The sequence below is a fragment of the Nicotiana sylvestris genome, chromosome 9, assembly GCF_000393655.2.
Source record: "Nicotiana sylvestris chromosome 9, ASM39365v2, whole genome shotgun sequence".
Taxonomy (NCBI): Eukaryota; Viridiplantae; Streptophyta; class Magnoliopsida; order Solanales; family Solanaceae; genus Nicotiana; species Nicotiana sylvestris.
This window is the reverse complement of record NC_091065.1, coordinates 25721526-25793614: the sequence shown is the minus strand read 5'-3', so window position 1 is coordinate 25793614 and position 72089 is coordinate 25721526. Positions and strand designations below refer to the sequence as shown.

General features: G+C 37.4%; 2 protein-coding genes across 5 annotated transcripts; one reads left to right on the top strand and one right to left on the bottom strand.

Annotated features, from left to right (window-relative positions):
* The first annotated feature begins 12474 nt into the window (after nt 1-12474).
* Nucleotides 12475-31066, top strand: LOC104240499 (pentatricopeptide repeat-containing protein At5g56310). Of its 4 annotated transcripts, none has more exons than XM_009795356.2 (3): nt 12475-14590; nt 28432-28567; nt 30978-31060. In XM_009795356.2, the coding sequence occupies exon 1, from the start codon at nt 12616-12618 to the stop codon at nt 14329-14331; it is 1716 nt and encodes a 571-aa protein (XP_009793658.1). In that variant the 5' UTR covers nt 12475-12615; the 3' UTR covers nt 14332-14590; nt 28432-28567; nt 30978-31060. The 4 variants fall into 4 exon arrangements, 3 of the variants coding, with proteins under 3 accessions (XP_009793658.1, XP_009793655.1, XP_009793660.1); XM_009795353.2 differs by lacking the exon at nt 30978-31060 and adding an exon at nt 29019-29109; XR_011402355.1 differs by lacking the exons at nt 12475-14590; nt 28432-28567 and adding exons at nt 29098-29190; nt 29475-29538 and having other exon boundaries at nt 30978-31066.
* On the bottom strand, nt 17676-38892 carry LOC104240498 (kinesin-like protein KIN-14T). The gene is made up of 11 exons (XM_009795350.2): nt 38220-38892; nt 37781-37864; nt 37514-37669; nt 32073-32179; nt 31068-31252; nt 30471-30632; nt 29879-30094; nt 29677-29714; nt 21084-21211; nt 18416-19790; nt 17676-18223 (listed from the first exon to the last, which is right to left on the bottom strand). Exons 1-11 carry the CDS (start codon nt 38497-38499, stop codon nt 18108-18110), a joined length of 2847 nt encoding a protein of 948 aa, XP_009793652.1. The 5' UTR covers nt 38500-38892; the 3' UTR covers nt 17676-18107.
* Between the last annotated feature and the right edge of the window lie 33197 nt (nt 38893-72089).

Here is a 72089-nt window from a genome sequence, read left to right as displayed (position 1 = left end):
TTTCCACTCATAGAGTTTGCTTGTAACAACACCTTCCATGCTAGTATCCAGATGGCACCATTTGAAGCATTGTATGGTAGGAGATGTAGGTCTCCCATTGTGTGGTTTGAAGTTGGAGAAGCTGAATTGATAAGGCCGAACCTTGTGCATCAGGCTATGGAGAAAGTCAAGATTATTAAGGAGAGGTTGAAAACTGCTCAGAGTCACCAAAAGTCTTATTTGGACATTCGTTGCAGAGATTTAGAGTTCAAAGAAGATGATTGGATATTTTTTAAGGTTTCCCCTATGAAGGGTATCATGCGGTTTGAAGAAAGGAAAATTGAGTCCAAGGTATATCGGATCATATAGAATCATTCAGAGGATCAGACAGGTGGCATACAAGCTTGAGCTACCACCCGAGATGTCATTGGTACACCCAGCCTTCCATGTGTCTATGTTGAAGAAGGTAGTGGGAGGTCCGTCCACTATTTGTTGGTTGAGACTATTGAAGTTAATGAAGAACTGTCATATGAGGAAATTCCAGTTGCCATTCTTGACAGGCAAGTCCGGAAGTTGAGAAATAAAGAAATTGCCTCCATAAAAGTGTTATGGCGAAACCAACAGGTTGAAGAAGCCACTTGGGAAACCGATGAAGAAATGAAAAAGAAGTACCCACATCTGTTTGCATAGCCATGTAATAGCTTCTATGAATTTGGTCCCTATGAACTTTGTTTCACTTGATTAGTCTATGAAAACTATTTCGTTTTGATTATATATTGCATGTGGGTAGTGGTTAGCGTGGTTATGAGTTATATCATGTTAATAGATTGTCTATATGCAGTTCGGATATGTTTATGGGGCTCTTTGAGAGGTGGATAGGCCTAGATACAAAGGAAACTCTAGCAAAATTTCTGGAAATTTAGAGCGTTAGCCAAATTTGGGGGCTGTTGGTATGTGGTGTGAAACTGAAATTGCATAAGTTGCTGATAAGTGAACCTTGTTCCTCATTCGAGGATGAATGATCTTAAGTGGGGGAGGATGTAAGGCTCTGTGAAATTTTTACTCAAAAACCCAAAATCTCATAGTGTCAAGTTAAGAATATGTGTCAGAAATTAATAAAATTCTTTGGAACTTTTGGACTAATCTGTGCATTAAAAAGTTAAGAAAAATGTTTTTCAGAAGAACGCATTTCTGCATCCCATTATTCGACCACATAACAACAATGTGGGACGCATATCTGCCACAGAATGAGTCAGAATGTTGGCCAATTTTGAGGTCAAATGTGCGGCCAATTATGCGATTTGCATAATCGATATGCGGGCCGCATAGTCATCGCATAACCTCCTTGTGATTTGTTTGAAGGGCAGTTCTGCGGTGCATTATATAATCGTAGAACAGGTATGCGGATCGCATATTGGTCGCATACCCAGGCAGTATATTCAAATCTTGAGGGCCACTTTTGCGGGCCGCATGTCAGTTATGCGATCGCATATGCGACCGTAGACTGAGTCGGGGATCCTATTTTCTAAGTTTTAAAATCCGACCCCATTTCGTTAAAAACACCTCATTAGACCATTTTGTGCTATTTTCTACTACATCTAAGGTGAGAGAAAGTGTTCTCGAGGGAGAGAGTGATCCTCACCAAGTCCCCACTCAATCCTTTCCCATACCTTTGAAGATTATCAAGTAAATATGCTAGGCCTTCACCCCAAGAGGTAAGAACTTGGTCCCTTATCTTTGATTTCGAAATTTCTACTAGAATAAGTAATTAACAAGTGGGTTCATGGGCATAAGAATGGATTTTCTTGTATGCATGTATGATAAAAAAGGGTAAGGGGAGACTATGAGCTAAAAATGTAACAATGGGGCATAGGATGATAGAATCTCTCACAAAAAGGTCTAAAAATCATAGCACACACTTAGTGCTTGATAATGTGCCCTAATGAGCTAGAATCTTGATTATCCCTCTAATTCTTGATTCAACTTGTAATTCTCATAAAATATATCGAAGTTGCTAGGAGTTTCAGAATTATTCTTATTGCAAGAATTTAAGGAAAGCTCTATTGAGGTATGTATGGATAAAACCCCCTCTTCTTAGAAATTGAGCTCCCATGGTGTCCATACAAATATTGTAAGTCCGGGATTTGATTGATGTAGTATTTGTTATTTCAAAGAAATTGGTGTTGCAAGAATATATGTGAAAGGTGTGTCTCAATGTGTTCAATATGATATTCTTGGTAAATTGAGGATATGTGAAGAATGTGAACTATATGCTAAATTGCCTAGATTTCAAGTCAAGTTTAAATTGTGATTATTATGTCGAACCATGTGAATTCCTCTCTATGCTTACAACTTGAATTGCTCTTGTATCTGCCCATTATCTTAAATTGCAAGTTTGATATTGAAAGTGAAAGTGATGTGGAATGTGAGTTATGGAATGTGGCCTAGTGTCAAGAATGATATGATAATTGTAGCCCCAAGTGCTGAGAACTGATATATGTGAGATAAAGATTAAAATGAGATGATTGATGGAAAAGGAAAAATGTCTTGGTAAGACGGCCTAGCCGATCAGGCCGTGATCGGACGCCATGTCCCATGCATGGTGGTATTGTGTTGATATTGAAACCACAAGTGAGAACAAAATTGTGATTGAGGTACATGTCTCAAATGAGGAAACCTAGCCGATCGGGTCGTGGTCAAACTCCGCGCAAGAAAGCGGTGGTATTGTGAATGATGATGCAACTGTATGAAATGTCCCAATCTAAAGCTATGAAAATTATGTGAAGGCTACGTGATTCCTTTTACTTGATGATGTGGTGACTGTTTAAAGCTCGTGTTAGTCCTTATTATTTTTTTGTTCTTGTACGGTTGTTCTTTCTAATAAGATGGTGTTTAATTATACATACTAGTACTATTCCATGGTACTAACGTCTCTTTTGCCGGGGGCGCTACATCTTTTGAGTGGATGTAGGTGGTTCCATAGCAGACAGTGCCGATCGTAGGTAGCGGAGCATCCTCCTCTCAGAAATCTTGGTGAGCCCCTTTTTCCAGGGGTTATGATGTACATCTTTTGTTATAAATTATCACTTTTGAGGTATAGCCGGGGCCTTGTTGCCGGCATTATCATAGATGTCTTTTGTATCCTTAGAGGCTTCGTAGATGTTTTGTGTGGGTTTTGTATGGGTATTGGATGGGTCACTAGACTATGTTGTAATTCTAAACTCTTGTTTCCTCTAAACTGTAACTGTATGAAATTTTGGAAACTTAACTATGGTTTGAGGATTGTAATATAAAATGAATTAGCAATGTTTCATGTACGATCTTTCCTACTGTCTAATTTAAATGAAAGCACAGTTTCTTGATCATAGTGAGTTGGATAGAAGATGTCTAAAAGACTTGCTCAGTTGGGTTCACTTGATTGAGCGCCGCTTACGCTTCCCGAAGTTGGGGCGTGACATATAGATCACAACTCACCTCATGCTCTCGTAATTCGAGCTCTAGTGGCAGTATAGTGTCTCAACTCTTATAATCACCTATCATAGAATAACGGGTAAGTATATAGTCATATAACATGGCTAAAGAAAACATATACTCAAATCATTCAAGGACCTTCAGCCTGAAAGAAATGAGGATACTTGGATCTCATTTCTTTCTTAGTTTCCCACGTCATTTTCTCAACATTCTTTCTCCTCTATAAGAATTTTATGGAAGCTACTTCTTTGGTCCTCAACTTTCGGATCTGTTGATATAGAATAGCAGTTGGGACTAAGACAAGTCCTCCAAAATTTGAACATCATCAATGGGCATGACCCAATAAGGGTCTCCGATACACTTTCACAACATAGATACGTGGAAGACTGGATGAATAGACTCTAACTCTGAAGGTAATTCTAACTCATAGGCCACTTGGCCTATCATTCAAAAGATTCTGTGTGGCCAATGTATCTTGGGTTAAGTTTAACTTTCATGCCGAATCTTATAACACCTTTTATAGGTGATACCTTCAAGAAAACCCAGTTGTCAAATTAGAACTCCAAGTCTCGTCGTCGTATATCTTAATATGATTTATGACAACTATGAGTTGTCAATAATCACTCCTTAATAAGCTTTACTTTCTCTATATTTTGATGAACTAGATCACGTCCAAGCAACTTTGATTTTCCCACTTCAAACCAACATATAGAAGATCTACACTTATGTCTTATAGAGCCTCATAAGGTGCCATTCTAATGCTCAAATGATAGTTTTTATTATATACAAACTCAATGAGAGGCAAGTAGCCGTCCCGACTTCCTCTAAGATCTAGCACGTAGGCTCGTAATATATCCTTGAGTGTCTGAATTGTATGCTCTGCCTGGCCGTCTGTTTGTGAGTGAAAAGTTGTACTAAGATTTACCTATTTTCCCAAACCTTTCTGGAAGGACCTCCAAAAGTTCTCTATAAACTGGGCTCCTATGTCTAATATAATAGATACTAGGACACAATGAAGTCGTACTATTTCATTAATACATAACTTTGCGTAATCCTCGGCCGTATAAGTCGTTCTGACCAGTGAGAAATGAAATGACTTTGTGAGCCTGTCAACAATCACCCATATAGAATCAAACTTGGGATAGGAGCGTGGCAAACCTATGACAAAATTCATGTTAATCATCTCCCACTTATACATCAAAATCTCTATGTTCTGGACTATCCCTATGGGCTCTTAGCACTCTATATTCACCTACTGATAGTTGGGACACTATGCAACAAACTTGGATATACTCTTTTCAGATCATTCCACAAGTAGACATCTTTGATGTCGAGGTATATCTTCTTCGACCCTGAATAAATAAAGTACCGAGAATAGTGTACTTATGCCACTATATGACCCAGTAGTCCCGCTATATCTGGAACTCACAATAAACCTTGGTATCTTAAGATTTCATCTTCCCTGATCTCAAATGGTGTTTTTTCATTCTACTGGGCTTTTTCTCTATACTACAATAGCATGGGATTTTCATACTACCACTCTTTTACCTTTGCTACTAAAGATGATGTCCGTGTTCTGAATGACAACTCCACCATCATTTGAGTCTAATTACCGGACTCTCAAGCTCGCTAACTGCTGCAGTTCTCTGGCTAATTCTCTCTTCTCGGCCCCCAAATATGCTAACTTCCCATAAATCTGTGACTAAGGGCATCAACTACAACATTAGCCTTACCTGGATGGTATAAGATATCAATATCATAGTATTTTAGCAATTCAAGCCATCGCCTCTGCCGCAAGTTCAAACTTTTCTATATAAGATATACTAGAGGCTCTTATGATCTGTAAAGATGTCAACGTGGATATCATAAGAAAATGCCACTAAATCTTAAGCGCGTGCACAACTACTTCTAACTCTAGATCATAGGTCAGATAATTTTTCTCGTGCTTCCTCAACTATCTTGAAGCATAAGCGATTACTTTTTCATGTTGCATTAAAACACATCCTAACCCGACACCTGAGGCATCACAATAAACTACATAGCCCTCTGAACCTTCAGAAAGTGTCAGAACTGGTGCTGACATCAATCTATTCTTCAACTCTTGGAAACTATGCTCGCAAGCATATGTCCATTGAAAATTAGCTGCTTTTTGAGTCAGCTTTATCAAGAGTGCTGAAAGAGTAGAGAAACCCATTATGAATTTCCTATAATAGCCTGCTAACCCCAAGAAACTATGGACCTCTGTCGGTGTTGTAGGTCTACTCTTCATAGCCTCTTTCTTTTGTGTATCAACTCTTATGCCCTCATCAGAGGCGATTTGACCTAAGAATGCTATTGAATTCACCCAAAATTCACATTTAGAGAACTTCGTGTAAAGCTTATGATCCTGAAGTGTCTGAAACACCACTGATAAGTGATTTTCATGCTCTACTTCTGAACGTGAATAGACTAGAATGTCATCAATGAATACTATTATGAACATATCTAAGAATGGCCTAAATACACTTTTCTTCAAGTCTATAAATACTGATGTTGTATTCGTTAACCCGAAGGACATAACCAGAAACTCAAAATGAACGCATCTGGTCCTGAAGGCCATCTTTAGAATATCTTTCTCTTGAACTCTAACCTGATGGTACCCAAATCTCAAATCAATCTTCGAAAAGCATTTAGAACCCTGCAACTGATCAAATAATCATCAATTCACGGGAGAGGAAACTTGTTCTTTATAGTGACTTTATTCAGCTGCCGATAGTCGATACACATTCTGAGCGAGTCGTCTTTCTTTCGCACACACAACACTGGCGCGCCCCAAGGTGATGTACTAGGTAGGATGAACCCCTTCTCTATTAAATCTCTTAGCCGCTCTTTAAATTCATTTAACTCGGTAGAATCCATTCTATAAGGAGGGATGGATATCAACTAAGTGTTTGGAAGCACATCCCTACTTAGGAGGAATACGTGGAATCTCCTCTAGAAATATACTTGAATATTCATTCACAACTGGAATACACTGAAGGATTGGTGATTCCGCATATGCATCTCTTACCCGAACCAACTTGTAGAGATCATCTTTCATGCCTTGAGATAGGAAATAAATCTACTAAAGAATAAGCATCATGGGAATAAATGGTCAAAGTACCTATCATGACATCTTGTGAAGACTCTAGGTCCTATCGACCTGCCAAAGAATATATGTTGTTCTGGTTATTGCCTGAGCTTGAAGCTCCACCTCTACCTCGACCTCTACTAGCTGAAAATAGTGACCTATGCCATGAGGGACACACTGAAGTTGATGACCCTGGTGTTTAGCTAGTCGGTTGGGCCATACCACCTTGTTTTTTAGTTAGACGTCTCTCATCATGTGACCCTTACAAATAACAAGCGATCAAACCCAACCTACATCTCATATAATGCCCCTACCGCAAGTATCACATCATGGTGGTGCTGATCTTGTTTGCCCTAAACTCCTTTGTTATTGGAACCCTGATGCTCTAAGCTCTCACTTGATCTTGACGAACTATAACGATCAAATCTATAACCCTGGAATTGAGGTGGTGGAGGCATAGGTGGCCGTCTCGAAAATCGTTACCTGAAACTGCCCTATGACTTTCTTGATAAGTTATGGCCCTCACTCTACTCTCTCTATCATCTCATTAACCCACTGCCAATGTTTTTTCTCCTCTAGATTCTGAGCAAAAGCCTGGATTTGAGAAATGCCCATATCACCATGTAGTGATGTTGTAGTACAAGCCCTGATCAACCGTATATCTAGACCATCCACAAACTAGTGTACTCTGGACCACATTGTATCTACAATTGATGGGTTATATCTCGCCAAAGAATTGAATCAAAGACTGTACTCTTTAACATTCATGTTGCCATATTGAAGGGTCAAAAAATGGTCGACCCTGGCCTCCCCAATCTCTAAGAAGATACCAGTCTAAGAAAGACTTTGAGAAGTCCTTCCATACTGCTGAAGGTGCCTCATCTCCTCTAGATCGCTCCCATGATTCGTACCAGAGTACGACTATATCATTTAAAGGCTGCCAACTCTAGTGCCTCTGTCTCAGAAGGATCAAATCGATAAATTCTCTGACCCTCAAACTTTTTGGCCCCTCAGAGGGCCCAACACATGCCCGTGCTCTCAACTTTCGCGTTGTCATCACTATCTCTATCAATAAGTGTATAACACTTATCATGTCTTGATCAGATGGAATAAGATGAAGCACCGGAGCTGTTGTACTCTCGAGATCTTCTCAGGTGGGAAGGAGTCGAAGATGGCTGGGAGGGTGTCTCACCTTGTGCCTCAGACTGGGCCGCATTATCGAGTAGTACTATACTGGCACCCTCTCTTGCCTCTGCATTAGCCATTTGGCTAGTTGTAGCTTTCCTGGTTACAAACATCTCTGTACATATATCGAAAGCATACGTTAAACTCGAATTTTCATAGCTTGGCTATAACACAATCTCGAGTAAGAAAGAAATGTAACCATTCCATAAATCTTGTAGCTTCCTTTTTATGAATGTGGTGCACAACACAACATAAATAAGACTCAACTGGATACGATTTGTAGACTCCCTAGGATAATACTATGATACCAAGTTTGTTACACCTTAAATTCGGGGAGGCGAGATCGGCACCCGGTGTCTTACTTAACCGAGCGTACCAAGTGAAACTTATATTATGTGAATATATATGACTGCTTAGGAAGACAAGGCCAACTAAATACGATTCTGTATTTTAGGCCGACAAGGCCATAACTTATGAAAATCTGAGGAATGAACAACTAATCTCAACTGAACGGGAAGCAACCTAAAATAAATATGTACATATATGAGCTGACAAGACCACTATGAGTAATGTCAACCTATACAATCAAAAGAGAATATATACATGGGTCGACAAGGCCACCATGCTGACATTTATAGATGCAGGACATGCCTACAAGCTTCTACAAAATACAATTGTATTATGGTTGGGACAAGGCCTCGACCTACCCATAATGTCTGAATATACAACAATAACTCTACACCTAGTAACTTTGGATTATGCCGAGCTTACCAATCAAGCTGTATATAGGCTCGCCTACTGCTAAGGCTTATCTCATCTGACTATCAGGACATGCAAGCATGAAATGCAGCACCCCCCGCAAAAGGAGCGTCAGTATGACATAATGTACCGAGCATGTAAGGCAACTGAATAACTGAAACAGAAACTAAATTGATATACATGATATATTGAATGTAATCTAAGGAGTCAATGATAATTTGAAAACATAATTACCTATGTTTGATTGATATCATATAAGTAATGCCAAAATGAACTATCTGACCTCATATAGGGCTCAGTGTGTAGATGTATTTCCCCGTTGGCAACTGTATATCCCCATATGCAAATGTATAGCCTCAAAGGCATCTATCTAGCTCCGAAGGCATGACGCGCATCTGTCTAGCTCCGTAAGCGTATAGTAATACAGTAAATGACACATGTATGCTCTCTATTCATCAACTAGACATGGAACAATGTTAAACTAAATAGGAATTCCCAACAAGGATTAGCTATGTCATGAGAAAGATGGAATAACACAATATGGGATCTTTAAGAATGACTTTTCTTGGGTATACTATGTTTGGAACTTACTTAACTATGGATTCATGCCATCTAAAAAAGAGAAATAGCATTTACATACCTTTCGTCAATTTCTCAACAACTCAATAGCGTAACTTGAGCAACACCTCAATCTACAATCAATGATAATGGCGCTATCGTCAAGCTACAAATGATACAACTATCATATATCGAACAACAAGTTTATTATATAACAAATTGGGCAGAATCTCCCATATTTCTTTTACAATCATCATGTTCCCAATAACAACAACAATCACAACAACCAAAAACTACACATTTAGCTCTTCAACCAACACAAACGATATGCTGAGTGACAAGCTCGGGTTACAACTAGTTAAGCTACACCTTAAACCCTTCTTTCTTTCAAGGTACATAGCAACAACAAATAAATTATGCTCAAGTCTTAAATTCATCATTTCTACCCATAAGACAACATATAAGCAACTCCAAAATAGTTCAGCATATACAGCAAGTTATGTACTTCGATAGCCGATTCCGCAAGTTCTTACTTCAACAACTTAAACAAGACGTAGATATGCTCAAATACATGTAGGAGAAGGATATTCTTACCTTACACAACAAGAAAAACCCCTAAATTGAGTTTACTTCAACTTGAAGGAATCTAAAAATCAACTACAACAAGAAAAGAACAAGCTTATATGAGTACTATGATCTTTTTAAAGGAAAAATTACCTCAAAACCTTAGTGGTATTTGCTTGAATGATAGGGAGATGCTTTGGGAGCATTTAGGGAGCTTTAGGTTTTGTTTTGGATAAAAAATAAGGTGGGGAAAGGGATTCCCCGCTTTATAACATCAAAAATAATCTCTACCGCCAATGTTGGTCCCAATGGGCTGCCTGTGCAGTCCGGCTAAAATGTGTATATTTCCCTATGCCGAAGTCGTATTTGACAAACGATTTAATAAATTAGAAACTAGACTCGTAGACCTTCAATTTGGTAGATTGACCACTCTATAACTCCAAGTGTATTGGGATAAAATTTTAGTGACACCACACCTAAATTTCAGTAAACTTATGGAAATAATTTGCTATAACTTTTGCCGACTTTTATTTTACCACTTACTTGAATTTAACACTTAATATACGACTATTAAACTATTCAAATACTTCATAACACAAATTTCTTAGCATGTTAAGCACTCCTAGTATTACTCCAAAAGTACATTTTATAACATTGACCTGTACCTCCAATGTACAGTTCGTAAGTCACTCCATAAGTTAGAAATTTCGCAGAAATTTACTCGCTTCGATTCATTTTACCTTTGAACCTTTTGACTCTTAATAAACATATTCATAATTACTAATAAACTTAGGAATAGCCTAGCTATCCAAGCTTACGACGACTAACTCACGATGTAGCTTAACGTATGAAAAATATGGGGTGTAATATGTTTCTAATATTTTTGAAATGTTTGGATCATCTAGGAGATATTTGAAACATTCTTTGATAGATGTTTGAAGCATAAACATCCTGAAAGATGTTTCAAACATCCCGAAACATCTCTAGGGTTGTTTATAGAATTCTCACTTCATCAAATCCCACCATTGTTTTTTTTTCCGCTCATTCAAATAACTAGAAAATAATTAAGAAAACAACATATATGAAGATGTTGCAAGCATCCCAAGAGATGTTTCAAACATCTCTCGGGATGAATGTAAAATATCATTTCTTCAAATTCCAACTATTTTTTTCTCTTTTTTTCTCATTGTCAAACTACAAGAAAAAAGAGGAAAAAGTAGAAAGGAAGAGGAAGACGAATAAAATAAAAGGAAGAGAGGGAAGGAAGAAGACGAAGAATCAACAACAATAGTCGAACGAGAAGGAGAGAAGGAAAAAGAATAATAGGAGGAGGAGGGGATGAGGAAGAAGAAAATGAAAAATTTGAATGAAGTTCTTGTTTAACCTAAATTTGGATTGTAAAGTTTAAACAATTGAATTTATATAAAAGGCCTCATGTAATTGATTCAGTTCACCCGAGTTGATCTTTATTAATACCAGATAGACAAAAGAATCTAATAATCGCATATATGAACAATATAGACAAAAGAAATATGAAAGCAATTAAACAAAAAGGAAAAGTTTCTTATTGATGATTCTTGGTAGATTAGTGTCTTGTCATAGCTGAATGAGAATAATAATGTTTTGGTACAACAAGGGTAATACAATGTTCAATCAGGTCCTATACAAATGAGGGATGAGGGTTAGTTATATTCTTATCATTGCATAACCATTTTCCTAATTTTCCGCCTAGCCGTTACTGACATTATCTGCATTTAACGTGAATCTTACTTGTTACATTTATATAAGGCATAACTGGTTGGTGCAATCATAAACGAATCTTGCATATCTCGGAGTCTAGTATCGTCAGGTGAATATTTATCTGGATTCTTGAAGTTTTTCAGTATGTCAACTCCATGCTTTTCTTCATTCAGAGCATGTTGCGTCATTCCTGATATGATATCCATGTCTCAGGTCTTCATCTCTATGGACCAGTGGCAGATCCATGAATTTAGTGTCGCAGGTGCTCACTCAAAAAAAGATCTAAAAGAAGAGAAAGAAAGAGTTTAATTGTGTTGTAGGAGAAAAGGGTGCTTGTCTGTTTTAGGGAAGTAAAAAAATCGACAAAGGAAACAGAATGCCATTTTGGAAAGAGGTGCTTGGAAGTGCGAAAGAGAGTCGAAAGAAAATGGGAAAAAAAGTTAAATGAAAAGCTCATAAAGAAAAATGAAAAGGAAAACACAAACCATATGCTGGAAAATAAGAACTTTTGAGAGGTCTCAATCCCCGGCGTTATGGTCGAGCATCCGTTAACTACTTCCAAGACCAACTGAGCCATTTGACTTTTCCGTTGATGGGTGCTCACCTTTCTTTTTATATTATTTTTCGGAGTAACCTATAGGTATAGATAACTTCCAAATCGAGAGTAATGGGTGCTCGAGCACCCATAAGACACAATGTAGATCCGCCCCTTCTAGGACTAAAGATAATCAGAGATCCAACTTAGAAATACTAGCTAGCCACGTTTGTAGTTTTATTTTACCAAACAGTAGTGGGTATTTGACAATTTTAGAAATTTTAATATCTATCATAAGTTTTTAATATTATAATCTAACCCCAAGTCAACTAATTAAGTGCAATTATCATTGACTTAGATCAATGTCCCCTCATTCGAAGTGTCTTTTCGCACGTAATAGTGACGGGAGAGTGATTTTATGGTGTGCCTCACATAACTGATATTAATTGTGTGAGACTTGTATAAAATTTTGGAACCATAAAGTTGTGATATAAAAAAAAGATCTCATACAATCACTATTAATTGGGTAAGACACAAAATAAAGTTTTTCGTGTCGGGATACCTCCATTCATGCACTTAAACAAGTCACAATTTCCCTTTTTAGGGGACATTTTTTTCCCTCACATCAATAAAGAGTGTGCTTGTGGCTTTAATTATTTGAACTTTGGCACAAAATTGCAAGAAATGGAGTGAAGGCGCTAAACCAAACAAGCCAATGCTGTGCTCATTTTCCCGAGCATCCTCTAAAATTCTTCACCCTCTGCTAAAACCCAACTCCAATAACTTCCATTGCAACTACCACAACTTCCCTCTCCAAAAATCCCCATTCGACATAGAAGACTCATTTTTAGCTTTGCTCAAAAAATGTTCGCACAAAAATCACATTTATCAAACCCATGGATTCATGCTACATCGTGCTTTAGATCAAGACAACTTCCTTTTAAGCCAATTCCTACATACATGTTCCTCCCTGGGCTTTGTCAATTATGCTTGTTCAGTTTTCACTTCGAACCCCAACCCAAACATTTATCTTTACAACACTATGATCAGTGTTTTCTCTAAACAACAATATTTATTAAAAGATGCAATTTTCCTTTATAAACAAGCTCGAGCCATTGGCTTATATCATGATACTTACTCTATCCCTTTTGTGTTGAATGCTGTAACTTGTCTTAGCACCGGCAGTCAAATTCACTGTGAGGCTATTATAACCGGATTGAATAATGACATACACGTGGCAAGCGCGGTTGTACGGATGTATTCTTCTTTTGGGTGCGTCTCGGATGCTCGTAAGGTGTTTGATGAAATGTGCAACAGAGATGTGGGATTGTGGAATGCCATTATAACGGCTTATGTTAGGGCTCGAGATATGGATACTGCGAAGTACTTGTTTGATAATATACCGGAGAAGAATGTTATTTCTTGGACTACCATAATTGCGGGGTATGCTCAGGTGAATCAATTTTCTCAAGCTATTGGTGTTTTCCGTGAAATGATGAGTGCAGAAGTTGGTGTCAAGCCTGATGAGGTAACAATGCTAGCTGTGCTTTCTGCTTGTGCCCACTTGGGTGAGCTTGAGTTGGGCGAATGGATCCATAGTTATATTATAAAACACAGGTTATGCAGAACTGTGCCTCTTAACAATGCCCTTATTGATATGTATGCAAAATCGGGGAATGTGAAGAAGGGAGTAAAATTGTTTGAGAGCATGGAAACAAGGAGTGTTGTTTCTTGGTCAACAATGATTTCTGCATTGGCTGTCAATGGGTATGGACGAGAAGCGCTTAACATGTTTTCTCGAATGGAAATGGTTGGAATTAGGCCGAACAGTATCACCTTAATAGCAGTACTATCTGCATGTAGCCATGCAGGTCTTGTGGAGGAGGGCAGATTGTATTTTAAGATAATGGAAGAAAAATATGGTATTAGTCCTGACATCAGACACTATGGTTGCATGGTCGATCTTTTAGGGCGTGCAGATTACCTCGACGAGGCTGTAAACCTGATTAAAACGATGCCCTTTGAAGCAAATGCAGTGATTTGGGGATCACTTCTTGCTGCAGCCAAGAAGCAAAGTCATGTTGAACTTGGGGAGCAAGCACTGCAGCATCTAACTGAAGTGGAACCACGTAACAGTGGGAATTATTCCCTTGTGTCCAATACATATGCTGCTCTTGGTAGGTGGAGTGAAGCTAGGGTAGCAAGAAAGATCATGAGGGACACAGGTGTCAAAAAGTTGCCAGGCGGTAGCTTCATCAAGGTGAAAAACAGAGTTTATTACTTCTATTCAGGAGACAGATCACATTCTCAATGCGAGAGGATATACAGAATTCTATCGCAATTGAATAAGGTATCAAAGACGGTATTGAATGAGGATTGGGGATATGAAGAGCTGCTTGATGCTGATAACCTTTACGAGGATCACTTGTAAGCTAAGTTGCTTGGACTCTTCACTTTTGGTGCTGCACCCATTTCGACACGGTGTGGGTGTGGGTGTGAGATCCGTATTCGGATCTGATAAGCCGATTTTGGATAATTTGACCAAAATCGGCGGAGAAATTCAGGAAAGATACCATGATTTTTTAAATCAAAACAAAAGCTAGGGTGAAATTGAAGAAATTGGAATACCTTGTAAATCTCCTCCTCGGATTCTCCTCTTGATCAATGTTTTCTGCTTCTCGGAATACCTTGTAAGTTTTTCACATAATATCTCATAATTTAGACATACTTTTATAACTCTATTTTTAGATATTTGAATTATTTTTAGCCGAATCCCGTTACCCATATCCGTATCCCCGAATCTTAAAATTTAGACCGTGAAAGATTATGGAGGATATTCATCAATTTGAGGAGAATATTGTGGGTTATGCCAAGAAGAATACCTGAAGTTTTAACATGTTGGAACAGAGAAGGCAACCTATCCAGTCATAACGATAGATAGAAGTTTGTCCCAGCTTGCATCTTGTGGACAATCCAAGAAAAAAGAAATCAAAGATGCTTTGAAGATAGATACAGTAACATTCAAAAGATGAAAATGAAATGTTTAGTTCTTTCTTATTTTTGGTGTAAAGGAGAATATTTAGAAGATCATGAATCTATTTTTGATGTTTTAGAATCCTTATGAGAAGACAAAGGATTAGGAGTGTCTTTTCTTTTTAGGCCTCCTTGTAATTATAGGTGACTTCACAGCTTTTGTATAGTCTTTTATTTATATATAATATGTTACCTTTTCAAAAAAGAAAAATAATGGTCCGATCTCTAGATACCCACTCGTATCGGACAACCATACCCGAGTCCGAGCAACTTAGCTTATAAAACAAGGGGTAGAATTTTGTATAGCTAGATAGACTGTTTCAAGGACCATTAGCTTCAGAAGATAGATCAATGTATAGCAGCTTTAAGTGTACCTAGACGTGAAGTAGAACTTTAAAAGAACACAATTTAAGATCTTCTTAGCACTTTATATTAAATAGTAAAGAATGTATTATGCAAATGCGGGCATACCAGGATAGATAAGATAAGAAATGAAGATATTCAGGACAAGGTGAGAGCGGCCCACATGGAGGACAAAATGTGGGAAGCGAGACTAAGATGGTTTGGGCGTGTGTAGAAGAGAAGCACAGATACCCCAGTAAGGAGGTGTGAGAGGTTAGCTTTGGTGGGTCAAAGGAGAGGTAGAAGTAGGCCAAAGATATATTGGGGAGAGGTGATTAGGCAGGACATGACGTTGCTTTAGCTTGCAGAGGACATGACCCTCGATAGGAGGGTGAGGAGGTCTAGAATTAGGGTAGAAGCTTACTACGTAGTCGAGCATTTTTCTTTTCCATACCAGTAGTATTAGTGTTAGTCTTGTATTTTCTTATTCTTAAATTTCTATTACTACATGTTTCTTTCGCTTCGGTTTTCTTACTATCTTGTTGTTGTTACTGCTTCCTTTTTCATCTTTCCGTGAGCCGGGGGTCTATCGGAAACTGCCTGTCTACCTTCTCAAGGTAGGGGTAAGGTCTGCGCACACACTACCCTCCCCAGATCCCACATGTGGATTACACTTGGTTTGTTGTTGTTGCTGTTGTTGTTGTATGCAGATGTGATTAATACCAATATATTTTCCTGTTCGGTTCCAACCCCCACTTTGAATCTTGTGTTGGTGACTGGTACCCGATTGACCAAGAGATGATATATCATGCTTAAAGGATAACAAATTAGCTTTTTTTTTTTTTTTTTTTTTGAATTATGTTTCAGCTAGTTGTTGAATTTTTTTGTTTAGTGTGGCAGTAAGTCCTGCTAGATGCCTTTTATGAGCTCTTAAAGTGAATTTTCCCTCTAAATCCTGTGAAGCTGTTGTCCATGGGAGCTCCCTTTTCTGTTTCCATACTATTACTGCTGTGGAATTTATACTTTATGATTTAAATGATCTATAAACGATCTTGCATTTTCTTTCTGGAAAACTGGAAAAGGTTCAAATTTGCTGCTAAATATCGACTTACAGTTAACTTTGCTCTCCATTAGAAGTTGGCAACAAAAATACCCTCGCTGTTACCCTATCGTTTTGTATTTGCCCCTTTTCTCCCGCATAGCAAAGCCCTCATTGATTCACCATTGTCCATGTCAGGCGTCAGCTGATTCATGGATAATACACGTAATTTAAGAGCCAGTTCAGTGGATACATGGAAAAATAGGAAATGAAAAGTAACTTGTAGCACTTTTTGAGAGTGAATAATGGATTTTCTCCCATCTCTGCTTTTGCTTACAATCCTCCATTGAAGAATCTCCCATAAATAAAGCTTTCTTTTGGGAAATACTCTAGTACAGCTCAAAGAACCCCAAGAATATCAAACTAAATCATTTTGCTCCTATCCCTCTTTACCACCTTTAATTGGTACTCTGCAGATTTAGTAACCCATCCATCTGAAATGACCCACATACCATGCTGAGGAGCAGACGATAAAGATTAGAGAGCCCGAGACAAGTGATACCTTCACTGGAGAATGGGTTCAAAATGTCGATGCTCCATATGCCAACACGACCTGTTTGCGGTCCACGAGCACCAAAATTGTGCGAAGCACACAAGACCTGATTGACTACTTGAAGTGGAGGTGGAAGCTTAATGGTTGTAAGCTGCCCATTTTCAACTTTTTCAGTTTTTGGATATGGTCAGGAACAAGTAATTGGCACTTCTCGATGAATCAGTTAGAAGAAACCAGATGCAGTCCTTGATATGTCTCTTCAGTTCTTGTTAATTTTGCTTATAGTTTTTCGTTTTCTTTTGGATGCACACAACCTGCTGATATATGTTAATTACTGCTTCTGCAATGTTATAGTGTACCTAAGTTTCATACTTATTAAAAAATAATTTACCTTAGTTTCGTGAAGCTCTAGTTTGGATTAGCTAGTTGGATGCACTTAGCTTGTTTCTGAATGCATAATTAAGGGTTAATAGAAGATTTTGTCTACCTCAGGCTACGCTTATTCAAGTTTAAGGTGAAATTTCATGTAAGACAGCATTGATGGGTCAACATGTATTTTTCCATGTCCTCGCACGTGGCAATAATACAGCTCCAGCATAGATCAAACTGGACAGCTAAAGCTATGTTACAGAATAGGGGTGTATTGGGTAACGGCAAGGGGTTTTTGTTGCCAACTTCTAATAGATGATATAATTTAAAAAAAGTCAATAGTTGAGGGGAAAACTTGGACTTTTCCTTTTCTTTAGTGTATTTGATACTTAAGAGTACTAACACAAACTAGTAAGGTGCATCTTGGACAACATCTAGGTGTTCCAAAGAGTTGAATTTACTATTAAACATCTTGGGATCAAATATTTGGTACATGTACATATTGACCTTTCACCCTGATTTGGAGAATCATGAGAATTGAGATGGCACTTAAAAGAACCACCACACATACAGACATGTTATTTCTTGTTCCCTTCCATATTGAATTCCTGCATTATCAACAGTTTGAGTTGGGGAATGAGATTCTAACCTCACAGTTGCCTCGCCGCCAGCCCGCCAATGGGCATCTCTTTTTTCCCCCTTACTTTTTTATAACCGAGAAATCTCTGAGTGCCAGTGTTGCACTACTGTAGCCTCAAAGTTGCCTAGCAGCCGATGGGCATCTCTCTGGCTCTTCATTAACTACATCACAGAGTTTTTGAACGGCGAACTCACACGTGCATCAGGTCTTGGCATGTGATAAGCAGGTTGATTAGAGAGCCAGAGCATAGAAGAAGTCATGCCCAAGACCTAGGCTTGCAAAACCCAATGCGACAAGAATGCTGCTAAATAAGATTTGTACTTTTGGTTTCAAAAGGTTAACGAACCCTGTTGCAGATGCAATTTAAGAAAATCATAAGACAAAAAGAAAAACAAAGAAGAAAATCATAAGACTGAACATAAACTTAGTTTACGCTGAAGATAAAAACACAAGAAGGCAATGGTCTCCTCCTCTTGTTTATTGCAAAAAGACTCATACTAACTGGATGAACAAGTAAAGATGGGATCTCAAAGTCTTACCTCTGGTTCTGGTGTTGTTAAGTAATTTGGGATCAAGGTAATAATCTATTTGATTTGCTTTGCAAATGGACAAAGCACTAGGAGATCTGAGCCCATAGTGGCAGGGCTTTATTCCTCCTGTAAAGCATCCTGAGACATGCATCTTCTCGAAGTTACTTTCTTCTTCCATTTTAAGAATTTGTTCATAGTTTGGTTTCTTCTTTGAACTAGAGGGACTCTCTATCAGGCCTATGCTAAGGCTGTTGACTGTAGATGCTGACATATTATATCTTTCTTGATATGCAATGTCTGGCATAGTCAGTTTAAGATCATTAAAATTGTCAGGTGCACTAAAATTGCTGCATTCACTGACCTCAGTTGTTGAATCAAATACTTGACCTTGTGTTCCATTCATGGTTATTTCATCAATATTGCAGGCTGGAGGTGCAGGATATGACTTCTCATAATTCATAAAGTGCTTCGAAATTGCATGAGACTCATTAGCTTCTGCTTCTAACTCGGAGCTCAAATCCATATGATTCTCCATATCAGCTGATTTTGCATCTTGATGGTTCACGATTCTTTTTCTCAAACCCTTACCTGGGACCTGTTCATCATGTAAATCCTGTGCCACCCTGCCTCTGGCCCTTGCTTTCTTCTCTGGAATTGGTATCGCAAGAATTCTTTTGTTCTTATGAGTGCACCTATTTGTATTTGATGCATACTTGTGAAGTTGAAGCCAATTATCAACCTTTGAGTGGTTTTGGGTCGATACTCTTTCCGTTGTATTTGCATGGTTCTCCCTGCTGGGTCTCAGATTAAACTTTTTATGCTTTGAATCTCTTTCTGGTAAATCTTGTTTTGTAAAAACTGCCACCTTTATGTCACTATCAGATGTGTCATGGCTGAATTCTGTCTCATTATCTGCACTGAATTTCGTATTTGGACCGACAAGGCAGCTAATTCTGGAAATACTGCTCTCTGAATAACATTCTGATGTTCCTTCTATGGGAAAAGCCACAGACTTGGCACAGTGGGAGGATCTTTTTCCTTTTCTAGGAGGAAGCAATGCTCTACTTTTTAAGGCTTGGATTTCTACTCCAGCATTTCCTGATTTACTTCGGCTACAAACAGTAGGCCTCATAAATCTGGGAAAGTCTGCTAAATGGTTAGCTGTGACTCTATCTTTTAGAAATCTCATGTTAGAGCCTAGCCCCTCAATGCATACATCTGAGAGATCCGCTAGTTCAGTTGAAGAGGCTGATATCACTATAAGCTTTCCTAGTTTCTCGTTCAGCTTTTTGATTTGTTGTGTTACATCATTGCGGTTGTTCTCAATTTGCTTCATCTTCTGCAGCAGATTATTTATTGCAAGTTCCTTTTCTTCCTTCACTTCCTGTAATTCCAAATGTCACATTTGCTTATAAATATGGAGAAGCACTGATGGGAGAGCAGGAGGTAAAAAGCCAAATTCTTATCTTTTGGACAAACAGGCCTAACTTATGCCTTTGTCATGGCATGTCATGTATAAAGATTATACTAGGTATACCAGGAAATTCCTCTTGCGCTCATGTCATGAGCGTATATATTCTTCTAGTTTCCTTCTTGAAGCATTAAACATTATTGTAGTAATACATAAAAAAAACATCAAAATATCTTTAACTGAGATTATATAATCACTAACTTTGCTGAGAAGTTGTTAAATGGTTTCTAGTTTTGTTCTGAATTCTGATTAGCTTCTTTTACTCCATATCATTCACCATTGTTTCCCTGTTTCTCCACAACTTAACTCGCAAGGAATATTTACAGGCCTAGTGCCTTTTCCTCTTATGTTTATGCAACACTTTCGAATAATGCAGGTCCATCCGATCTAAAAGCTCAAGCTATTAGTGACTTTGCAACTTTACTTTCTTATAATGCCAAGTGAAAGTGCTTATAGTTCAACTATAACTTGGTGTTGCTCATCTCGACCAACATTACCCCCTAACATCTGTACCTAGCAACCTGTTCCATTTCTGTCAAATTTTTCATTACACCTTACCTAAAAGTTCCATTGATCTTAGGATAGAAGAGAACTTAGCCCAGATAAAAGGGGGTATATTGGACACATATTATGAGCAAATAAGCATCTCCCCTCTCCAGCAGTTTAAGTATTAGTTAAGTGATTTCATCCTATCTGTCCAAGCGTTGATGGACAAAGTTACCTGGTACCTATGTTGGTGGGAGATAGCAGGTACTCGGTTGAATTAATCGAGGTGCACACAATCTGTCTAGGACACCACGGTTATAAAAGAAAAGTATAAGACCAAGTGGAGCCAAATGTACTGACAGTAAGCATATGGATCATGAAGATTTTGGTCTATGCTCTTCCGTGTTGGAACTTTAAATCATTAAACAATCTTATTTATATTGATGCCATTAATGATGGGTCATCAATGGCCTAGATTTCGCATTCCTAATAAGGCTGTTTGTGTGTGTGATATTTCAGCAAGTATATTTTGTGTTGAAGCAGATGTTCACCATTTCAACATTTCCATTGTTTTTTGTCAGTCAGGACGTTATTTTGAACTAGTCATAAACAATCAATTACATGACAGGAGATGAAAAGAGATATGTTGTATGTAATAATAATGTGAAGAAGTTGCGTTGATTCCAATATTAGGCTCAGTTGATTGTTTCAGTGACTTACTGATGATTCTTCATTTCTTAGTTGAATCCTTTTAACTCGTGTTGCAAAATTTAATGTACACAATGTCTCGCACAAATCTTCATCTTGGGGACTGACATGAACAAGCATTAGTGTTTTCGAATCATCACCTGGATATTAAGAAAACACATTACTTTGGCATAATTGATGTGATATATATCATAAAAAAGAGTGAAGACGTGAAATCTGCAGTTGTCTAGATTTTGCATGCTTGGTAATTAAATGGAAATTGTCCATGAGAATGTGACGAACAAGTAAAGAGGAATTTGGATTTCTCTCTCTACTTTCAAGCTCTCAGGCACACTCCCCGAGGAGCCTGGGAACAATGAATCTTAGGTTTCCATGAACACCATTAGAAAGCCCTCAAAATTCCGACCACTCCACTGAAATTTTTCCGACGAAGAAGCTGCCCCGCCCCGCCACGCGCGGCACTTTCCGGCGACCCAGTTGCCACGCGCCGGTCGCGTGAGCCCTTTCAAAAAAATTTTTTTGGACAGCTTCCTCTACTGATAATTCCGACCAGATCTGTACAATTTTTTCATATTTCCGACGATTTTTATTTTTTCCGGGGAGCGGGGAACCTTTGTTTAGTCCAGATTTCAGTTTCAGTTTCTTTTACCTCAACAGCTCAACTGTAATAACCATCAAACACTCCTTATAATTTCCATAACCTGAGCAGCTGGGTTGTACAATATGGGAGACAACCGAATTTATTTCAATGCAAGATTCAAATCTTTTGACATCACCAGATGGAATTCCAACAAAGATGTATGGTTCGAATGGGTGGAGAGAAGCCGCAGCATGATGAGACGTTCATCCATGGGCAGAAAGGCAATGGAATGGATTTGTTGTGTACTTAAAGAAGCGTCGACAGATCAAATGAATTTAATAAAGCGATGGAAGTACAAGGAACATATGACAAAACATTTCTGTACCAGGAAATTCAACGTTCATGGAAGATATATGAGCATTCTGACACTGAAGGGAGAAGGGAGGTCTGTTATTATAATTCCAGAGTTAGCTTTGAATGCAGGTTGGAAAGACATAGCAACTAAGATAGAAAGATTCATACATCAGACCCCCAAAATGAATCCCACAGTCCCACCTAGAATCACTGTGGACAACTATCCTTATGTCAAAGCAATCAAGGAGAGTAAATGACAATCCAATACCTTTCGAGAGGCAAAGGTCAGCATAAACAATAGAGATATCTCTGTTGTGGAACCGACAGGTAGCGAGGATTCTGGTTTACTAAAAAGATGCATTGTCGGCTTTTTGGGAAAGAAATCAATGAGAGACCCACTTTAGCAGACATAAGGCGATGGGCTAGTGCTTCATGGAACAAAGCATATGGAGTAAACATGTATGAAATGACAGGCAACATGTTTCTTTTTGAATTTCCAAACAGATTCATAGCAGAGCAGATTTTGCAAGGAGACTGGAGATGGAAAAAGTTCAAGCTTCATCTGGAATGGTGGAATCATACTGTTGGATGCATTCCAAACTCACAAATTGCGGAAACATGCTGGATTAGAGCCATGAGGATTCCTTTACATCTATGGTCACAAAAGATCTTCAAAGAAATAGGAGATCTCTGTGGGGGATGAATAGCTACTGAAGAAGAAACTGATCTCAAAAATCATCTTAAGTGGGCAAGAATTAAAATTGTTGGTGATGGCAGAAAGATTCCCAATGAGGTTGGGATTGAAAGAGACGGTATCAAATTTTTCATCCCAATCTGGGTTGAAAGACAGGCAAGATTTGAGCTGAAGATGCAAGAAAACGAACAATGCTTTGAAGCAGAGAGATATTTGAACAATCAAGTGAGATGCACCATATTGCAAAACACTGATAAAGGAAAGGCAAGTGTGCAACTTACACATGGTTTGAGTTCGATAAATCGGAGCAGTAAAGTGACAAACAACGAGTTGAAATCCTATGACTCCGATTTGGCTGCACAAGTCATTTTTAATGATCTCTCGTGTGAGTTTTCTGATGATATTAGGCTGAAGCCTTCAGGGGATCCAATCTCCAATGCAAACCTTGAAAGTATGCCAAGGCAACACTTAACAGTTGCAGTCAGCCAGAAGGTGGAGCAGAGATAGCAAGACTGGAATAGAAGGCAGGGGAGCAGATCATAAACACAAATATGGGGGAAGATCAAGCTGGAAGTGCTTTGGAACAACTAAAACACTTTAGCTCTATCCAAGATTGGGAAATCGAGGAGGTGACTCCTATAGCAGTTCAGCAACACAACCCATTAATGGATAAAGACATGGATGCAACACTATGGGTCCATCAAAATATGATCAAATTGGGGAAAATGTTTGGAGTAGATTTTCAAGGACATGAAGAAGAAGCATTGGAGTTGTTAATGCAAATTGACATTTGCAGACAAGTTAGAAGGGTGGAGACAGAGTTGGAGGTGAAGAAACAAAGGTTCAAAGGTTCAAAGGAATTAAAAGGATTAACTTCGTTTGATGTCAAATTCAAGAGTGACAGGTAAAAGAGTAGGGGAAGAGATTTATCAATCATTTCAATATGAAGATCAAAGTAATTTCCTGGAATGTAAGGGGATTAAACGACAAGAAGAAAAGGGAGATCATAAAAAGTCAAGTGCAGAACTGGAGGGCAGACATTATATGCATGCAAGAGACAAAAGTGGAGGGGGAGATCAAGGAAATAGTCAATCAAATATGGGGTGGTAGATGGGTGAGGTATGCAAGTTTAGAAGCTAGCAGCACGAGGAGGGGATTTTGTTATTATGGGATTGCAGAGTATGGAAAGGGGAGGTGTTACAGACTGGTGCATACACTTTGACTTGCAAGTTCGAGGCTCTTTTACAGAATTTTCAATGTCACATAACAGGAGTGTATGCCCCAAATTGTAGAATAGAAAGGAAAATAGTATGGAGAGAAATTGGTGCAGTGAGGGGATTGATGGAAAGTCCTTGGGCGGTTTGTGGTGATTTTAACGTTACAAGGTACCCTTCTAAAAAACGGGAATGTTCAAGGAGGTCCAGAGCGATGGTGGAATTCTCGGATTTTATAGAAGATATGGAGTTGATAGATCTTCGACTTGAAGGAGGCTACTATACTTGGTTCAAAGGGGACAATCATACAACCGCTTCAAGAATTGATAGATTTCTCATTTCAGAAGAATGAGATGAAAGCTTCAGAAACATCAAGCAAACTATCCAACAAAGGCTGATTTCTGACCATTCACCTGTGGCTCTATACTGTGGTGCTTGGGAACAAGCTAAATCATACTTTAAGTTTGAAAATTGGTGGCTGAATGTGGATGGTTTTGATGACAGAATTAGAGACTTGGTGGACATCTTTTGAATTCTTTGGAAGACCAGATTACATTTTAGCTTGCAAGTTAAAAGCTCTCAAGGGCAAGCTAAAAGAATGGGGCAGAAGTTGTAAAGGTAATTTGGGATTGCAAAAATCAAAATTGCTGAGTCAACTCGCAGGTTTTGAGGCAACACAACAACTAAGAGCGTTGACAGAGTAGGAATCAGTGAGGAAAGCAGCTACTCTAATGGAGATTGAGGAACAACTCAAGAATGAAGAAAGTGCATGGAGACAGAAATCAAGAGCTCTTAGTAAGGTAAGGTTTAACCCGGTTAGTGTTGCCTTGGTTCTATGCCTTTGGAAAGATATCCACACGGCTATGAGATTATATACCCTCATGAGACTTTGCCGGCAGCTACACCATGAATCCGTTACACGAGGCTGCCATCATAAGGCAATGTGCGGCGCAGAGGAGTGATTATATAGCCAAGGCATATGGGTAACAATACCGGTGCTATTGTCCCCCTTATTTGTATTTTTCCTAATTGTTGTATTTTCCTTTTCTTTTTATTAATAAAATCTAGCCCTAGGCGCTTGCCTAGCGGATTGACTAAAAAAAAAAGAGCTCTGTGGCTCAAAGAAGGGGACAGGAATACAAAATTTTTCCATCGTACTGCCAATGCACACAAGAGAAACAACAACATTGATCAACTATCGATTCGACATGAAGTAGTCGAGGATCCAGACAGAATAGAGAACGAGATCATTGAATTCTACAAGGGGTTATACACAGAACCTGAAGAGTGGAGACCAACGGTCAATTTCGAAAATAGCCCAAGAATTTCTGAATCAGAGAGGGAATCTTTACAGAGTATCTTTGAGGAACAAGACGTTTTGAGCTGTCTGAAGATTTGTGCAAGTGACAAGGCCCCAGGTCCGGATGGATACACAATGGGTTTTTTCATAAAGTGTTGGGACATTTTGAAGGAAGACATCATGGAGGCCTTCAACAACTTCCATTCTCAGGAGATGTTTGAGAAAAGCTTCAATGCAACATATATAGCTTTGATTCCAAAGAAGACAGGTGCGAAAGAATTGAGAGATTTCAGACCGATCAGTCTGATAGGGAGCTTCTACAAACTGCTCTCAAAAGTCTTGACTGAAAGACTTAAGAGGGTGGTAGGGAAAATTGTCGATGCTCAACAAATGACTTTCATCAAAGGAAGACAAATAATAGATGCAGTGTTGATTGCCAACGAAGCTGTGGATTCAAGAATAAAAAAGAAAGAACCTGGAATCTTATGCAAATTAGATATTGAGAAGGCCTATGATCATGTAAATTGGAACTTCCTACTCAGAATGTTAGAACTAATGGGTTTTGGGCAGAAATGGAATAGATGGATGAAATTTTGCATATCTACTGTAACATTCTCCATTCTCATAAATGGATCTCCTAAAGGTTTTTTCCATTCACACAGAGGTCTAAGACAAGGTGATCCTTTATCTCCCTTTCTAATCATTATAGCCATGGAAGGATTGAACAACATGATCAAAACGGCTAAAGTCAGTGGATGGGTTAAAGGTTTTGAGGTAAACAGGAGTGGGACAAACAATCTAGAGATCACACATCTCCAATATGCTGATGATACTCTAGTCTTCTGTGACGCTGAAAAGGAACAACTTAGATTCCTAAGGATCATTTTGGTCTTATTTGAGGGAGTCTCAGGATTACACATCAACTGGAGAAAGAGCAATATTTTCCCCATTAATGAAGTTAATAACATGGAGCAACTGACACAGATATTGGGAGGAGAAGTTGGGTCCCTACCAACTGTTTACCTTGGGATGCCTCTTGGTGCAAGATCCAAACCAAAAGAGATCTGGAATTCAGTCATAGAAAAGTGTGAGAAGAAGTTGTCAAAATGGAAATCGCAATACCTATCATTGGGGGCAGGCTAGTTCTAATCAACTCAGTATTAGACTCACTTCCTACTTATATGATGTCTTTGTTCCCAATTCCAGCCGGCATTTTACAGAGATTGGACAAACTACGAAGATCATTCCTTTGGCAAGGTAATAAGGAGAAAAAGGTCTTCCATTTAGTTAAATGGAAGACACTCACAATGGCTAAAAAACAAGGTGGTTTAGGAATAAGGAATTTGAAGAATCAAAGCAAGGCGCTTAGAATGAAATGGTTATGGAAGTACTCTCAAGAACCCCAATCTTTATGGGGCAAAGTGATCAAAGCTAAGTATGGTGAGGAAAATAACTGGGTGTCAAAAAAAGTTAGAACATCATATGGAGTAAGTGTGTGGAAATCCATCAAAAAACTTTGGCCTATAATGAAGAACCACTCCTCCATAAGAGTGAACAACTGAAGGAACACATCATTCTGGAATGATAATTGGTTAGGACACGGAAGCTTAAAGGAAAGATACCCCGATATGTTTGGTTTAGCACAAAACCAGCATAGGACAGTAGCTGATATGAGGAGTCATCAAGGATGGGAAATCGCTCTCAAGACAGTTGAATGACTGAGAGATAACAAGATTAGCTGACCTTTACAAAAAGCTGGAAACATTTAAAGGATTACAGGAAAGTTTTGATTCACTTTGCTGGCAGAGGCACAACAGAGGGGTTTACCGGGTGAAGGATGCATATAAGATTCTGAATCATAATAATCAACAGGTAGACCCATGGCCTTGGAAACATATATGGAAAACAAAAATTCCATACAAGGTAGCATGCTTCACTTGGCTACTAGCAAAGGAGGCGGTATTAACCCAGGATTATCTCATAAAAAGGGGAATTTCTCTATGTTCAAGATGTTTTCTATGTGGGGAAAATGCTGAAACTGTCACCCATTTATTTCTACATTGCAAGATTACAGACCAACTATGGAAAATCTTTATTAGTCTTAGGGTTATTTCATGGTCAATGCCATACAGGCTTAAAGATGTTCTTTATAGCTGGGAAGAAGCTGGAGCTGAAGCAACTAGTAGAGATAGATGGAGGATTGTACCGGCTTGTATATGGTGGACAGTTTGGAGGGAAAGGAACGCTAGATGTTTTGAAGATAGAAGCAATCCAGTGCAGAAGATCAAACTCAATTGTATTCTTCTTTTTTGTTTTTCGTGTAGACAGATTTACACAGAAGATACATTGACAATCGTAGACATACTAGGATCTTGCTAGGTCTCAAATCAGAACATCTACTAATCCTCTTCATGTAAATTTGGTTTTCAGTGCAACCTATGTACTGTTGTTTTTAATATATACAATAGTTACCAATTCAAAAAAAAGAATGTGACGAACAAGCATAACTTCTAAATGCTGGTACGGAAAGTATTTGTTGACAGTTCCAATAAGTATGAAAAATATTCAACAGGAAAAATTTTCTAAAATCTTATTCAGTTCAACTTACTAGAATAGCCAGGAACTTCAAAGAAATTGGAGTGTTTTGTTTCCACATGTTATACATCTCCCAATGGTGCTTTAACACTGATTGGTGCTGGTCCAGAGGTCTCCCTTATTTGGTTCATGTTATTGGTTGCTGCTTCTGATATGAAATAGAAGACTAACAAGAAAATATATAATATGTATGTACAAGCATCTCAATCCCTTCATCCTCTAATATTGAAAGTTGAGTATCCTGATAAAAGACTTTCCCTTAAGTTTCCTTACTCCCTTTCCATCTTACAAGCTGTACTTACAGCTTGATTTGACTGAGAAAAAGGTGTGGTTTACAGATTTTTTGATTTATTTGTTTATGTAGGTGAGGAGTGGTGTCACATTCCAAGCCTTTGCTTAACCCTATTGTTTTAATCCACATTGTGAAATTCTTTAAGCTAACTAAATGTCTAAAACAGCTGGCAAAATCGCATATCACTGAAAATATCAGTTATCACTTCTTCTTTATTTCATTTCTAATTCATCTCTCTCTCTCTCTCTGTTTCTGGAATCTGCTTTTCCTTGTAGTGTTTACCTCATCTATTCAGAATGAAAGCCTCCACTTACCCTTTTGTCTTTTGCAGGTTAAGACAATAAAATTTATTACTGGACACTCAAATGGTTTAGCTATGCAGATTTCGAATAGATGTGTCTGACTCACCACTTATGAGAATGATGTCCACAAGAAAGGCCAGTAGATTGATTAAACACTCCCATAAAGTAAGTCTTCCTCATGCTTCCTATGTGACTGTATACTAGTAAGAAGCCAATTGTGAACATCTGCATACTCTTCAATGTGCTTTACTTCAGAGGAGACTACATGATGTCGTTCTTGTTTTAGTCCATGAATGCAGGAAATTTTTGGGGTCGAATTAAAGTAGGTCTCCTGTTTCAGTTTGACACTCATTAAACAGCTTAATAATGCAAATCTAGTTACATCCCGCTCCTTGAATAACATAATCTAACCCACTTCATTTGAATTCTTAGCGTTCCTTCACTTTAGTGTACCACCTACTCTATCAAAGTTCACAGACTGTAGGTAAGCTGTGGACAATATACGAATGCTTTACCACAGCATAATGGTTATTTTTATTTATATATCTGTTTATTTTGGTCTGGAACAGTTATCTATCCATGTTCCATTTCTTATTCATCTAATTATCGTTAACAGGAAGGAGAAAGTGCTTAGGCAGAGGGCCCCCTGACTTATATGCATTGTCTGGGAGCAGTTCAAGGCTAAACATATGGGTTTGGACCTATTAATGTGATGAGCCCTCAATCGATCAATAGTTGTTCCTCCTTCATCACCCAAATCTCCTATTTATGCATGAACATTAGCAAAGGTATATCACTGGAATTTTAGCATTTAACCTTACCACAACAGAACAGTTTTACCCTCACTTGTTTAAACAGCCTAACCGACAAACCATGCAGCCTTTATAGTAGCAACCAGTAAAAATTTGCATCAGGACTTGCCGGAGAGGCCATTGGCACCTGCTTATTACTTATTAACCTCTCCCTCTGTTTACCATTAGAGTGTTTTTTGGGTTATTTCATCCTAAGTTGCTACTATAAGCATAACCAGATATGCAGCGCAGTAATTCTTGTTCTGTTTTTGCTGATGAAGAACTCAAACGAGAATTTTATATTCAGCCTTCAAGATCCGCTACTTGAAGAAACCAATGTGTAAGGTAGTGTACATCCATTTCAGTTTCATCTATAATGCCAATTTGCAGATCACATGATAATGAACATGCAAAATAACTTAGGGCTCTTAGCATAAGTCAAGCAGTCTGTCAAATGAACATTCAGTTAAGACACATACTTACCTAGGGAATCTTTAAGAACTTGTGTCAGCTTGCTATTCCTGTAAACAGTGAACACTCGGATCAGGATTAGTTTTGAGTTAATGATGAAACTTCTATGATTAAGCGCCACCTTCAGCAATTACTGAATCTATCAGCTTGGATTCTCATTCAATTGATTCCTTGAGTCAGGAATAGGTATCTAATACCATGTTTGTTGACTTACCTGTAAGGAATGTGGCGCCTTTTACTTTGGAGAGCGTGGATGACATCTCCGAGGGAAGAAAGTGAAAGATTAATTGCTTTTCCTTCTTCAAATCTTCTCCCCAGTGCTTTTGTTTTTAGGACACGTTCACTTCCTCCAAGGTCGATCATCCACAGTTTGTTTGTTAACCTTCTCCGTTCGCTGGCACTTAAACTGGAAACTGATATGCGAATCATGCTGTATGGAGCGGACAGAGAATCTATTTAGATTTTTTTGTAATTGATGTAATTTGTTCATTGATGGCATCAAGAAGATGCAGTAGTACAAAAGATAATACAACAAAAAAATTGAGTCAGCTCTAATACAACAAAAGGCTAATCTAAGACCAAGGTGCTGACAATGTTCAAGAAGTTAAGAATCTATTTAGAGTTTAGAAACCTTTGCGATTTGCAATCTAGATTTTTTAGAGTTATCTTCCAACACCTGGAGCAAATTCAAGATAGCCACATAGACATATCTTTATCAGGTTCATTTTATCAGTCATTTAGCTGGCCTTAAAACGAATTAAATACCTTTCTACTTAACATTTTTGTATCAAAATGAATTGATTTACCAGTGAGATCTGCTTGATGTTCGGTTGGAATTTGTTGAAGCAGTGGATCTGAAACCACATCCTAACTTGTACAGTCTCATGGCTTGGTTGAAGTCATTTACTTGGATGGTCACAAGGTTTTCAATCTCGATTTCTCCATTGGGATGTGTTTGAATTGAGAGACTGCATGTAGAAAAGTTGCTTTAAATGAGAAAGCTCTAACCTCTCCTCGAAAGTAGGAAGTGGATGAAAATTTAAGTATTGATCATCAATTAACCTGATCGTTCATAGTAAATGTGTATCTGATCATCTGAGGTTTCGATATATGAACATGGTCTGGAACATTTTCTTAGTGAGCATTTATGAAAACCTGCCATTCTGAATGGCTCAACTTCATGTTTTAATAGTATCAGATTAGGTAACTGAAACATTTTCTAAGATGTCTATGCATGTGGATTCATTCAAGTTATCAATAAATAAGCATAAGATCATTCTGGAGTTCTTATTGTATCATTACTTGCTGAACAGGACCAGGCCATCAAAATAGATAGTTCAATCAGAAAAGCATGCAAGCTGTGCAACCTTACAGCAGATTACCAGGTTAGTTCTGTGACTTACCATGGTGGTAAAGGGAACATTGACTTTGTTGTCTGACTATGAGGAATGAGGAGATCTTTTAGATATCCCATGTATATTTCCAGCATACTGAAGCTGAAGAGGAATGCATGGTTACTGTCTGCTGCATGCTTAAAGAGTGCCTCAATCGCACGGGGCACAACCCCTGGAAGCTCCTCCGTGCCTTCCTGGCAGGTATAGTTACCAAAATCATCATACTTAGAAAATGCAACAGTATGCTTTCTGAAATTTTATACTGGACTCTCTAGATATCACTTGTTAATTTTCCTCTCCGTTTCTCATTTAACTTTGTGCTAGAAGTTGAGTAAAATCCTAAGGGGTTTTCCGTGTATGGTTTGGTTATACAGAGATTATAATGCATGGATTGTTTATGTGTGGAAAATAATTTAGACATTCTTATCTGATGAATAACAGTCCAGGGATTGCTATATGTTGAATACTAGTACATAGCTTGTGACATAGGGATTGCCTAGTTTATAAGGGTATTTTTGTTTTCAGATACTTTTATCCATGTATTCTAATTCTACCTTCTATCTATATATAAATTAATATATAGATTCCCGTATAAGTTATATCATAGTTTCTAATACGACATATGGTTTCCGAGATTAAGCTCCACATAGCTTTGCAGAGTTCACTACCGAAACCAAACGCTCTATTAGTCATACAGAGATTGTATCAGTTATGTAGGAGTATATACAGAGAAACAAACGCAGTAGAAGTAATACATAATTTTATGTGGAGATTACTTTTCTTATACTTCATACTTATATAATTTTATGTGGAGATTAACTTTTCTTATACTTCTAAATGGCCTCGGTGTTTAATAATTCTAGCAGATAAACTGCACTCCGAATAATGAGCATGCAATAATTTTTGTATATCATGAGTGCCATTTTATGGCAGAATGCTTTTTCATATCGGCTGAAATGATCTGCTTTGCATGCTAAATCAGAAGTCAATCAAAGCATAGGTAGTTGAACATACCATCGTGAATGTTTTCCCTGTTCCCGTCTGCCCATAAGCAAATATGCATGCGTTATAGCCATCCAGAGCAGACTTAATTATTGGTTCAATTTCTGAAAAGACCTCACCTGCCGTAGCAAAGAAACAATCAGGTTTGTATTTCTCCAGTTAGTCGTTGAACCAGAAAAGTTATCGACGTAATATATAAAAATTTAAGAATCAATTCCTTTTTTTTTTAAAATCTGATTGTGTTAAATTCCATATCTTCAAAGTTTCGTTATTCTTAAAATCAAGAAATGTAGTCTGTTCCTGGATTAATGCATGAAAACGAAAACAATATTTGCTCATTCTTTTAAAAATAGAAATGAGTAATAGCTTACTAAGTTAGCTTTTTGAATCCAATAGGAATATAAGAAAAAAGTTTTTTTTTTTCAAAGATCATCCTTTATACCGAGATTAACATTAATCAGTCGATCTTTGTCATCAAAATTGGGTGTATCCTTCCTAGCTAGGGAGTTAAATTCTCCGTCAGTCGCTAAGGTACTTGACTATTTTTGTTAATTCTCTTGCCTCCTATTTGTTGTGGGAGAGAATTCTTGAATCCACATCTTGACTCTACCCAGGACTTATATTATCCGAATACATCATTATCTTATGAATAAGGTCGCGTTTCTGCCTAATACTGGATTCTAACCAATGAGGGCTAAAGTAACATAAGGTTGTGGCTTCTTCTTGAGAATGTGCGTGAACTGTGATTGAGGGTATAACACTTCCTCCAAAATATGCCTATCAGTAGGAAATGGATTTTTGGTGGCTGAAACTATCTCTGTTTCATCTCCCTATCAGAAAAATTGCACTTGATTGAGGGTTGATGGCACACAATGGTTAAAATGTAATGGGCGGGCTTACCATCCACTATGAAGAGCAATATGCTTGTGGCTTTGGATCCTAAAATAATGCTGTCCGCGGGACTCCCTTTGTTGGTGAAGCCTCCCAAACCAAGTCGACCATATTGCAAATGGTAAAGATGTGATCAAAGTTGTTCCCTTAGTTTCTTAAGAATGTTCATAGAGGTGAGAGTTAGGATTGCTTCTTTGGCCAGATGACATGGCTAAGTGAATTCTCGTTGAAATGTGCTTTGGCATATAACGGTTTCAAGTGTCCGATCATTTTAAAGATTACTTCTCAAAATTGATGGATTTTGGTCCTTTATGCCCTCGACCAGGTGTACCTATTCTACTCATTGGTACATGCATCTACTAAAAATCATCAAATTTAACCATAATTTCATGAGGAGTATCTCACAAGTTCGATAGAGGCCCCATACCCCATCCTACCCCTGCTATTCTTGATAGTGATAATAGTTTATTATAATTTATTGAAAGTCAATTTTTGCATAATGTTGGAGTTGGTGAACAATTAAACCATGAATATATGAATGCTCTTTATGGTAATGGTAATCCAACTATTGATGAAAATGATGATGAAGAAATAGATTTTGATGAAACACAACCGGATGATGATACACCTACTAGTCCTGCTCCTGAAGTTAACCCAACTGATGATAATCTAAATGATGCCCCGTTTGACCCTCATGTTACTACTCATGTTTTTTTTAGACAACATTCTAAACGGACAGAAACATCTGTTGTTTGGCCACTTTTTACTCAATTAAGAGAAAAAAATAAGGCTAGGTATAAAACTTGTGGCAAAGAGTTAGCTTTTAAATATGTTGGAGGTCGGGGGGACGGGAAGTGGGGCGAGAAGTTTGACTAGATACATATTGCTACACCCTCAAAATAAAGTTAAATATCTTCGTAAGAAAGCTTTGGCCGAGGGGACAAGTGTACCTAGTCAGGCTGACCTTAGTACCGGGTCAAATCAATTTCAACCGGGAATTAACACTGTTACCAGTGATATTTTATATTATGATCCCAAAAAAAAATCGGAAAGAATTGGCAAAAATGGTTAATGTTATAGTTTTCCTTCTAACCCTCACTTTGTCCATTATATTAGAAAATTTTAGAATCCTACTTATAAAAGTTTTCCTCGCACAACCGTAAAGAGAGATATTTATAAATATAAACATGAATATGAACAATATTTGCGCTATTTATTTACTCATATAAATTGCCGTGTTGCTATTACAACTGATATTGGTACAAGTGATAATGACTGTGATTACCTTACTGACCTTAACACTGTTACCGGTGATATTTTATATTATGATCCAAAAAAAAATCGGAAAGAATTGGCAAAAATGGTTACTGTTATGTGCTTACCCTATAGTTTTCCTTCTAACCCTCACTTTGTCCATTATATTAGAAAATTTTAGAATCCTACTTATAAAGATTTTCCTCGCACAACCGTAAAGAGAGATATTTATAAATATAAACATGAATATGAACAATATTTGCGCTATTTATTTACTCATATAAATTGTCGTGTTGCTATTATAACTGATATTGGTAGAAGTGGTAATGACTGTGATTACCTTACTGTTACCAGTCATTGGATTGATGAGGAAGGGATAATGCAAAAGCACATTATTGCTTATAGAATAATTAATTAACATCACACATGACAGTTTATTGATGGCACAGTTACAGATATTTGTAGATATTTTTGCATTATTAATAAAATCATGTCAATTTCAATGGATAATGCTACTAGCAACACAAATGATGTAGCTTTGCTCACCACTACACTAAGTCTTGCATTTAGTAACATTTTTCATGTTAGATGTACTTGTCATATTTACCATTTAATTGTGGGTGATAGTATGAGAATTTTAAATATTGAAATTGAAAAGGTTAAAATGACTCTTAACTGACTTTTTTATTCAAACCGTAGAAGTAGACTTAGAGAATATTTTAAAAGATGCGATAAATTTGGCCTAAGAGAAAGAAAGGTTCCTAAAGCTTGTCCAACTAGATGGAATTACATGTATGAAAGTTTAGTTGTTGCATATGAATATAGAAACCCCATAAACTCAACGTTTAATGCTCATGTAAGTGATGATGATGAGCACCTTACAAATGCAGATTGGGCTAATGTTAAAATATTTGTAGATTTTTTCGAAAAATTTCATTACAAAACAATTTTCTGGGCAATATTATCCTACTATTTCTAACTGTTTAGTTTATATTGCAAAATTTGCAAATTTGTTTGCTCGTTTTTTAGAGGGTGGGGAAATTTATGAACTTGCTATTGATTCTATGAGAAAAAAGTTTAAAAAATACTTTTTTCCCTATTCCCCCTATTTATGGTGTTGCTGCCTTGTCAAATCCTAGTATGAAATTAGGAGGTTCTCAATTTTGGTATGAAACTGTTTATAATGGTTTAACACTTGAAGGAGAGGAGTTGTCTAAACTTCCGGAAGCAATAGCCTCAATTAAAATAAATGCACAAACTATTTATAATGCTTATCAAGTTGCATTAGATCAGGCTAGACCAAATGGTTCAACTCCTTCTTCTTCCGATTCTCAATCATCTAAAAGAACTGAGGGAGTAAGATCACTTAGTGTTTGGGCCGGGTCCAGGGATCCTCAAGGTTCTACTACTACTGATTTTTCACAACTAAATGACCTTGAGTTTATTTGTCACAGGGAATTAATGAAGTGAATCCCGACGGCTCCTTTAATATTTTGGAATGGTGAAAGGACAAAGAAAAACACTTTCCGATTCTTTCAAGGATGGCCCGAGACATTTTAACTATTCAAGCTTCAACAGTGGCATCGGAGAGCACTTTCAGTCAAGCAAGACTTCAACTTGGTGATTATAGAGCGTCTATGAGGGAGAGCTTGGAAAAATCAGTACTTTTCAGAGATTGGATCCGTTTGGAAAGAAGAAATTTTGGACTTGCTGAATCACAACCAGAGGTAGACGAAGCTTACGAAGAAATGCTAGCTGAACTCGCGGAGGATTCTGCTTCGCCCCGAAGCGGTGATGACCAAGCTTCTTTTCCGCCATCACCAACGGCAATTCCTCTAGACCTTAATGGATTTATGAAGTTTGTAAGAGATACCATGTAGATTTTTTAGAAAAATTAGTATGTATTATGTAACTTGTATTTTGGCACATCTTGATTAGTTTCTTTTTCTTCTCAATGGTGGTATTAGCACCTTGTTGTGCTCATTCCATAGGGGGAAGAAGGAGGGAGGGAGGGGAAGACTAAGAAAGATATTGCCATTTTTTTAATGCTATAATAAAATTATAACGCATTGCTTTGAATATATCTTTACAATATTTTTGTCTTTATATTTGAATTAAAAATTTAGGTCACAATTCTATAATATAATTTACAAGGAATTGCCTTAGATATTTTTATTACCATTTTTTTTCTAACTTCTATAAAAATTTTTAAAAAAAGAAAGTATCCGTTGGGCCCACTTGGGCCTACTTAGGTCCGGGACCAGCCCACTTAGCCTAGGACCATTAGTTCGTGGGCCCAGTCCCGGACTGGTTCCTACAAAAAGTCCGCTAAGCCCGGGCCCTCGAAGCCCGTTTAAGTTGGGACTGGGCTCACTTAAGACCGGCCCACGAAGCCCACTTAGGCCCGGGCCCGGCTCACATGCCAGCCTTACTCTAATCCTTTCGGTGTTTGATTTTCTTATTCTTGGTAATATAGAAATTTCAAGAAATTTAATGACAAAGTCATGGAGTTCATGGTTCAATAATTAAGAAACCAAGGAAAAATTATGGAGTTTCACCCGTAAAAGTTCTAAACTTCAACATAGTATATTGGAGTTCTAAACTTTTAAGTGAAACTCCAGTACACAGTAATCACAGTTTTATCTGTAGGGAATTTTCGAATTCCAACATAACGTGCTAAAGTTTCACTTAAAAAATCTTCGAAATCCAGTAGTCGTTCTTGGAGTTCTTCCATATCTTAGGAGTCCAAATTCGTGTGAAAGAAGTGAATAAATAGTAATTAACTTTTTAAATATCGATTAAACTCAATAGCAGGGGTTAAAAGCGGTTATTTTCCTATTTCTCCCTTGTTGGTGTTGGTGTTAGGTTACTAATTTAAATTTAAGATCATTTGGGATAAATTTAGATAGTTGGATGGAAATTAAAATGGCAGATCAAAGAACACTGTACTGTTTATTTGCAACACAGTGTTGACTACTTTAAGGTGGAGGTATTATAGTCTCACTTTATTTTATTAAAGATAAACAGGGTCAGTTCCGCACAACTATAACCAGGGACAAATGTTAATTACAACGTGAAAGTATCACTTTCGTGCAAATCTCCCCAAGCCCTTTGGTCAACTACCCAACCTAAAAAATGAAAGAGGTCACAGTTTAGTTCCAAGTATCAAAATTTTAAATTTATTGGTTTGCTTATCACTATAGATTAGACAGACTTCCTTACTTTCTATTTAAGTATGTAATTAGACTAAATAATTACATTAATAATAAATAAATAAATAAATAAATAAGAAGATAGACAGAGAGTACCTTGTGAGGAAGAAGGATGGAAAACCTTGTCAAAACTATATATTTTGGACTTATGGTCTGCCAAATTTATGAGCACCTCATTTGATCCCAAAGCTGCAACTGGCTGTTTAGTGGCAATGCTAATGGGTCTTATCCGACAAAATACACGAATATTCCCTGTCAGGAGTAATGTTTCATAATAAAGATTTAATTAATATATTTGACAATATAATTTTTTTAATAAAATTGCTGTACGAAGCATTAATGGAGGGAAAGATTGAGCTATACCTTTCAAGTCCAGGAGCTCATTGAGAACTTGCCTCCTCTGGATGTTCAGTTTCTTAATACAAGCATCTAAGACTGCAAGTTCATCTGAGATGTTGTATATGCACAATATTAAAATAATTCATCAGAGAATGATTTAGATTTTAAAGAGAACAACTTTTGTTATAGAATTATAATTGTAACCATACATGACTTTGTTGAGACATACTTATAATTAAGTGTACTCTTCCTAACAATTTTAAAATTTTAAATAAGATGATCTCACATTATTTATAACGGTGTCATGTAAATCAAGAGGATTATGAATTTAAGGTATGTGTTTGAATTATTAAAAAAAAAAAACAGACTCATACGTTTTCAAACACAGTATAATTAACTAAAAGTATGCTCTCTAGCTCTGACCAATATGAAATAATCACACACCTCTATATGTAGAACTTACCCTTAATCTTTGAAATGGTAGCGTTTGGGTCATCATTATTGCTACTATTTTCGCATGTCCTATTACCACCTACCAGTACTTCCTGTTTCTCTGCTTTTCTTTCTTCTTCTTCTTCTTGATCATCTTCCACACAATCAGATGGCTGTGGCTGCAGGGTCTTGATTATGCCACGAACTGAATCCACCCAATTACAAGTTAGGTGCGTCTTCATTCCCATCAGAGAATGAATTGATTCACTAAGAGAATCAAAGGATCTCTCAGAATGCTCCATGCTTTTCATATTTCCGGGGGATCACGACTAATAGAAGTGCGCGCTGTGGAAGAAATTAGGCACTAAACTGAGATTTAGTAGTCTTATCACTTAGGACAGTCACATTTCAATAATCAATTTATTGGAAGACTTGTTGAAGAGCTTAGTGCGACCGAGCAAAGGGATAAATTCTTTCAATGGTTGAGTTTGCTTATCAGCCTCCTCATTACTCTATACATCAACAAAATAATAATTCTAAAGACTGCTCCTAAAGCCATCTCCATGTGCGAGCATTAAGAGATTCTACATTTATTTCAGGTGTCAATAATATTCATGCTTGGATTTTGGCTTCTTGACAAAAAAACAAACTTAAATGTACGAGTAGACTAGGAGACAGAACTTGACAAGACACATTACTGCTTTCATAATGTGACAGAGAAAGAGAGAAGCTAGTTATGTTGGTTGAGACTATAAGGACGGGAGTCGGGCCCCCCTTTTCTTTTTGGGTTAACAAAAATTCATTTATTGAGAGAAAGCTAGTGTGGACCCATTCATTAGGCCATAGGTTCCCCTCATTTCCTAAATACGTAAAGACAACCTCTTTAATTGGTACCTGTCATTCTATTATTATTAGAACTTTTTGCCAAAAATAATTATTTTCAATTCTTATCCACTTTATCAAATCAAGAGAGAATTAATTAGTATTACAATTTTGCCCTTATCATTCCAGCATGTCGGAGTGTTAGTAGTCTAATTAAGATTTTCAAAGCATAGTCGATAAGATTACTCATTAAACATTTGCTCAACCTTGTGGACAACAGTTTAAAAATGCTTGTTAGAGTGTAATTCTATTAAAGAGCTTCTGTAATGACCGGATACGTCATTCTGAGTTTTGGCCTTTATTTTCGTGTTCCAAGACTTCGAGTAGCTCCGTTTACCATTTCTCGATTTGTACGCGCAGTCCGTGTCTTATTTCGAAAAATTATGTGTGAAAATTTGAAGAAAATATGAATTTTAGCCTTAAAATGATTTGAGTTGACTACTGTCAATATTTTGTTTAAACGGACCCGAATCAGTTTTTTTGACGGTTCTGGTGAGTCCGTATCGTGATTTTGGACTTGGGAGTATGCCCGTAATTGAATTCAAAAATCCCTAACTTGTTTTGACGTGATTTGTTGAAAACTAGTAATTTGAAGGTTTAATATTGCTACCAGGTTCGGATTTCGGTTTCGGCACTTGGTATAGGTTAATTTTACTATTTAAGACTTGTCTGCAAAATTTGGTGCAAAACGGAGTTGATTTGATAGGATTCAGATGCTCAGTTGTGAATTTGAAAGTTCTTGAGTTTCTTTAAAATTTTCATGCATTTTGATGTCCTATTCGTAGTTCTAGGTATTATTTTGGTATTTTGATCGCGCGAGCGAGTTCGTATGATGTTATTACACTTGTGTGCATGTTTGGTTTGGCGTCCGAGGGGCTCGAGTGAGTTTCAGATAGGCTACGAGTCATTTTGGACTTAGAATTTCCAAGTTTCAGTAATTCTGCTAGTGTTTGGTGCTATTCACTTTGCGATCGCGAAGGAGAACTTGGGGCTGAGGTGGTTTTCTTCTACGCGAATGCGGAGAAGTGATCGCGAACATGAAGCATCAGAGGGATTACCCTTCGCGAACGCGACCCTTCACTAGCGAACGTGATGGGTTAAGAGAGACTCTGGGGGAGGCAGGGTTTGCTCGTGAATGCGAAGGCCATTGGGGACAAGCTATCGCGAACACATGCAATCTCTCGCGGATGCGAAGTCCAGTAGGCCGTAATGCTTCGCGATCGCGTTAGGTGTCTCACAAACGCGATGAACACCTGACGCCCAGTCTTTAAAACTTCTAAAAATCGGGAATTGTCCTATTTTTCACTATTTTCAAGTTTGAGCTCGGCCTAGAGGCTATTTTGAAGAGGTTTTTCATCTCAACTTCAAGGTTAATAAATTTTAACTTGTTTTCTTACATTTTCACATGCACCCTTTGATTTTAACCTTTAATCTATGTTTTTAATGGTAGAAATTAGGGATTTAGGTAGAAATTGGTTATTTTAAGAAGTTGAGATTTAGACCTTCATATTGAGGTCGGATTTCGAAATTAATCACATAAGAAGGCTCAGGGATGAATGTGTAATTAGGTTTTGGTCCGAATCTAGGGGTTTGACCAAGCGGGCCTGGGGTTGACTTTTGTTGATTTCTTTTAAAAGTATTAAAGATTGAATCTTTTTCAGTCGTGAGTAGTTTCTAAAGCTTATTTTTGAATTATTGAACTATATTTGGTTAGATTTGATTGGTTTAGAGGCTAATTCTAGAGGAAAAGTCGCGGTTGAGCATTGATTTGGTTCCGGAGTAAGGTAAATATCGTGGTTAACCTTGACTAGAGAGATTAGGACTTGTTGATCTATTTGCTATGTGTTTTATGTGTGGTGACAATGTATATGTGAGGTAACAAGTACCTATGCATTGTCACTGGGTTAAAGCATGCAGGTGAAAATTATTTCTTTGTATTATATTGTTCCGTTAATTATGATATCCATACTTAGGTTTGATTATTACTTCTTTGATTATTCGTTTCGTATTTATCGCTTACTTCCAAGTTGTTGAATATTTTTGGAGGTTGAAGTTTGATATCATGGCACCATATTTGAAGTTAAATTTATTCTCTACATTGTTTATTATTCGAATTTATATTATCATTATTACATTGTGAGGAAGAGAGTAAAAGCACGAAGGGTGATGCCGTGCCATTTCATTTACATTTATCATTGTTACATGGTGAGAAAGAGAGTAAAAACACGACGAGTGATGCCATGCCATTTCATTCATATTATTATTACATGGTGAGGACGGGAGCAAAAGCACAAAAGGTGATGACATGCCATTATATTCATATTATTACATGGTGAGGACGAGAGTAAAAGTACGAAGGGTGATGCCGTGCCATTTTCATATCATTGGTTTGACTGATTTTTTCCTAATTTTGGTGATTTACTTGTTTACTTCGTGATTTCATAGCTGTCGTATTTATTATATCTTCCCGTTTAGCATGTCCCTTCCCAGTTAGTACACTATCATTCTCTGTTGCTATTGTTGCTTTATATATACTTGTACAAGTTTATTTATGTAAGTGTCTTGTCATAGCCTCGTCATTATCTCGTCGAGGTTAGGTTCGACATTTATGGAGTACATTGGATCGGTTGTACTCATACGCCACTTTTACACTTCTCGTGCAGATATTGGTATTGGCCCTAGCAGTGCTCAGTAGCTTTCTTTTCAAATTCAATCGCAGTCGAAGACTTGAGATATAGCTGCAAACGCCGCCCGAAGTCAATCTTCTATCGGATCGGAGTGCATGTCATACTGTGCTAAAAGATGCTGCAATCGTATCGTACTCAATCTTCTATCGGAGTGCAAAAAGAGAAATTTTTGGAATTTTAATAAATATGTTGGAATCCCAAGTCTAAAAATATAAGGGTATAATGTTAAAAGATATTGTATCATAGATTAATTAGGTAGGTACCACAGCACTCACCAACCAACAAATCTAAGGCCTTGTCAATCTTGAAAGTGTGAGCCCTACAATTTCCCATCTAAGATAAGAAATGAAGTAAAAACTGTGCATTTGGTTTCCTGTCTTGGTTAGATAAATTTCATGTTTGCAATGCACGTCAGCACAGCCAATGAATGGGCCATAAGAAAATCTCATCCCATCCTACGAAAATAACCCTAATAACAAGAACGTATTTTATTGAATTGCTTTGCTGAAATATAGAAGAATTCATGGTCCATACTATTCACAGTTTTCCTAGGTTGTTTCCTTGTGCCACGGGATCCATAGAGAAGCAATTCTAGTATATAACTATGAATAACCGCTAATTAATTAAGTGATCTGTATATCCCACCAATTACTGCTTATTTGTGCTTACATTTACAATAATCCATAAAATGGTCCCTAATTTCCTATGTGGATTTCAACTTTGCATTGGATGCAAACTCATCCGTTATATATCCTCTATCTAATGAGGTGCTACGGGTATTAGGGGAGGGGGCGGGAGGAAAAAGTTTGCCCCACTAACCAAAGATTGAAAAGGGTAAATGTTAATTGCAACCTTTAGCTATATCTTCAATCTTTTAATCTTATGTATCTTTATGCAATAAGGATTAGCTAAATTTTCTATTTTTCTTCTGAATGAGGTTTCTTGGAAATAGGCCTGTACAACGAGTCGCTTCGGAGACCGACTCGACTCTGCTTAAATCAGTTCGGTTACAATTAAAGCTCGGCTCCACATGGCTCAATTCTAGTTAGAATTTGGCTTTACTAGGCTTGACTCAGTTAAAGCTCGGCCTAAGCTGCGGCCTGAATGAGCCGGCTTAGCTCAGCTCGGTTAGCTCGCTTTAGTCATGTCATCATGACTTTGAAACTAAAATTCATCCATTAAACTTAATTTCTAGGTAAATTAGTATGTCAAATTTGTAATTAAGATTTGCTACTAATAAATTCGTAATTTTTTACTTTAATTAATTTGATGTAATTAAAATTATAATACACATCGTTACGTAAGACTACCTTACGGATGATAAAAAATGTAATAAACATTTCAGAACTGAAACCTCAAAAATTAAAAAAATTTAATACCGTAAAGATTTCTTAATTTTATTGCTACTTTATTTTGAAAGTACAAGGGAGGGGAGGGGGTGTGAATTGCTTTATTTTTAAAATTAATTGTTATAAGTTGACTAGTTTTTCAATTAGTCGACTAGATGTAATAGCGAGATATCAAAAGGTGCAGAATTAAAATGCATAAGTAAAGTGCAGGAATTAAAGACATCGGAGTTTTTATACTGGGTTCGGATTCAATGTGAATCCTAGTCCAGTCCCCTTGGGTTGCAAGGGATTTTTATTTTAGTGATTGAGTTTCTTAAGTACAAAGTGAGTGGTGTAGTTTACACCAACAGTTCAGTTTCTTGTCACTCGTCTTTTCTTGATACAATGCCTCACCAGTATGTTTCTCTCTTTCTTCTCTAACTTGTTATACAACAGATCTAATATAGCTACAATGTTTGTTTGCAGTAGAACAAAGAGAGGGTAATTGGTTTGATCAAAGTATGAATCTCTAAGTCCTAAGGTTGCGTATAAATACTTTGCAGGAGACCGTTACTAAAGAGATTTGTCAACCCAAGAGATTTGATCCTTGGAAAGAGATTGATTCTTTCCAAGAATAAGGTTAATTCCCGTTACTCTTCCTTGATATGTGGACTTTGACAGCTTTCCATCTTCAAGCCTTGATAGCGCCGGATTTTCTCCTTAAATCTGGGTCATTCCATCTTCAATCCTTCGTTTCCTTTTTAATTCTTCAAGCAATCTCTGATTGATTCATGGATTCTTAGTGCTTCTTTTCCTTTTAGATGCTTCAATCAATCTTTGATTGATTTCTCCCTTCAGCTTCAATTATTTCTCTTTATGCACTTCGATCCCTTGAGTCCCTACACCAAAAGCAATTATATTATTTAACATCATTAAATCTAAAAACTAACAATCTCCCCCTTTTTGACGATGATAAAAAAATATATGTAAACATCAGTTAACTTCCTTGTATTTTACTCCCCCTCAATGAGTGCATTGACTTCCCCTCAATAAGTGCCATTGGGATTTGGGAATAATTCCTTTAGTCGACTTATCCTGTAGTATCTATAGTCGACTCCCCATGCAATTTTCATGCCCCGAACTTGGGGGGCGAGACCAGCACCCGGTGCCTTACACATCCTTGGATACCAACTTGCGACTAAGGAATTCTGAGCATATAATGTCATACTTTGGCCATGGGCCACATTGTAAGACAATTGCGAATACTGACTAAATCTCAATATAAAGCTAGGCCGACAAGACCGTCATAACTACTACGACTGACAAACCAACAAAATGTACATAAAGTGCCTACAAGCCCAACATACTGCATTAACTGACAGGATATGTCTACAAGCCTCTACTGATGGATATACTATGATCGGAACAAGGGCCCCGACCTACTCATAACATATATACATATATACCAAGATGTACGTAAAGCTCTAGACCCGGCAACTCCGAAAGGTATGGAGCTTACCGATCAAGCTGAATTCGGGCAACATCTAATGAGGAAGTCTACCCGTCTGTCTGTCTGAACCTGCACGCATCAAATGCAGCGCCCCCAAAAAAGGGACGTCAGTACGAAATAATGTACTGAGTATGTAAGGCAATATACTGAAAGCTGATACTAAACTGATAATATAATAACTGAAAGCAACTGGGAGTCAAAGATAATCTGAAGATATGCTTACCTACTGATACTGACTCAACTATCTCAATATAGTAAGTAAAATAGCTTCCCGGCCTTATAAGGCGCAATATATATATATATATAAATATATAATTGCTCTGCCATAGTAGGCTCACTCATAAGCGCTCGGCCATACTAGGCTTTGTATCTCGGCCATGCTGGACTCGCTCATAGGCGCTCAACCATAGTAGGCTAGGTATATAACTTACCATCTGATCAGAGGTTGCCCAATAGGGGCTTGCTCATCGATAATAACTCGATGATAATGAAAATACTGTAATACTGTATATATAGACTCTCTTCTCTCTTGACTGGAAAAAGAAAATACTTAAATGAATATGAAGTCCCGATAAAGAGAATATTGTAACTTACAAAACTAGGAAAATTACATAATTTCCGAGATATGAATTTTTTTATGCCTCGTTATCAAACTCATGTAATTACGAGATCATGCCAAATGAAGGAAGAGCTTAGCCTTAACATACCTGGAGTAGGAAAAATCCGTATGATATTCTTGGAAAAGGTTGTACCGTAATCTCTTAGAACCGCCAAAATCCCGTCGCTACTTTGCTAAATAGTTCGTATAAATTTGTTTTTATTGAAGAATTCATGTTACATTATCTCATTTTGTAAAAGGATCAAATGAATCTTGTTTCTAAAATTTTCATCCGTAAGTGTCTCTTTAAGGACCTATAAAAGTCTTTTACAATTAAGCTTTGTAGGCCCCATTCGCATAATGACTAAGCCATCCAAAATCCACCTAACCTTGCCATTTTGCAACATAATACATGAGTCACTACTTATAGTGATGGGCTGCCACGTGAATGATTATAAGATTTATCCAAAAGTCACCCACTTAATTCCTTAATCAATTCATTAATCCCCACTAGTCCAATAATTAACCAATTATCCACATAATTAAGAATTATCTTAAATTACATAAAATGCTACTTTTAATACACTTTATACACCTTACTATCATGGCCATGTGGTACCTCGTATGTCACTAGTCCATAAATACGAGGTATTATAGCTTAGACCGTAGTTTACCCCAACATGTCAAATTTCAACGAAATTCATTTTTTTTGATTTCTCTCACCTCCATGAATTTACTTATCACTTGTTTGAAATAGTACAATACTTATAATCTCACAATAATCTTATTCCCAAACTTACGTTGATTAACTTACAACGAAACTTTATCGTACGAAAATATGGGATGTAACATCATTCCCCCCTTTGGAACATTCGCCCTTGAATGTTGACTGATGTACTTATCATTTTCATAACTTATATCCTCTTAATACTTTAGTACTTTTCTTGCCATTTAGGCAACTGTTCTGTGAATAATTCTAAGGGCCAGGGCATTCTCCCCTTTCAACTTCTTTCTCACACCGCGACTTGTAGCCGGGATCCTTCTAATCTTGTAACTGTTGCTACCTTCTATCATGCAGCCTGTATGACTTTAACTTTGTATGTGTGCCTATGTGACTCTTCTCTTCTCTTTCCTCTAGTTTTTAGCCAATCTCTAGGACTCACTTTGTAAACATATACAGAGCTTGACAAGAGGTCCCTCTGGGCATCTATAGTTGTATTGAAGTTCTTCGCTCGGTACTTTGTTGAACTTACGAATATTTCTATATCTATTTTCATAGACCCGGTTATTTATCATCAAGACTTTACTGCATCTAAGTAGGTCATAATATACCATAACTCTTACCTCGATTTATCGTTACTGAGATCTGTTACCAAACTCCAGCTTACGTTCGTTGCTCATCCCATATGTATACATCTATGTTCTTTAATTCTTCCTTATTACTGTTCATCTTAGGAATAACGGCCTAATCTCATCTCATACTTTGTGACTTTTGTCCATCTATTATTGATTCACCTTAATGTTGATCTATTATCTACCACTGCTAACTTGATCTCTTATGTAACACTGCCACTAGGGCTCACGTCTTATTGGGGACATCTGGAGTAATTAGATTGATCCACCTAAGGGCGATACTATACTTCCATAACCGTATTTTATAGCATCTCAATATGACTCACCTTACATGGGTATTTTAATCCCATACAATTTATGAAATTCTCTTCGATTCATTACTCAATTGAAAACCCAAACGTGATCCTTTATCTATCGCAATCACGCCCTTATCTCACTACTAGGGCAGCATTCCATTTCTTCTAAATGCTACTAGTCTTAGACTTCTTTGAGTTTATTTAGGCCGTCAATCTTATTGTTTTCATGGGCTTAATCTTGAGGACTTATCCACTTTCGTCACTTCTCACTCGGCCTTTCTTATCCTTACTCCTGTCTTCCTAAAACCTTGTCGCTTTACCATACTTTAGTTTGCGACTTACACATATCTATTTATATTACTTGCAACCTTCCTTCAACTTGCTTGCCCCATAGATTTCCTTGTTATTCTGGAATATTAAGCGAGAGATCACATTGTTTATAACTATTCTTTATTCTCTTGACTAGGCCTCTTGATACCTAGAAATCATAGGCTGGAAAATATGCCACTGACAATGTCGCTATCATTCTTGGATACTGAGTCTCAGCGTTTCTGGCCTTCTATCTGAAGTATGGAATATTCACAACCTTCTGCATTTGAGTATCTCGTACGTTGTTTACTTTTTCCTTACTTACCTTAAAATCTTGCATAACATCTCCTATCTCTTTTATGACCCCCCTTTTCCACATAGGTATGATTCACATCCACTACTCGAAGCTCTATTATAATACTTGCACCTCAGCTGCATACAAAATCCGGTGGGAGCTTCATATTGACTTCTCATGAGGCTGGTATTCTTCTAACTGGCTTTATCTTAGAGACGTTATAGAATATGGCTACTGTACTATCTCTCTTATACCTCTGATATTAAGGGTGATTCTACTATGTTCTCAATCATGATTCCTATGACTTCTGGGTCCAATAATCAGATTCCTGATTTACTTCGTTGATGTAACTCTTTAGTTTCCTCCTTCTTCTGATCAGCCTTTATGTAGGCTTAAGTTATCTCTCGATCTGCGGTTCATGGTATTAGTTATTCTGTTTAGCCTTTCATGGGCACTGAGGAATATTCATGATATAATCCTTTAATAATCAATCCTTCATCGATGACCTAGGCTCAATTCTTTCTTTTAACGTATACCGGAATCTTCTACGACTGTATATGTTGTATGTATAAAATTCTAAATTCTTAAGTGCGTTGATAATGTAACTAACCCTGGATCATTAATTGAATAATTCTTTTTGTTCCATCTCAGCTTTCTTCAAACGTAAGCAATTACTTTTCCTGGTCTTTCTGCCCCTTTTTTGCGTGCATACTTAGCTTATCTTAGTGCCCACGCATATTGAAATTCCATACAACTCATATGACCTTGAATATCACTGCTGATTTTACTTCTCGTTCATTAGCCACAGTAGGTTCCATTTTCTTATGGAGTGCATACAATGTTGTTGTGAGATTGTTTTTACATGACTATTTCTTCTTTAAGTTACTATGCTTAGGTTGGAGCCTTCTGCCTTATTTCCTCAACTAGTCTTCCATTGTAGTACTTAGGGAGGACTGATTCTTGCAAGGCTGCAAGCTTATTACCTTGTTTACCCGACAGAATTTTTGATGTCCTTCCTCGCCTATAATTATCCATAGTTACTTACCTCCATGCCCTTGTGCTTGTAGGATTGATTTTGAACTTGATATTTTTACTGTCTTCTCAACGACATTCTCTTTTATTTCTGTAATACTCATACGGTACCTTTTTAACTCCCCTCATATGAATATATCTCAAGTATTATAATGTCATAACTGCAAGGATGAATTCCCCATGTTGGCGTTCATTCTGTTTATCTTGCACAATCTATTTATTTGTCTGTATCCTATTATCTAGCCATAACTAGGTTCTTCCTGAATCAACTACTAACTATTCGTTGGCCCACTCTCATATCAATATTCAGTGTAATTTTTCTTGGGTTATTTCCTTTGTCTTAACTTACCTCTCGCACTGGTTCCTTATTTATCAATAACCTCCCAAGTAGGAACCCTTACTTCCTTTCATTGACGTCGTGTTTGCATAATGTTTTGGAATCATAGCATATCTGTAGGATTTGAATAAGTGCAATCTCATCCCTTTCTCATTTTTATCGCATTCTTCCATTATCATTCCACAGTTACTAGATCCACTTAATTATGACTTAATACCACACCATTCCATATTCTTCCCTTTAGGGGAGTACTAAGAGTTGGAGCTACAATGACCTGCCTATAGATGTTTTTCCTCTTCATCTTTGGCGTCCTTTCACATCATCAATTATACTTACTCGCCTTGCAGTAATTCTTCTATACCAAGGATAAAAAAATTCCTTACGTGCGATGGTGACACTTAGTGTAACTAGCATATACAGTTCCTTAAGCTTACGTTTTCTCACATTGCTTGCTTTAGAAAAGCGTCTTCCTGAGTGACCATTCTCTGAATTCATCATGGATCTTCTTCTGTTGTCCATTTTATTATCGTTGGAACACAATCTAAAATTCTCATGATGCTGACTATTATCAAATCACTCAGTCCCGAATTCATTTTTAGTTTATCTTATTCACTAGTCCATACTGATTTCTGTTACTCTAGGGTCTAACTTTCCTTCTGTTAATCACGTTAGAGTTGCGAACTTATTTCTCGAAATGAGGATGTAAATGTATGGCCTATACTCTTTTGTTGTCTTAAGGCCCATCACCTCTCGTCTCTTTCTTCATTTGACTATAGATTCTGTAACACTCTACCATTGTCATCTATGTATCACACCTCACTCATAATTCTTCCTTATCTCTCTTCTCATTACTTTGCTAATATTCCTGCCTATCTCTTTCTTGTGAAACTTCAACAAGACATTATTTTGCTTTTAGCTCTCCTTGTGTCATTCATCGGCTCTTCGGGTTGCTCAATGTCCTTCCTCTACTAGGGACGAGAGTCACACTAAGGTAATATTTATCGCTTCCAGGCTTTTAGTGCCTATCTTTGGAATTTTTTTGATCATGCTAGTATTCACATCTAATTGTAATATTCTAGAGTACATCACCTGGGTGTCTCACCAGAAGATCTATTAGCACACTGGTAATATTCTTCGGAAATGTTAATTAACATAAACAATCCATTCACCATTTTGGTTTACTCTAACCCCAGCTGGATTCTGATGTTCCGTCCTTTTCTTAAACTATACCTGTTAGCCCTCATGAGGAATAATTGAGACGGGTGCGGCCAATTTTACATACCTCTGAAGGTAACTCAAAATGCTTATATCTCTCTTCCTGAATTGTAGATAATGTTCATCTCTACTAATTAGGTACTCCGTACCCTTCTTGACCTTGCTTTTTTTTTTGTCGAAACTTGTATCTTCTGATCCTTTCATTGTTTTTTACCATAAGAGTGGATATATATTTTTGCCTTAGGGATCCTTATCAAGAAACTTATACCTTTCAGTACACACATGATCTATTGAAGACCTCACATTTACTAATCATAAGCATGATACAAAGTCGAGTTCTCTGACTCAACACTTCCATAGCCATATCTCTACCACACGATCTAGAGTAAGAAGAAAGAGTGACAATCCTAAATGCCCTGTAGCCTCCTGCTTATAAGTGTGGTGCACGACACACCCATAAATAAGACTCTACTAGACACGGCTTGTAGACTCCCTAGGACAGAACTACTCTGATACCACTTTTGTCACGTCCCGAACTTGGGGGGCGAGACCAGCACCCGGTGCCTTACCATCCTTGCGTACCAACTTGCAACTAAGTGATTCTGAGCATATAATGTCATACTTTAGCCATGGGCCACATTGCAAGGCAATTACGAATACTGACTAAATCTCAATATAAAGCTGGGCCGACAAGACCGTCATAACTACTATAGCTGACAAACCAACAAAATGTACATAAAAGGCCTACAAGCCCAACATACTGAATTAACTGACATGATATGTCTACAAGCCTCTATTGATGGATATACTATGATCGGAACAGGGCCCCGACCTACTCATAACATATATACATATATACCAAGATGTACGTAAAGCTCTAGACTCGGCAACTCCGAAAAGTATGGAGCTTACCGATCAAGCTAAACTCGCGCAACATCTAATGAGGAGGTCTACCCGTCTGTCTGTCTGAACCTGTACGCATCAAATGCAGCGCCCCCAGAAAAGGGACGTCAGTACGAAATAAAGTACCGAGTATGTAAGGCAATATACTAAAAGCTGACACTAAACTGATAATATAATAACTTAAAGCAATTGAGAGTCAAAGATAATCTGAAGATATGCTTACCTGCTGATATTGACTCAACTCTCTCAATATAGTAAGTAAAATAGTTGTCTGGCATTATAAGGCTCGGTATATATATATATATATATATATATATATATATATATATATATATATATATATATATATATATATATAACTGCTCTGCCATAGTAGGCTCACTCATTGGCGCTCGGCCATACTAGGATCTGTATCTCGGCCATGCTAGAATCGCTCATAGGCACTCGACCATAGTAGGCTCGGTATATAACTTACCATCTAATCAGATGTTGCCCAATAGGGGCCTGCCCATCGGTTATAGCTCGATGATAATGAAAATATTGTAATACTATATATATAGACTCTCTGCTCTCTTGACTGGAAAAAGAAAATACTCAAATGATTATGAAGTCCCGATAAAGAGAATATTGTAACTTACAAAACTAGAAAATATACATAATTTCCGAGATATGAATTTTTTTTATGCCTCGTATCAAACTCGTGTAATTACGAGAACATGCCAAATGAAGGAAGAGCTTAGCCTTAACATACCTGGAGTAGGGAAAATCCGTATGATATTCTTGGAAAAGGTTGCATTGTATTCCCTTAAAACCGCCAAAATCCCGTCGCTACTTTGCTAAATAGCTCGTATAAATTTGTTTTTATTGACAAATTCATGTTACATTATCTCATTTTGTAAAAGGGTCAAATGAATCTTGTTTCTAAACTTTCCATCTGTAAGTGTCTCTTTAAGGACATATAAAGGTCTTTTACAATTAAGCTTTATAGGCCCTATTTGCATAATGACTAAGCCATCCAAAATCCACTTAACCTTGCCATTTTGCAACATAATTCATGAGTCACTACTTATAGTGATGGGATGCCACATGAATGATTATAAGACTTATCAAAAAGTCATCCACTTAATTCCTTAATCAATTTATTGATCTCCACTGGTCCAATAATTAACCAATTATCCACATAATTAAGAATTATCTCAAATTACATAAAATGCTAATTACTTTTAATACACTTTATACACCTTTCTATTATGGCCATGTGGTAATTCATATGACACTAATCCATAAATATGGGGTATTATAGCTTAGACCGTATTTTACCCCAAAATGTCAAATTTCGACGAAATTCATTTTCTTTGATTCGCTCACCCTCTCACCTCCACGAATTTACTTATCACTTATTTGAAATAATACAATACTTATAATCTCACAATAATCTCATTCCTGAACTTACATCGATTAACTTACGACGAAACTCTATCATACGAAAATGCGGGATGTAACAACAATGAATGTGCCTGCACGAATATATGGATAGCAACCTTCTCCCCCTTTTTGACATCAGCAAAGAGGGGATAAAAATAACAATACACTAAAGCATAATTGTAGTAGGAAATGCATTATATGCATGCAGAGTTATAGTAAAACAAGAAAAGAGAAAAATCATCCAACGACTGGTTATCCAGTCCAAAACAGCACATCAAAAAATTGTTTGAAAGTTCCACACTAACGACGTAGAAAATAAGTAAGAGTGTTGCAAATCGCATCCTTCAGTTGTTCAAAGCTACCATTGGCTGAGACAGTCACTCCATCAAACCTATCGTGTACTTCCTTGAATGCCTTGACTGTATTTTCCCTAACTCTGAGAATTGCAACCCTTATCTTGGAAACATCAGACCCTGTCTCTTTAGAGATTGCATGAATGTCCCCGACAGTGGACTGAGTAGCAGCAAGAAGATATCTGATGGTAGTCAGCTGGTTGTCAATGGCAGTCAGTTTCTTAGCAAGGTTAGGATTACTAAGGTTGTGATGGGAAATAGAGGCTTTGGTCTTGGGATGAGGCTGAACATATCCCATACTAGAAAAAACCCTAGAATTGTAAAATTTTGAAACTGAGACGAAGGGATAATTAGAGATAGATATATTATGAGCTTCCAGAATGTGAGTGATGGACATGCCATAGGGCAGACTGGTAGGATCATCAACACTTTCAATCATAAAATTTATGAACCAGGAGGACAGTTTGACCTGAAGTTTGGTTACCTTTGAGAGAAGGTGGAGAAAGAGCCAGTACGAGGGAGCATAGTAATTGTAACAATGTGTGCTGGGACACGAGTTTCAAAGCTAACATCACTTGGACCTAACTAGTTCAGGAGGGATTCAGATGAACACTCAGTAATATATCGTTTTGCTTGATCAAATGTGATTTTAAAATCATTAGGCCAAGAATTTTTGAAAAGCATGGGAAAACTAGAACACTTACACTGGAAGGTCTAATCAAACATGGCACAATTAAGAACAATGCGCTTTCCTAATACTAAGTATTCCAACTTGTTAGACTTACTAGAGCGAAGATTTGCATAAGACATTATCACTAGGGGTTCATAGACTTTAGGAGGGGAAACAGAGAGGAATTTTGACCAGCCTTGATATACAAACAGATCTTTTACCTTATAGTTTACGGCTTCCATGTCATCAAGATCGACTACTCTGCCATGAGCGATTGACTTGTCTTTCAGAGCAATGAAAAAAATCTTTGTTTGGAGAATCTTAGAAATTTAGGCCAGACTCTAAAGAACTTGAGAGATCAAATTTCGATTTTTTTGGAGTAAAAAACTCAAGAGGTTGTTCCAGAGGTCTTTTTCCTAGGGCTTTTTCTCCTAAAGGATGAGAATGATCTAAAAAGTTTGCCTGAGAGGAGGCAAAACCCTCTAAGTGTTCAGACCCTAGGTTCACCTGTTCTGGAGACTGGGAATGGGGTTTTGCTCTGGAGCGAGTGCTTTTTTTGGTGGAAGCAGATGGGTTCTTAGAGTGTTTAGCCATGGAGAAAACTAGTTGAGGAGAGTTTTGAGAGGGTTTCTAGGCTATGAGAATGATGGAGATTGAAGAAGGGTTTCAGAGATTAAAATAAGGGGTTTCTGATGATTGAATACAGGAAAGGAAAGGGTGTCAGCTTAATAGGCGTGATGATTGGTTTTCCTTTCTTGAATGCTGCAACTAATGTGAAAAGAGAGGAAAAGAGAGGGAATTCAGAGGCTCTATTAATGATTAATAAAAAGACAAAATCTAAATATTAGGCATACAAAATATAAAAATATCACATAGGTCCTAATATTAATGATCAATGGAAATAATACGAAGTAACTCTCTTAAGAAGCAAAATCCGTCTTCAAGTAAAGGTTTGGTGAAAATATCTGCTAATTGATCAGTAGTTCCAACAAAAGATATTTCTATATTTCCCTTAAGAACATGATCTCTAATGAAATGATGCTTGATATCTATATACTTGCCCTAGAGTGATGCACATGATTTTTTGAGAGACATATAGCACTAGAGTTATTACAAAAAATTTGAATGGGTTTAAAGAACAATTTATATTCACCCACCAATTGATGAAACATCCATATTAGTTGTGCACAACATTGTCCAATGGCAATATACTCAGCCTCGGTTGTGGATAGTGCAATTGATCTTTGCTGTTTACTGTTCCAAGATATAAGTGCTTTTTCGAGTAATTGACATGTTCCATTGGTGCTTTTTCTGTCTTCTTTATCACTTGCAAGATCAGCATCTGAAAAACCTTCTAGTTTAAAAATGTTAGAGCATGGATACCAAATCCATGAGAAATAGTTCCAATGAGATATTGAATAATTCTTTTTACTGCAGTCAGGTGAGATTCTTTTGGAGCTGACTGAAACATGGCACATTTACAAACACTAAACATAATATATGGTTGACTGGCAGTTAGATATATAAGGAAGCCAATCATTCCACGATATTTAGTTTCATCAACAGGTTTTCCCTATTCATCTTTGTCAAGACTTGTTGAAGGACTCATTGGTGTGCCAATGACTTTAGTATTACTCCAACGAACTTCTGATCAACTCCTTTGTGTATCTTGTTTGTTATATGAACGTTCCTTCTTCAGATATTTGAATTTGAAGTCCAATAAAGAATGTTGGCTCTCCCATCATATTCATTTCAAACTCACTTTGCATAAGATTTAAAAATTTCTTGCACATAAGAGGAGTATCACTACCAAAAATAATATCATCAACGTAAACTTAAATAATGAGATTACCTTCTGATGATCTTTTAATAAAAAGAGTAGTGTTTACATTACCTCTTGTAAATTCGTGATCAAGAAGAAATGAACTGAGTCTTTCGTACCATACTCGTGGAGCATGTTTCAGTCCATACAATGCTTTGGTCAATTTGTACACGTGGTAGGGAAAATTTGAATCTTCAAAACTAGGAGGTTGTTTTACATATACTTCCTCCTCAATGAAACCATTTAAAAAGGCACTTTTGACATCCATCTGAAAGAGCCTAAATCTTTTAAAGGATGTGTATGCAAGAAGAATTCGTATTGATTCCAATCGAGCTATTGGGGCAAACATTTTATCGTAGTCGACTCCTTCCTGTTGTGAGTATGCTTGTGCTACTAATCTATCTTTGTTTCTAACAACTTTCCCATCCCCATTAGCTTATTTCTGAAAACCTATTTTGTTCCAATTACAGGAGCTTTTTCAGGCTTAGGCATCAGTTTCCATACTTGATTTTTATCAAATTGATCTAGCTCTTCCTGAATTGCTTGTAACCACCTTGAGTCTTTCAGAGATTCCTCTATTTTCTTTGGTTCAATCTGGGAAATTAGTGCTATGTTTGCTTTCTTCTTGAGAGTTCCCCTGGTTTTCATTCCTTCGCTTAGATCTCCTATTATAAACTTTTGAGGATATTCTGGTTCACTTCTCCATTCATTTGGACGAGTTGTACTTGTATGAGTAGTTGACTTCTCTGGAGATTCTGATTGACTGTTGCTAATCTCATTACTTGACTCCATTATACCATCAGGTTTATTAGTCGACTATTGAGATTTACTTGTCTCCTGAATTTCTTGAATTTGATCTTTATCACCTACAAAAATTTCTTCTCGGCCGAAGAGTTATTCTCATCAAAGATAACATGTACTGATTCTTCTACACATAGTGTGCGTTTATTATAGACTCTAAAGGATCTGCTATTTAATGAATAACCCAGAAAAATACCTTCGTCACTTCTTGGATCGAATTTTCCAAGATTGTCCTTACCATTATTGTGAATGAAATGCTTTCTTCCAAATGGATAAAAGTAACTAATATTGGGTCATTTACCTTTCCACACTTCATAAGGAGTCTTCTTCAGAATGGGCCTTATGAGACATCGGTTGAGAATGTGACATGTTGTACTTACTCCTTTTGCCTAGAAGTGATTTGGCAATGAATATTCTAATATCATAGTTCTTGCTATATCTTGCAAAGTCCTATTTTTCCGCTCAACGACTCCATTCTGTTGGGGTGATCTTGGAGCAGAAAAATTGTGGGTGTATTCTTGTTCATTACAAAAATCTTCAAATGTTCTGCTTCCAAATTCTCCTCAATGATCACTTTGAATTGTTGTAATAAGATACCCCTTTTCTCTTTCAACCTTTTTACAGAATACCTCAAAATCTTTCAAAGCTTCATCTTTGTGAGATAAGAAAATAACCCAAGTAAACGTAAGTAATCATCAATAATAACAAAAGCATATCGTTTTCCTCCTATGCTAGCAGTTCTAGTAGATCCAAATAAGTCCATATGAAGTAATTGCAAAGGCTTTGAAGTAGATACAATATCTTTGTTTTTGAAAGAGTTTCTAGTTTGTTTTCCAATCTGACATGCATCACATATATGATTTCTAGAGAAATTGAGTTTAGGCAAACCAATAACTAAATCATGCTTGAAAAGTATTTCTATCAAATACATGCTTGCATGACCAAGTTTCTTATGCCATAACCATGGATCATCATATATGGATGTTAAACAGATATGACCATTTATATTTTCAAAACCATCAAGAATATAGATATTTCCATGCCTTTTACCTGGGAGGATTATTTTACCTATCTTATCTTCAATAGCACAACCTGTTTTCTTGAACTTTACTTCATACCCTAAGTCGCATAGCTGACTTATACTCAGAAGATTGTAGTTAAGTCCATCAACAAGATAAACCTCAGTGATATCACAGTTAATATTGAAAGGAATTGTTCTAGTATCGACTATTTTTCCTTTTGAATCATCACCAAACTTGACACTTCCTCCATCTATTTTTATAACTTCCTTAAACAGGTTTTTGTCACCTGTCATGTGACTGGAACACGCACTATCTAAGTACCATTTTTCTTTGCGACTCCTTCTGTGGTGTTTCGGCAAAATATAGTTATTACTTTATTTTAGGTACCCAATATTGCTTGGGTCCTGGTTGGTTAGTATTACTTGACTCAGGATTATTTTTGGGTTTCCAAATCCACCTTAAGACATTTGATTTACGAAATCGACAAAAGGAATATTTATGTCCACTTTTGTTACAGTAGTGACACGTAACTCCTGATCTATTTTTGGATCTTTCATTTGTGTTAGTACTAGTGGACTCTGTTCTGGCTGGTCCTTCGCTAGTTGACTTGTAAGTCGCCTGGTTCGACTTGACAGAACTATGACTGGTGGATTTGCGCATGCCATTGGGTTGCATTTGTAATTCCTCAAACTCTTCTTGAAGTACTTCTTTTTCAATTTCACATACTTCAAGCTTGAGTTTCCAGTCTTTTACTTCTTTGTTGAGTCTCTTTAGTTCATTCATCATTTTTTGAGACTCTTTCAAAGCAATGTAAAGAATATCCTGCAATTCATTATATCTTTCACATTTATAATATCTTACCTCGCTTGTTTTGCCTCGTGCCATGAAACAGTTCTCATTGTCATCTTTGCATTCATCATCTGAAGTGTGCTCATCTGTCTAGCACCCTGAGAGTTTGTTCATGTCGTTTTATAGAATTATCATGAAGCAAAGATTTGCTATCTCTTTGTGTTCTAAACTGTCTTCATCACTCCAGCTTCTAAATGATTTGTTCTTGTTGAAGCCTCTGGAAACTTTTCTTTTAAGATCAGGACATTCAGCTTGAACATGCCCAAATCTTCCACACTCATAGCATTTGCCATCATTTTGTCTTGTTCGTTATATTTCCTAGTTCGCATGGGTGGTATCCTTCCTCTTCTTGCATTCCTGTATATCCTCATTAAACCATACATATTCCTCGATACCATGGCAATTTCTTCTTGAAGATCTTCAGGGTCATCATCAATATCATTGTCAGCTTTTCTAGTTGTGGCCTTGAATGCAACTTTTTTCTTCTTTTCTTCCTGGTTTGTTTTCTTGAGATGCGTTTTCTCGAAATCTATGAGTTCTCCTCGAAGTTCTTCGTATGATAGTTTGTTCAAACCCCATGATTCAAGTGTAACCACTTTTGTCTGCCAGGTAGTGGGTAGATTTCTAAGAATTTCCTAACTTGATCACCACTTGAGTATGGTTTGCCAAAAGCTTTTAGATCATTAATAATTTTGCTAAATCTAGAAAAATATCTTCAATGGATTCTCCTTCTTTCATCTGGAAGAGTTCGTAGTCATGAACCAACATATAGATATGGGTTTCTTTCACTTTACTGGTTCCTTCATACGTAACTTCAAGTTTATCCCCCATCTCTTTGGCTGTATCACAACAGGAGATTTTCTCATATTCCTAACCACTTATAGCATTATAAAGCAGATTCCTTGCCTTATTATTAACTAGCACAACTGCCATTTGCTCATTTGTATATTCATCTATATCTTCAGGATCAACAGGTGGTTGAGCAGTAGCCGGCAGAGGGTAATTCCCCTTTTTGATAACTCTCGAGACTTTGACATCATAAGCCTTTGCGTATATTTCCATTTGCACTTTTCAGTGAGAGAAATATTGTCCATTGAAATATGGTGGCCTCACTTCTGATGTTCCTTCTTGGAAGAGTGCTCCGATAATAACTTGATTAGCCATGATCTTTTCTCACAAGCTATTAAGCAAAAAAAAAAATGTGAGCCTTGCTCTGATACCAATTGAAAGTACAAGAGAGAGAGGGGGGGGGGGGGGGGGGTGAATTGCTTTATTTTTAAAATTAGTTATAAGTTGACTAGTTTTTCAATTAGTCGACTAGATGTAATAGCGAGATATCAAAGGTGCAGAATTAAAATGCAGAAGTAAGGTGCAAGAATTAAAGACATCAGAGTTCTTTTACTAGTTCAGATTCGATGTGAATCCTAGTCCAGTCCCCTTGGGTTGCAAGGGATTTCTCTTTTAGTGATTGAGTTTCTTGAGTACAAAGTGAATGGTGTAGTTTACACCAGCAACTCAGTTTCTATGTCACTCGTCTTTTCTTGATACAATGCCTATCCATTATTTTTCTCTCTTTCTTCTCTAACTTGTTACACAACAGATCTAGTAGAGCTACAATGTTTGTTTGCAGTAGAACAAAGAGAGGGTAATTGGTTTGATCAAAGTATGAATCTCTAAGTCCTAAGGTTGCGTATAAATACTTTGTAGGAGACCATTTCTTTAATGTGTGGACTTTGACAACTTTCCATCTTTAAGCCTTGATAGTGTCACGCCCCAAAATCGAGGGGCGCGACCGGCGCTCGACCGGGCAGCCCCAGCCAAGCGGACCTGGGTGCCTTTCCTATTCCACATGTTACCCCGCGTTTCCATTTCTCATTAACCAAGTGAAATAGCCATTTATAAATTTAAACACATTCTGACAAGATTTACATAGCATACATAGTTACTTAGCGTGGTTTATAAGTTATACTGCCCAAAATACATAAGTACATAACCCACATTTCCTGTCTACGGAGCCTCTAGGGATACAAAAGAGTGATACAATACTTGCCGGTAACAAGGCTCCGGCTATACCTTACACCAAAAACCAAAACAAGACTCCGAAATAAAAAGCGGCATGAGCCACGCAAGGCCCCAGGAGGAAAAGGGCTCACCAATGCCTCTGGCGAAAAGTGAAGGGGAGCTACGGTCGGTGGACTGGAGTACCTACTATGGATCCACCTACAATCATAACACGAATGTAGCGCCCCCGGCAAAAGGGACGTTAGCACATTTGAATTGTACTGGTATGTATGAACAAACTTGCCCTAAGTAAACTCAAACCATACACAAGTAACAAGTAGTAATGGAACCAACAATCAAATAAACATGAAAGAAAACCATCAAGCCAAACAAGTTACAATCTCTCCATTTCCCCTTCAACATTTTCACATCAATGATTTCACAACTTTCTTATATTTTCATTTCAATAGTGATTTCGATCACTTTTCCACCCTTATTACCTCGGCCAACCTTATCACCACAACCCACACCTTATTACTTCGTGTTACGGCGCGCAACCCAATCACACCGAACAATCACAATTCACAAACAACACAACAACAACAACAATAATTCACAAAGAACAACAACAACAATTCTCAAAGAATTTCTATAGCCATCAATACTATTTCCATCATATTCAACAACTCATATGCATTTTATGTCACCGCGATAATTGCCAATACAAGCCATATATGTTATTACCACAGTTGTTCCAACTGCATCATTTACGATTTCCTTCCATCATTTGTTTCTCAACTCTTACCACATAACACATTCACAATCACACATTTGGTTTATTGCCAATTACGTACACCATTATATCGGGAGACTTAACCACAAACAATCAAATCATACCAATCATAAGAATTCCACAAATAATCCACGTAGATATCACATACCAAATATTCGTACACCAAACAAAGTGACTTTACAAAGGTCAAAGTTAGCCATACATACCTCGTTTGAGCTTTCCTTAAGTTACTACGACGTTTCGAAAATTCTAGCAATCCCAATCTACTTGAGACATAAAACAAATTAGGAAGGTATTCATGGTTTCAGCTCATTTGAGCATTTTATCAAACACTAATTGAGCATCTCGATTTTAAATTCCTTTTACAAGATTTTCTTCATTCCCCAACCCAATCTTTACTTATTTATATTCATCAATCTTCCCACAAACCTAATTTATACATGCATGTATACATAATACTATTACCCCAAGAATCATACCTTAATAACTCACCTCACAATCTCTACAATACCAACACAACCTAGGTTAGGCACCTATGACTTCTAATCCCCATCCCATGAGTTACAATACTTAATCCATACTCATATTTCCATAATAACTCCATATATGTAAGTCTAAGGTGTAGGATTATCTCTTGTAGACCAAATCTTGAAAGACAACTTTGGGGTGTTCTTGAGATTTTGAAGAAATCCTATGAAACCTGAACAAATACAGGAGTATTGTCAATATATTGACAATGCCAAGATTACCAACTGGTTCAGAAATCAACATACACGCAGCATTCATTTGACGGACTAATTGAAATAGAATCAAGGATGATTTAACTGACGAGTATTAATCAAACTAATTATCTATAACAATGGTCCACAAACAATATGTAAACAGATTGTTTCAACTAGCATTATCACAAACGGGAATTCATAATGTAACTAATCGACGAACTTAATCGAGTCGATTACACACATTATAAACAATCACAACCAACAGAAACAATTCAGAGCTGTCGCACCTCCTTTTTCCGCCCCCGCGGGGGGTGAAGGAGTTTTTCCAATTAAAGGACAATCGAAACGGGATTTGTTTATTTATTTCAGAGTCGCCACTTGGGAGATTTAGGGTGTCCCAAGTCACCAATTTAATCCCGAATCGAGGAAAATATTCGACTTTCCAAATGAAGTCCGCGAACCAGAAATTCTAAGTAAGGAATTCTGTTGACCCGAGGGAAGGTGTTAGGCACCCCCGAATCCCGTGGTTCTAGCACGGTCGCTTAAACTGTTGTAATGGCTAAAATATCTGATTTTAATACATGTTCAAAAACTATAGTGCAATTTTAACTTTTAACCGCTTTTATTGTTATTATTATATTTTTAAAGAATGTGAACATCGTTTAAAAACATGTCTTTGGATTGCGTTACATAAAATGCATCCACGATCCGGAACATATTTTTATTCAATGTTTTGGGATTTGGATTTGGGTCGCATAAATGCGTACCCGTGTTTAAGAATGTATTATTATTATATCGCGCCTAAAGCGATTAGCGCTTTATTACTTTGGGGAAGGCCGTGAAATTTGCTAAACGGCCCATCCCGAAGTTTAAGTAATCAATTAAAGTTTTATCGAGGGCCCCGCAATTTGTGTGTTTTATTTGGCGAGGCTCGTCTCATTTAGTTTAAATGGACAAATCTTAAAGCGACTACATTTAGCTATTTAAAATTAGTCTCTAAAATGAATAAAGAAACTCCTAATTAATTACGTTTTATTTATTTATTTATTATTATTATTAAGAAAACATGACATGCTAATTGCTTGATTAATACAAATATTGATGAAAAAGGAATTTTATTCTTAATTTCGAAATTATAAATAAAATATAAGTTCAACAACTAATATCCAAAAGAATCAAATATAGCTAGATTAAAACTCAGCATTGTTATAAAAAAAATTATTGAGATTAATTATTCACAACCATTTGAAACTTGATTTAACCATAATTACTAAAGCTTATTAGAAAGTTTATTAAACTTAAACGTTCTTCTAGTCTTGCTTGAACTCAAGTCATGCCTTAATGCCTAATTTACGAAGTTTTAATTTAAATTCATGTCTTAGCTAAATTTAGCTAGTTATTCATGATTAACCTACTGTTGATAATCTTGAAACCTTCATAACTAGTGAATTAACCTGTTTTGCCGAACTGATTCATTAAAGACTAACTTATGTTATTTTTTCTTATTCCAATTATTATTTAGTAATACATGAAATAGCTTAAATACAATCAACAAAAGGAATAAAGAAAAACGAAATTAAAACTTCAAAATTTCATTCTTCATATGTATTCATGCTTCATATTTCGGATTACAATAACCAGCGTGTCAGTTGTGTACCTGATATTGGAAGCAAAAGAAAATGAAGATGAGAATCAGCAACAGTAATAACAATACAACAACAACAACTGCCCAGCAACAGTAACAACCCAGTAACAGATCGGTGAAGTAGTAATCCCAAAAACAAAAGCTTCAAGCTTTGATGAAACAACAATTAATTCTGATTTCAAACAATGAAAGAAAGCAGAATATTTTTTTTAGTTTTTATTTTGAAAGTTTAAATATTTTTCGGAATTTTCTCCCTCTTAAATGTTCAGCCTTTTTTCTCTCTCTTATTTTTTCTTTCAGATTCGTTTCTCTTATCTGTGTTTTTTTTCTCTCGTATCTGTCTCTGTGTGTTTTTCTCTATCTGTGTGTCCTCAATCTGATTTCAAGACTTCCTATATATAACCCATCCCATAAATCTTTCAATTAATTAAAATCAATACTTTTTCTCTACCCAACCCATTATCTTCCCACTCATCCCCATTACATTAAATAAACATATCACACCACCCCATTATATTTTGTCCCCCATGCCTAACATAAAATAATACAAGATTCCCCCCACTAAATTTTGTCTTGTCCCCCTTTATATTAAACAACTATATCACAACCCACCCCATTTCATTTTGTCCCCCATGCTTCATATAAACAATTACAAAATGTACAATTCCTAAACTACCCCTCCGACCCTATTGCAAATTACTATTTTACCCCCGAAAGTACTATAAATTACCAAACTACCCATCAGCTATAACACATCAATTAATCAAACTTAACCAAAATATAGACAATATGATTAATTTCTAACAATGTTCAAACAACAAATTTCATGAACATGATTTCTTCAACATTTCAACAACAAAGCACATGAACATGATTTCAACAACATTTCAACAACAAATCACATGAACACAAATTGAACAACAAAGAACAACTAAAATTTGATTGAACAATATTTTAGCAACAAACAATCCTATTTTCGGATTCAACAACAACAAACAAGTATATTTAGATTTCTAAATTCAATCATATTGAACTTAAAATCAATTCTAACAACATTACAACCAACAATTCCTATATTAAACTTTATGAGACAAATTCAAGAAATAATCACAAATGGTAAACAAGAAATCAAGCTATACAAATTTCGGATTCAAGAACAATCAAACAAAGTATGAACATGAATTAAATCTATTTTAAACAACAAACATGATGGATTTAAACGATTAAACCAACATATTTCCCTAACACAACTAAATTCTTTTAGACAAATAACAAGATCGACGAATAAACAATTATGAACTTAAGCTTGAACTTAACAATATTAACAATTTCTAACAATACATAAACACATGAAACAAATTGAAGAAATAGTTAATTAAATTTCAATTTGAATCTAACAAACATCAAACTAACAAATATTTACTTAAACAATAATACAAACATGAAATGAATATGAAAACAACTAATTAAACTTCTATTTTGAAATCTGAAAATTAATTTAACAAAGCACATGAACAAACTAAAAAAAATTAATCAAATGATGAACAACGAACAAAAATTGAACATTTATCGATTTTGGATCCGAAAAAATATCAAACAAATTATGGACAAAAAATGAAACTCAAAAACCCACTAACCGGATCAAAACAATGATGAACTTGAACAAAACAAATCTGCCCGGAAGCGATTATCGCACCAAAATCGACTCGAATCTGCCCGGAAACTTAAACAGTAGACGAAGCTCGACGGAGGGGTGTTTGGCAACGTGGGGTTCTGAAGCAGCAGCAGAACGTTGCTGCCATGCTGCTGAAGCAGTAGCAGCACGAAACAGTAGCAGCAGCAGTGTCGGAGAAGATGCAACGGCAGCCATGGGAGCTCGAGTTCGAGCTCGATGAAGCTCGTCCATGGCTGGACGCGTCGGGCAGCAGTTGTGGTGGTTTGTTTGGACGACGTAGCAGCAACATGAAGGATGAAAAACGTAGCAGCAACAGTGTCGGAGAAGAAGAAAACGCAACAGCAGGAGGAGAAGCAACTACGGGCAACAATGGTGGCATAAAAAGTTGCTCGACGAATTTGAAAAACGCAGTCATGGCAGCGAGGGGATGTCGTGGGGGTGAGAGTGGTTGTGTTGTGTGTGTGTTGACATGAGGGGGGCAGGGGTGTGAGGGGGAAGGGCTTCCATGGGAGGAGCTTGGGGTAGGAGGAGAAAGAGAGGAAGAAGATGAAGATAGGAGGGGTGGGGGCGGATGACTTAGTCTAGGGTTTTCTTCTTTTATTTTTTTTGTTTTGTTTTTGTTTTGTAAAAAATGAAAGACAAAGGGGGTTTGGGTATTTTGGGTTATGGACTGGGTCGACCCAGTTCGAAATGGACTGGGTCGTAGGGAAGATTGGGCCATTTTTTGGGTCTGTGGCTTGAAATCGAAGAAGAGGCCCAATTCCGACTTTCTTTATATTTTCGCTCTCTTTCTTCTTTTATTTCTCTAAAACTAAATTATAAAAATACTTAAACTATTATTAAGAATTAAATTAAGTTATAAAAGCGCAAATTAACTCCCAATAACAATTAACGCACAATTAAGTAATAATTAAGTATAAAATTGTATATTTGGACATTAAATGCTAAAAATGCAAACGATGCCTATTTTTGTAATTTTTAATTTTTGTAAAACAAATTTAATTACTAAAAATTGTAGAATTAAATCCTACATGCAAAATGCGACATATTTTTGTATTTTTTATTAATTTAGCAAATAAACATGCACAGACAAATACAAATAATTATTCAAAATATCACAAAATATCACAAAATTGCACACCAAAGAAAAATCATTTTATTTTTGAATTTTTTGGGAGTAATTCTCATATAGGGCAAAAATCACGTGCTTACAGCTGCCCCTCTTTGCCCGAAGACACGAAGGGTTTTCGTGCAAAGATAAAGCGAGCGATTTTTGCCCATCCGAGTACTCCGTGTGAAGCATTTTTTGAAAAAGATTTGACCGAACCTTTGCTTCAAAGGTTTCCTACATATCCTGGGCTAAACAACTGCCCCTCTTTGCCCGGAGACACGAAGGGTTTTCGTGCAAAGATAATGCGAGCGATTTTTGCCCATACGAGTACTCTGTTGAAGCATTTTTTGAAAAAGATTTGACCGAACCTTTGCTTCAAAGGTTTCCTACATATCCTGGGCTAAACAGGAATCAGGTCAATGTAGTTCGGGAAATTTTGGTAGCTGGGACTACCGTGGGACTGCATTGTTACTGTTGTTGCATGCTATTACCACTGCTTACCGATCTCCTTGTTACACCATGCTTAAAAGAAAACAAGAAGCTAGGCTAGAGTACAATTTGTTTTTGTTGCCTTGCTTCCTTGTCTGCTTGCATTTCTTCCGGTGCTTTTCTTCTTTTGACACATGTACTTGAGTTTGTACTGTGACCTCTTGTTGCAACCTTCTGTTTCCCGGTGCCGGGGAATTTTATTGTTTCCTGCTGGGGATTCCTATTGTAACCCTCTGTTTTATTGTCCTCTGACTTGATCTTGAAATGTATGCCTCTGTTATCTGGGCGGGCTCCCAACTTCAATACTTGAAAATTAAAGACTTGAAATGTATGCCTCTGTTATCTGGGCGGGCTCCCAACTTCAATGCTTGAAATGTAAAGACTGAAATGTATGCCTCTGTTATCTGGGCGGGCTCCCAATTTCAACACTTGAAAATTAAAGACTGAAATGTATGCCTCTGTTATATGGGCGGGCTCCCAACTTCAATGCTTGAAATGTAAAGACTGAATGTATGCCTCTGTTCTATGGGCGGGCTCCCAACTTCAACAACTGAAATGTAAAGACTGAAATGTATGCCTCTGTTATCTGGGCGGGATCCCAACATCAACAACAACTTTTAAAAATAAGCGCCATTCCTCTCTTCAGGCGGGCTCCTGACTTCAACAACAACTTTGAAAATAATCGTCATTCCTCTCTTCAGGCGGGCTCCTGACTTCAAACCATACATCGCCATTCCTTTCTTTAGGTTGGCAAGATTTCAACAACTTTTTAAAACGCCTTTCCTCTCTTCAGGCGGGCTCCTGACTTCAACAACAACTTTGAAAATAATCGCCATTCCTCTCTTCAGGCGGGCTCCTGACTTCAACCAATACATCGCCATTCCTTTCTTTAGGCTGGCAAGATTTCAACAACTTTTAAAAATGCCTTTCCTCTCTTCAGGCGGGCTCCTGACTTCAACAACAACTTTGAAAATAATCGCCATTCCTCTCTTCAGGCGGGCTCCTGACTTCAACCAATACATCGCCATTCCTTTCTTTAGGTTGGCAAGATTTCAACAACTTTTAAAACGCCTTTCCTCTCTTCAGGCGGGCTCCTGACTTCAACAACAACTTTGAAAATAATCGCCATTCCTCTCTTCAGGCGGGCTCCTGACTTCAAACCATACATCGCCATTCCTTTCTTTAGGTTGGCAAGATTTCAACAACTTTTTAAAACGCCTTTCCTCTCTTCAGGCGGGCTCCTGACTTCAACAACAACTTTGAAAATAATCGCCATTCCTCTCTTCAGGCGGGCTCCTGACTTCAACCAATACATCGCCATTCCTTTCTTTAGGTTGGCAAGATTTCAACAACTTTTAAAAACGCCTTTCCTCTCTTCAGGCGGGCTCCTGACTTCAACAACAACTTTGAAAATAATCGCCATTCCTCTCTTCAGGCGGGCTCCTCACTTCAACCAATACATCGCCATTCCTTTCTTTAGGTTGGCAAGATTTCAACAACTTTTAAAAACGCCTTTCCTCTCTTCAGGCGGGCTCCTGACTTCAACAACAACTTTGAAAATAATCGCCATTCCTCTCTTCAGGCAGGCTCCTGACTTCAACCAATACATCGCCATTCCTTTCTTTAGGTTGTCAAGATTTCAACAACTTTTAAAAAACGCCTTTCCTCTCTTCAGGCGGGCTCCTGACTTCAACAACAACTTTGAAAATAATCACTATTCCTCTCTTCAGGCGGGCTCCTGACTTCAACCGATAAATCGCCATTCTATTCTTCAGGGGGCTCCTGACTTCAACCATTTTTTCAAAAGTGCCATTCCTTTCTTTGGCTGGCACGATTTTAACAACCCTTTTTTTAAAAAAAATGCCTTTCCTTTCTTCAGGCGGACTCCTGATTTCAACCAATAAATCGCCATTCTATTCTTCAGGGGGGGGGGGCTCCTGACTTCTTCTTTAATTCTTCATCCTCATTCTCCAGGTGGACGCCTGACTTCTTCTTTAATTTTTCATCCTCATTCTCCAGGTGGACGTCTGACTTCTTCTTAATTCTTCATCCTCATTATCCAGGTGGACGCCTGACTTCTTCTTCAATTTTTCATCCTCATTCTCCAGGTGGACGCCTGATTTCTTCTTTTCTTTTCTTTTTCCTTCGCTCTGCTTTGTTCTTGCTTGCTGGGGATAATACCACTGTGGGAGTCTCCTTTCTTCCCCTCCTTCAAATTCAATTTTTTTTTTTTTTTTGGTTTTTTTTTTCAGAATTTATTTTCTCTCAACACTGCTGGGGATAAAAGTGTTATCTTCTTGGGATAACGTTGTTGAGGATAATGCTGCTGGGGAATTTTATCCCTTCAAATCGATGCTTCATTCTTCTGGAAGCTGCTGGGGATGATAATGGTTATTGCTTTTCTGAGCACAAATGTCATCCCTTTGTTCTGTCTGCTGGGGAACAACTTCTTTTATTAAAACTTGTTATGCCGGGGGTAAAACTGGTTCAAAGACCACTTCCCTTGAGACTGGTGCTATATTCATTCTACCCCGAAGGGGTATATGACTTCCAGAAAATTTTCCAAATGAAAGGAAAATTTTCTGCCCCAGTTTGACAGTCTCCCTTATGGTCTTTAATGCCATTCCCTTTACCTGTTTCAAATCAAACAAAATTTGTTAGTTTAAAACCCGGTGGTTGGTTGTGATACTCCTTCTGGGATTGGTTTTCCCTTTCTCCTTCCATGCTATGCGTTCCAAAACTTGTTGGGGATGGTATTATTTGTTGGGGATAATCCTTTTCTGCTGGGGATATCCCTCTTCTTTCGTGGCATGGCTCGGAAACTTGCATTTTTCTGACCTTTTAGTATTGCAAGAATTTCCAAAATCATGCTCATTGCTCTCCTTGTTTGTCCACAGGCCTTGGCCTTGAGGTTTTAATAACCTTTGATTTTGGCAAGGATATCCCTCTTGACACTCGTTGATCTTTTTGTCAATTCCCTTTTGTTGGGGATATCTTTTTTGACACTGGCCTCGCGCTTGTTCCTTGCTGACTATATCATTTGTATGTACTAGTCAGATCTTATCTTGGAAAGCTGATGGCCTATTTTGAAGTCATTTCCCACTGGTTCTGACCAAACAGACTCTACTGGGGAATTTCCTATGAAAGGAGAAAGATAAAAAGGAACAGAATAAAAGACAAAGGAAAAAGATGACTCTTTAACAATAAGAAACTATAAATAAAAACCTATCAAACGCAAATACCGACTCTAATGGTCATGACATGCACATGTGGCCTATCCTCCGCCGTCAATCGTCTTTCAAGACCTTCAATTGGCAATTCCCCATCTGATTCCCAATCTTATTCGACTTGTAGTGCCCGAAGGGTTTTCACTATCAAGCCTCTCTCATTTTGGTTTTTCTCTCAGCTTTCATCGCCTTATGGTGTCCGTGAAGATTTTCACCGATAAGACTCTCTCATTTATATCACTTTCCAGCTGGGGATTTGGAGTGTTGCCGGTATGACTCTCTCTGCTGGAGATTAGAGTCCTTTCTGCTGTGGAACAGAATGTTATGTTCGCCGGTAAGACTCTCATTTGTCTGACTTGGCATCTTTTGCAGACTGATCAGAAGGTCTTTCTTTGGACCGTAATGTGGGTTTTTTGGATAGGCTTAGAAAGAAAGGGTATTAAAGGCTCAAAAACAAATCAATTTGGGGTTCAAAATTACAACCTTCGAAATCATATTTGTTTATAACAAGCGCAACCCTTGCCCCAGTTTCTTGCTTGGGGATTATTTATTTATTATATATATTTTTTTTTAATTTTTTGTTACACTATGCACACCATGCACATTATGCACACTATGCACCCTATGACCGAGCCGTGAGGTGCCTACGTATCCTCTTTGAGGAATCAGGTCAAACGTAGTTCCCAATTCCTCCGTTTTCTTCTGACTTTCTTTTGTTTTTTTTTGTTATCATTTTTCTCTCATTTTTCGTTTTTTTTGTTGTTTTTTTTTCCTTTACCTTCCAGGCTCGTATTTCCTAGTCGTTGCTATTGATTCCGAACGAGGGGTATGAAAGAAAATAAATAAGGCTCAAAAGGGATAACGAAGGATAAAGTGTTTAGGTAGCAGAACAAAATGCCTTCGTCATTCCAGTCTTCAAAACATGCCAAGTGCAAACAACACGATTGAACATAGATTTATAGTCTCTTCCGATGGTGCTGGACTTGACAATTATGTTAAACACTTGCTTTTTCATTTGTCATTTCTAAAGCACTGCTGGGCGACACTCTCACTCTCATTCTCATGAACGACCCTCATGCCAATTTGGCGAACCCTGCATTTAACGGTTTTCTTTATGTTTAACTTGCCCCAGTTCCACATGACTCGGGCTTCAAATAATCTCAAACCGTTCTTATTTCCTTTAAATGCTTTAATCACCTTCCGAGGGTTTTATGATTAACTTTTAAGATTAGGCCCAATATGTGCGCATGTCATGTCACGAGAATCGGCGCTGAACAAAAAATGATAAAAGGACTAAACAAAAGATGACTGGAAACAATAAAAGACCGACTTTTGTATTAGACTACCGGCGAAATGGTTTGAATAATAAAACAAACAAAACAACCAGAATAAAATCCTAACACAGCCTCGACAAAACAAACTGATATGACAAACTGGAAAGATAAGAAGGTTTGACACATGACAATATTCGGATTACAACCCTAAGAATAATCCGGACAACAGAAATGACAACAAAATAAACCACCAACAACTTCTCTCTTGCTAACCAAGGAACGGAGCGTCCTCCCATTTTATCAAAATTGGCATCTTAGCCACTAAGCTTTGCATTAGTATTGCCAAGACCATTATCAGCTTCCACATCATCAACCTCCGTCAACAAGTTCTCGATAGGGTTCGAGTGCTTCATGTCACTGTTATCGATCACAATCCGCCCTTCTTGGATCATTTTCTCTATTTCCTTTTTCAAATTACGACAACTCTCAATGTTGTGCCCTATGACATTGGAGTGGTACGCGCATCGCGCTGCCGGATCAAAGTTTCTTGCATGTGGATCTGGAGTATATGCGGGGAGCGGCTCAATCAAGCCAGCATGCTTTAGCCTTTCAAACAGACTTGCATAAGATACTCCGATAGGGGTGAGAGCCTTTCCTCGTTTCAGCAACCTTTCGTTCCTAAATGCTTGATTGGGCCGGAAACCTGATCCAGGGGGCTTCCGGTAGGCTTGTGAGGGTGGATAGGCCTTCTGTGGAGCTGGGTATTTGGAAAGTGAAGCCCGTCTTTGGGAATCTCGTGGAGAGAAGTAGCATTGGGGAGGGGAGTAGCGTGGACGAGTGATGGAGCTACTCGGGTAGCTAGGAAAGCTGTCATAAGTGGGTTGGGATGGAGAGTATGGGGGATGGGTAATGCCAGAGTTTGAAAAGCTTGGCGGTGGTGGGGGTGGTGCTTTCCCAGTTATCCATGCCTGATACATGTCTGCCACATGTTGTCTCAGCATTTTCACTTCTTCTACCAACCCGTTGTTCTGTTCGACCAATTGTTGTCGGTCATCAGTACCGACCCACCCTGTTCTGAGGTTCTGTGTCATTTGCTTTGCAGGGAGGAGTTACCACAACCAACCACTTTTCTATATATGAACACAGCAAAGGGAAGCCATCACGTTAGTGTCAGGGCATTTGACAGATAATCATATATTAGAGATGCAATGCACCTAAGTAGTTAAACCGTTCTATCAGAGATGCGATGCACTTGCGCTTTCCTTTATTTTTCTTTC

Coding starts and splice junctions, on each gene's coding strand:
- LOC104240499 (XM_009795356.2), top strand. CDS start 12,616: ATGCTGTGCTCATTTTCCCGAGCATCCTCTAAAATTCTTCACCCTCTG.
- LOC104240498 (XM_009795350.2), bottom strand. CDS start 38,499: ATGAAAAGCATGGAGCATTCTGAGAGATCCTTTGATTCTCTTAGTGAA. Junction 29,715..29,878: donor AGGCGCCACATTCCTTACAG/GTAAGTCAACAA, acceptor CACTGTTTACAG/GAATAGCAAGCTGACACAAG. Junction 21,212..29,676: donor AGTTCTTAAAGATTCCCTAG/GTAAGTATGTGT, acceptor CTTAATATCCAG/GTGATGATTCGAAAACACTA.